We start from the raw sequence: 72,089 nt of genomic DNA, 5'->3' as shown, positions 1-72,089 counted from the left end.
AGCCAATTGGCAGTGAAGCTTGGACGGTGGAGCATGAAGGGAGGGAAGAAACGTGGGGATGAAAGAGGCAGAAAATATGTAATTACAAATCCTCGCGATCCGTGCAGACCAGAAAAATGGGCTGCTGAGGGGCTCTTGCGAATTGGCATTACTATTGAAACCGCACGCTATCTGTTAGGATCGTAAATGCTGGAGGCCTAACAAATGTCATTTTTGTTCTTCTTTACAAACAAGGGAAGGTTTTCTTTTCTTTTCTTTTCTTTTTTTTTTAAGGTCTCTTTAAGAGGCACAAATAGCAGGAGGGACGGAGGAGAAAATCGGCTGCAAATGGACGGGCCTGTTAATGGAGGGCAAGCAGCGGCTCCCCACCAGCCCGTCTCCAAGGCAACGGCGAGGCCGGGGCCCCTGCCTCTGTTCCCTGGGCCGGGTGCCTCTTGTGCAGCGGAGGATGGAGAGAGGGTGGCCGCGGCTCTGTGCCCCTGCATTGTCCCGCTCACCGTGCAGGGAGGGGAGTCGCTGACGCGCGAGGGCCCTCTGCTCAGCACCCTGGACAGCCCCCCCCCCCCCCCCCCATTGCAGGGCACTGACCCCACCCCCTGCACAGCGGGACGCTTTCTAAAGCTCCCATCACAAAGTGCGTTGGCCTTTTGGCTAGAAAGGGGCATTTCCTTTCATTGCGGACGAATCCTGCAATCACAGATGCTTATGTTTGCGAACGACGTTGCAAACCATCGTTTCCAGCCTTCCCCCGGGGAATCCGAGCAGAAGGTGCTAAGGGTCTTCCCTTAGGTCCCTGGGAGCTGCCCTGACAAGGCAGACGTCAAGACTAGGGAGCCCCGGCCCCTTTGAAGCCGGCATTTGGCGAGACGAGAATATGAGGAGAAAACTAACGGAGGAAGAATCCGATGCCACACGGAGGGGTGGGGGGGGGTTGAGTGGCACGTCGCGTGGAACACGAGGAGCATAGGAGCCTGTGGCTGTGGCAGTCACGATTGAGATCCTTCCAGAAAACAGGGGGCCTAGAGACAGGATGGCCAATTTAAAAGGCGGGAGTAATTACCAAGAAAAAAATGCCAAGGACATAAACCAGAGCCGTGTGTTTAGGTCTCAAAAACACTGGGCAGGTGAGCAACACTAGGGAAGTGTAACGGGCCAGGCAACTTTATCATCTCTTGTGCCTTTTGAGAATTGTGTGTGTGTGTGTGTGTGTGTGTGTGTGTGTGTAAGTTTAAGACCGATCATCAGAAGCCTGATTGCAGAAGTAATGTGATGTGACTAATGATTCTGCATAATGAATGACCTTGCTATCAATCAGCAGGAAGCCAGCTTTGGAGGAGAAGTCTTTGAGCCCTCAAATATGCGAGGCCCTGACTTCTGATTGCAACCCATCTATCCCCGCGGCCTCCTGCAAGAGGCAGGTCCCAGAAGCCAGGGACTCAGAAGAGATTCGCAGAAACGGGCATAGCTCCCGTCTCTCTACAAAGCTTAGCTGACGCGTGAGAAAGGTCATCTCACCCGCCACGAGTTTGCGAAACCTCAGCCCGAATATCGTCTGTGTCTTCCTTACGGGACATCTCTCAATGCAGAGAGTTTTACAGGAGTTGCCACCTGTCAACACGCGGGCGTTGGCTTAACCGTTCAAAACAGAAAACTGCCGTAAAGATACAGGAAGATAATCAAGGGCTGGACGCTCAAAGAATGTTCAAGGTTCTTAAGAGAGCAAGACAGGAGTTTGCCGATGCACGGACAACAGGCTCTGTCAGCCGAGTCCGTTACAACGTGGAAAATGTCAGCGGCGGGCGAGTGTGAATTGTGGTGCTCACAGCGGCTGGGCCGGTCGCGGTAAGGACAGAGCCCAACACAGAGATGGAAGGCGGGGCTGGTGAGTCTGCCCTCGGTGGGGGAGTCCAATGTCAGGCGGACATCCCCAGGCGGGGTGAGAAGCTCAAAAATTCTCCAAGGAGCTGCAGGCAAAAACGTAGGGGACATTCGGGACCCAAACATTTTCAAAATCTTCTCTTATCGCTGAGCTACGTTGTCCCGATGTGAGTCTGGCGTCTTCGCGTGCTTTCTTTCCTAAACCACCCGACGTGCCGCGTTTCTTTGCTTTGCTTCCTCGCCCACCTTGGGAAGACACAGCAGCAGGTGTTCAAGCTCTAGGGTAGGCGATGTCTGTGCTCTTGTCTTAACCCTCAGAACGACGCACAGCCCGGGGTCTTTGTTTGTTTTCCAGGAAAAGCAAGTGACCTTTTATTTAAAAAATAAATGAAATAAAATAAATGCCGTCAGCTTATGTGGGGGTCAAGCATGACAAATGGCCGGGCTGCGGGGGGTTTTCCCCTCTCATTTTCTTAACTGTCACTTTTAATTAGCCTTTCCTGATGCTTGGTCCCCGATATGTGGGAGCCATTGCTAATGACGACTTAAACTATTTTAACAACAAGCAGAGGAGGACAGAGGAGAGTTTCCCTTCCAACAGAACACCCGGCAGAAAATGGACTTTCTTTTCAACACGATCAGCGTCAGAGTGACGCCCAGCCAGGTCAAGAACCAGGTTCCACGCAGTGGATATGTTCTTCCTGTCACTTGAGGACAGAGATTGACGTTTAAAATGGCTGCTCTGATGTTCATGTTGTTAAACTCCCTTCCTTTCTAAGTGACCTGTTTGAATGCAGCGGCTGTCAGTCTGTGTCATCGTCTCCTGCCGACGTCTGCCTTGTCAGAGCTCATGGAAGCTGGCAGAATTGAGGCGGGGAGGGACAGGTGATTGAGAAGCAGGAGGTGGAGGTCTCTGGAGGAAGGGCCCGTCTGTGCGGTGACCAGCGTGGCCCCAGAGGTGGCCTGTCAGCGCCGACGGCCGCTTTCCGCCTCCTGCACAGGCCTCTGCAAATTAGTCAAAGCCCGTGCACATTCAGAAATCACGGCACCCAACTGGTTTATTATTTCCATTTAGCCCCTGTATGCACAGTCAACCCATTCTTTGCGTTTTCCAAGGCAGTGATAATTTTATGATCTTCTTTTTCATAAATGTAACATTTAATGTAATTTAATTTTTCACCTCATTTGTGCCTTTATTTCGGAGTGCTTATTATGTTTCCCGTTACAAAATACTCAGTATAATAAATCTGAAAAAAAAAAAATAAAGAAAAGCAGGAAGGGGACATTTTTAAACCACTCAGGCTCCATACTCCAGAAACAAAAAACTATTGACATTTTTGTGTTCCTCCATTCAGAGTTTCCTGCACAGATTTATTGGTATTTAATATGGGTATCATTATACTATGATTTTGCCTGTTGCTCTCTTATTATTCATTATAATATAAATTCTTTCATATTATTATTACAAACTCATTCAAAACATTATTTTCAAGACTGCATAATTACGCCCCATAATTTTCTTAGTTATTCCCCTAATTATGGACGTTTAGACTATTTCGGATTTTTCACTGTTACACACAATGTTGCTATAAACACTTGTTCACGAAACATGTTCAATACTTTGGATTATTTCCTTGGGTGAATTCCCAGCGGTACAATTATTAGGTCAAAGTGTTTAACATTTTCTCTTTTAAACTTTTTTTAATGTATATTGATTTTTTGAGAGACAGAGAGACAGAGCATGAGCAGGGGAGGGGCAGAGAGACAGGGCGACACAGAATCTGAAGCAGGCTCCAGGCTCTGAGCCGTCAGCCCAGATCCCGATGCGGGGCTCGAACCCACGAACTGCGAGATCATGACATGAGCCGAAGTCAGATGTTTAACCGACTGAGCCACCCAGGCAGGTTTTTTTTTTTCTTTTATTCAGGGGCTTTGGAAGGGGAAGGATTTGACAGGGTGCAGGTCGCAACTTTTGCTCCCTTGTGCTAATTGGGGGTGGGGGGGTGGGTATCAGAGATAGTTCCTATCTGAGATCTTGGATATTTTTCTGCATAGTTTGGTACTGCATCACATCCTGAGTTTTCTCCCCAAGTGTATTCTAAGGAATAGTAACAGTATAGTCAAACCCAATGTTATAACCACCTTGGGGGGAGGGGGCACGCGGGGAAGGTTGTGGTGGTCAAGGGCCTCTTACTGTACCCAAGTGAATTGCTGTCTGATTTTATTTTTATGTTTTTTTTTTAAATCTTATTAAGTAACCTTTACACCCAACGTTGGGCTCGAACATACAACCCCAAGATCGAGAGCTACATGCTCTACTGACTGAGCCATCCAGGTGCCCCTGTTTATGTGGGCTTTTATTGCTGGGGCACCTGGGTGGCTCCGTGGATTAAGCATTGGACTCTGGCTCCGGTCAGGATATCGCCGTTCATGATTTCGAGCCCTGCATCAGACTCTGTGCTGACAGCTCAGAGCCTGGAGCCAGCTACAGATTATGGGTCTCCCTCCCCCCATCCCCTCTCATAAATAAATATTAAGAAACTTATAAAAATACAAATAAAATATGGGTTCTTATTTCCAAAGAGGAGTTAATACAGGTGCAGCAGGTGTTTGTGAAAGTATTTAATATTTTCAATAGATTTGGGTACGTATAGCCACTGACCTTCCAAAAGACTGCATGATACATTTTGTCTATATTGGCAGAATTCCTACGTTTCAAAATTTATAATTTGGAATATATACATTGTATAAAATATGTATCCTGATAATAGTTTTGGAAAATATTGTCACTATATCTATTTGGTTGTTTGCACCTACCTATATTATGGCTTTTCCAAAGGGGAAAAAAACAGTTAAGGCAGAAATGCTTTTATTTGTGGGATATGTTCTTCTGTTTTATTGGTTTTGTTGGAACGTAACTGAGCATCTGACCTAATTGCTTCCAGTGGATCGTATGAAAGCAAACATTCCACTTCTTGAAAATGATCTATTTCTTAAATTTTTTTAATGTTTATTTATTTTTGCGAGAGAGAGAGCGAGAACGAGTCAGAGAGAGAGGGAGACACAGAATCCAAAGCTCCAGGTTCTGAGCTGCCAGCACAGAGCCTGACGCGGGGCTCGAACTCATGAACCGCGAGATCGTGACCTGAGCCGAAGTCGGACGCTCCACCGACTGAGCCACCCGGGCGCCCCCAAAAATGATCTATGTCATGATTCGGCGATGCATCTACTCGTTTCGTCAGCAGACACCCGGGGTACCAGGGTGCTGACGCTGGTGCTGTGAAGGGCAAGCTGGCGACCTGCTCTGAGTCCCCCAGGGATCCTCGTGAGCTCCGTGCTGGCCGCTCCGCAGATGTTTGCGGCATGAAGTAATCCCCAAACCCAGATACTCAGTGGGACAGCACTACCCTCCGGGCGTGGGGCCCTGCCACAGGCTGCACGGGCGGGATGCTGAGCTCTGGATGTGGCACCGCGGCCTGAGTGGAAGGGGAAGGAACAGCTGTTTACGGGTCTGTGTCCTGGGTGGTGGTTGTTGCTGTTGTTGTTTTCAGATAAAGGGTAAACCGGCCTGGCGCCTGGGCGGCTCAGTCGGTCGAGCGTCCGACTTCGGCTCAGGGCACGATCTCGCGGTCCGTGGGTTCGAGCCCCGCGTCGGGCTCTGTGCTGACGGCTCGGAGCCTGGAGCCCGCTTCGGATTCTGGGTCTCCCTCTCTCTCTGCCCCTCCCCTGCTCACACTGTGTCCCTGTCTCTCTCAAAAATGAATAAACATAAAAAAATTAAAAAAAAAAGAAGTGTAGGGATCTGTTTCTTGTTTTTGTTTGTTTGTTTTTTAAGATAAAGGGTAAAAGGGCGTCGGTGCCCTTCCTTGCCATGATTTCCACTCTGTGACACTGAGACATGCTACTTCTAGAAATCTGAGAGAGATCTACAGCTCTCGGTATGGCTCCCGTGCCAAGAGCGGTCAAACACCCCTCTGAGAGCCGCTCCTGTGCCTCACAGATAAGGTGAAAAGATGACTCTCATTCTGCCCTAAAACCACGTATGAGTGACAATTCACTGGAAGTGACAGATCATAGCGCTCCTCAGGGCCCTATAAATTTCAGCTCTCTTGGTTCCCTTCTTGAGACCCACGTTGGCCCGCACTGTGGTGACATATGTGGAGCCGGCTACCCGGGGGATGCACCCCTCTTATTCCCAGCTTGGGTTCAAGGACGAGCTCCGTCCAGTGGAGGTGGAATTCTTTACTGGCATCTGTGAGGAGTCTAGTCAGGCGCTCACTGCCGTGGGCTGAAATGTGACCCCCCCCCCAAAAAAAAGACGCATTGAAATCCCGTGAGTGTGACCTTATTTGGAAAGAAGATCTGGGCAGATACGATCGAGTCATTAGGGTGGGCTCTTGTCCTCCACGACTGGTGTCCTTGGAAGAAGAGAAGAGACGCAATCAGGGAGAAAATGGCCATGTGACAGGGGAGGCAGAGTTGGGGGTGATGTGTCACCCGTGAGACGAGGGATACCAAGGGCTGCGGGTCACCCCAAGAAGCTAAATGGAAGAGCACACAACAGGTTCTCTTCTAGGGCCTCTGGGGGGCGCACACCCCACAACACCTCGATTTGAGACATCTGTTTTCCAGAACCCTGAGAGAATAAATTTCCGTTGTGCCTTGTCACCTGGTTTGTGAGACTTTGTCATCACGGCCCTGGGACCCTAATATACTCACCAATCCAATTTCCTCTTCTTGGGCACAAAGAAGGAGACTATTTTCCAGCCCCTTTTTCAGTAGGGCTGGGGTTTGGGCCAAAAGGATGTATACCCCATCGGTGCTGGCACTGCTTTCCGGGTGCTCTCTGTGAAGACAGCAGGGCCACGAGATGGAAGGGGATGCCAGCCGAAGGTAGCTGCTTCAGAACTCGGCCAGGAGAGGCATCAGACGTGCACTGAACCACGACACGAGCACGCAAGAAACTTCTGCCGAGGGGCGCCTGGGGGGGCTCAGTCGGTTGAGCGTTTGACTTTGGCTCAGGTCACGATCACATGGCTCGTGGGTTCCAGCCCTCATCAGGCTCTGTGCTGGCAGCTCAGAGCCTGGAGCCTGTTTCAGATGCTCTGTTCCTCTCTCTCTCTGCCCCTCTCCCTCTCTCAAAAATAAACAAACATTTAAAAAAAAGAAAGAAACAAACAAACTTCTGTTGAGGCTTTGTAACGCCCAGGATTTCTCCTCTTATGTATTTATTTCTCTCCTGCAACGTTGTATAGATGCCGGAACTTTCCATGCTGTAATGCAGTGCTGCTGTAAGTTAGCACCCGTAAGTTAAAGAGTGATGCGTGTGCCCTTGGTGAACTACTCAAGTAGCAGAAAGTTGATACAAGAGACCGGAAGAATGGGGACAAGCTGTGTAACAGCGTGTTACCCGGTAAACACTCACCGGGGAGACCCAGGGACACAGCCCGGGCAGGACTCAGTCTGCAGCTACAGGAGAGGCGGCTGGAAATGCCAGAGCATTCGTGTGTGGGTTGACCACGCATTATGACGGGGCGGTGAGTTCAGGAAAGAATTAGTCAACATGGGTAGATACCCGATGTGCCCGATACAGTGAACTGTTAATGGTGGAATCTAGATGCTGAGTATGTGGGGAGTCGTCGTAAAATTCTTCCACCTTTTCTGCATGTTGGAAAAATTCCCTAGCAAAAAAAAAAAAAAAAGAAAAAAAAAGATTGAAGAGAGGAGAAAATTAGCCAGTTGGCAAATGAAACGAAAGAGGCTAGAGAGAATCCAGAAATTCAAGGGACTGCAGGTTTGAGGGCTAACTCGTGCCAAGCCCTAAAACACGAGAGCTGGAGCCTAACAAGGTTTTGAGTAACAAAAATCTCAGGAAAAGGTCTAAATTGAATACAGTGACTTGAGTGAAAGGTCAGATTCAAGACTGATCTTAATCTATGATTGTAATTAGCCTCCGAGGAGAGACACAGAGTCCGAAGAGAAAAAAACAAAGGATGAAGGCAACAAAAGGAAGCACCTTTGGGGTGCACACAGGCTTGGTCGTTGACAAGCTAACGGACTAGTAGTCAACCAGAAAAGTCAACTGAACGATTGGCATCATTTCTTGCCAAAGAAACCATGAGCCATTTTTTTTTCATAAATCTTTTACTGTGCAGGACTTAAGGAAAAAATCCTTGCATCTCTGACCTTTCCCCTGTCACAGGCTGGATTTGGCAATTCTAGAGACCTCAAGCCTGCAGATCCTCTGCAGTCACTCCAGGCGTGGCCTGCAGAGTCACAGGGAGGAAGGAGTCCCCAGGGGGACGAACCCTAGAGGGCAGGAGAAGAGAGGGCCTCCCGGGAGGGCACAGAGACCCCGCCCAAGACACCTCTGTCCCAAGGTGGGCAGTGTCCCCAGCGTCCTCTCTGTGCGACGTCATCCGGGTCCCGATGCGCCGGACGCTGTGTGTCTCTCGCCCGGTCCCCTCCGGTGATCCCATGGCTACCCCGTCCTTGAGTTCGAGGCGGACAACTTGTAGTTTTAGTTCACCATTTGCCCAGACAAGAGGACCGCATCTGGGCCAGATGGAAAGTGGCGGTCTCTCCTCTGGGGAGGGGCTTAGTGTGTTCCACGCAAGGGGCCGGATTGTGACAAGAGGCTGGATGGGTGCCGTCCCGTCCCACGTCCTCTCTAGGAACCAAGGACGCCGGGGTTTCCAGGCTTCCTTCGCGACGGGGTCAGAGCCACGAGAAGGCTCCGGCCAATGCACCGGCGGCAAAAACAACGGGCGCCCTTTCTAGGCCTGGACAGAAGGCACACAGCCTCCCATGCTCTTTGTGTCCCTGTCCTGGTGAACAGAGAGGGCAGGTGCGTCACAGGAGGGCGACGCTGCCTGGAGGAGAGAGGCCCCGAATGTCTGGGCCTGGGTCCGACCGCTCTGTGGGCAAACCGAAAACCTCCTCGGTGTTGACGCGCTTCTATTTCCGCCGGTGTAGACGCTGCACCGTCGCCTCTCCCGCGGAGCCTGTGCTGAGTAGCCTTCCCTCGAAACGTGCCTGTGGTGGCCGCTCTCCGTGGCCCCCGAACTCCCCCTCGGCCCCAGACCCACAGGTTGTCACGCACTCAGCTCAGGAGGCAGGTATCAGCACCGCCTGTCCCTGGACGTGAATCGTGGGGCTCAGGGAATCACGATGCTTCCATTTCCTACTCTGCCCTTAGGGACCTGAGTGGTGGGCCCAAGACTGGAGCCCAGATGCACCTCACTGTGGTCACACCACCCTCTGTCTCCAAGGACCATCCTGACCGTGCCCTTGTGACCCCTGTGTAAGCCGGGTTCCCTCGCCCTCAGCGTGTGGGGCGGTGACTTACGGCTCCTTCGGGCCGCTCACACGATTGAACAGAACAAATACTTCACATAAACGCCTCTTGTTATGTGCATTTGTGCCATTTTTGACATGGCTCTCTGGCAATGAGCCAATTTCCCAGTGAGTAAAATATGCGACATTGTAAAAGATGAGTTATAGAATCCCTAGAAAACAGTCTTGCAAATCTTGGGAAGGCCGGGAAGCGTGGGAGCAGGAGCCTGGAAGGCACCCAGCCGGAGCGGGGCCGTAGTTGATGAATTAAATCCATGATGGTCTCAAATGAGCCTTGATCTTTTACACTGAAAGCCTCTTGCAAACGCCAGGCCCATGTTGCCTGAGGGAATAGGTCCCTGCAGCTGGGAATTCAATAAACTGGTTTTGCAGTCTGTGTAGACACTTCAGACACCAACGGTGTGGGATTCACCGCCTATTCCTGTCACCAGGCACCTTTTAGGTATGTGTACCTAATTTTGAGAAAGCAAAATTCAACCTCTTGCTCCCCCCAAATAAATCAATTTGTTAGTTACCAATAAATAAAGCAAGAGGGAAAGAGGAAGGAAAAGAACCCAGTGGAGTATCTGCGGGTTTTAGTTCTGATCCTACACCTGTAAAGAAGGAGGAGGGAGAGGGGAAGGGGACGTGAGCAGACAGAGAGATGAGAATATGCGTTTTCGTGTCGCCCTGGAATGAGCTCTGGAGTGTCGGGGCTCCTTACTGTCATCTGATCCGACTACTCCCTAATCTACCCTCAGACAGAGCTCCTGGCGGCCCCGTGGACGTACCGGAAGCCGACTCTTGAACATGAAGTTGAGCAGGAGTTCCTGTAGGCTAGAAAAAGGAATCACTCAAAGGAGCGTTTGTTGGAATTTTGTTGAAAGAAGCAAAATGCTAGGCAATCAAGTGATGGAAATAGCCCGCCAGGCATGGTGAGAGCCCTCCTTGTAAAAGGCTATTTATAGAATCGTGATTCTGAACGGGGTCCCTCCTCCTATGAGTAAGAAAACAAGCCGGCAGGCTGGGGTCACTCACCAAGGACACAGCACCGTGAGCGCCTGGGCCAGTGGAGGAAGAAGCCTGATTTTCCGAGTCCCGGTCTGGCTGCTATAAAGAGTTCTAGGCTTCTCTTGAGCAGAAACTGCTAAATATATAGGTGAAAAGGCTAAAAAGTAAAATTTAGGTGTCTCTAAGGCAATGGAAAATGAGAAAAAATGGTCAGATGAGAGGCAGAGGAACATGGGGAGAAATGGCAGGCATATCTAAAGGCGTTCTAGCTAAACAAAGACCTACTATCTCTGATGACCATGTTCTGGAAACTTCACGGCTACACCTGTCTCTGGGACCATATGATTACCCCCCTGGCTTCCCGTCTCTATGTGAGAGGAAGCACATCTAATACACCTGTTGGAAATATTCCGTCTTAAATGAATGATACATGAAAACGCCTGGATATTTATAGGGAATATTGTCTTGGAAGTTAGGCTCTATTCTTGTAATGAACACAGTGATATTTCTTTCAATTTAGGATGGAAAAGTTTTCAATATCTTTGATAAATGCCATTCAAACGTATGTAAGAACAAAACTTCTGGCAGGACGCTTTGTCAGATTTTCTCCCTCCCCATAAGACCAAGCGTTCCGGGGCTCTCTAAGCAGGGCAGCTAGGTGCCTACCTCTCCAACCTACCTGTGCCTTCCAGACGGGTTTGCCAAGGAAAGGATTCTAGCACCTTAGAAATGTATCTGGAAGTCAGCTCTGACAACTTGTCTCTTTCGGTAGCCGTAGTGCTCTGTGTCCTTGCTGAGTTAGACCAGAAGCCTACTCTGGACTGGTTTCAGCTCCTGCCTGGAGTCCTTCGTCCGTGCCGGCCTTCCAGACCTGGCTCTCCTGGCTTTCTAGACCTTTCTATGAGCCATGGAGTACGTATCCACTACCGTTTCTGTCTGACTCCATCTCAAATGACCAGTTTCCTTCCGATGCCATGAAATGTTGTGCCAGATACAGAAATTGGTATCGAGACAGTTTATAAACAACAGACTAGAGAAATAATGGAAATTAAGAACGGAGAGGCAGCCAGGGGGCTCAGTAGGTTGAGCATCCGACTCTTGATTTCTTCCCAGGTCAAGATTTCACAGGTTCGTGGGTTCAAGCCCTGAGTCAGGCTCTGCGCTGACAGCATGGAGCCTGCTTGGGATTCTCTCTCTCTCTCTGCCCCTCTCCCTGCTAACGTGCTCACTCTGTCTCTCAGAATAAATAAGTAAACTTCAAAATTTAGCAAAAAAAAAAAAAAAAAGAAATTAGGCATTGGAATTTGGGTCTGTCATGGTCAGGTAATGAATAGGCCGCTGGTTTTACAAGTGGCACGTCAGCACATCATAGAGCACCTACAATTGTAGTTATCTAGAATGAAATGCGCATTGCGGCTAAGACTTGGGGAGACACAGTGGTCATGGCCACAGGGCATTTGAGAGCATGAAGGGCTCAGGCCCTCACAGGCTGCCTGACCGCTTATAATGGTGCCAGTTCGTCTCACTTACGAAAAGGGAAAGAGCAGTCCAAATGCATAAATATTTTGGTCAAGACATGGGCTGAGCACCAAGGATTTTAAATGACTATTCTGGAAGAATCATTGACCCAGTGCAGCTGCAGGGATGTGTCAGCTAAAAACCAACACACTGTAATCTTTCAGGTGCCTAGTTCACCATGCACTGAATTTATGCTGATGTCAGACCCCTTAGGCAGAAGTTTCCCAGTTAACTAGGAAAATATGAGGCCCTGAGAACTGGGACGAGGGCACACGCAAGGATACGGGCTACTCAGAGCATCTCCCACCTTTTCCCTTCCCCAGGCCCCCATGCCAGCCAAAGTGTGTCCTCCTACTCACATAGGGGGCTATTCCTGCCTAAATTGAAAATACCAGGAACACCTCACCGGAGAGAGGTTCGACACCTCAGGGCAAGGGGAAGACACGGTGTCTTATGGGCCGACATTGCGGGTACTGTTTGTCTACAGGACCTATAGCAAGAGTCGGATCCCAATAAGCTCCAGGGCAGGATTCCCCTGAACAAAAATTCTAGAAGGGAATTAACCCAGAGTTAACATAATCGCAATAAATTGCCGGCTTATCCTCTGAGAGGCTTAGGCTATCAGCCAGCAAATACTGTCCACTGGCCAAGACTACCTGCTGCCTGGTTATGTAAATAAAGTTTTATTGGAACACAGCCATGAGTATGTGTTTACGTATAGCCTGACCACTTTCAGACGGAAATGGCAGAGTGGAGTGGTTGTGACAGAGCTCACATGGCCTGCAGAACCTAAAATGCTTCCTCTCCAGCTCTTTCTTCACGGAAAGAACTGTGTTTGGTTTAGACCAAGAACAGAAGAGCATAATTGTATATCAGGCTGTGTTTATCCCATGGGTGTAATAACTAGACCTCTAGTTTTGAGGCGCTATCTGGAGCCAGTGGGGTGGCTCTGATTGGTTAACCAGTTGTTTTCGAAGCCTGGGACCTAATTGCACCCCATCTAAAATAAAGCTGAGATGCTGGAATTTTCTTAGGGAAACGTAGAAGAAATCAAAGACTTGGGGTACAGGATTGTTGACAAAGATATACCATATGCAACCTGCCCATCCACTACTGAACTACGGCCCTTTTGGAGGGCCTCAAACCACGTTCTCCACCAAGGCTTTGAGGAAGTCACAAGTCAGACAAGTACCAGAATCCCTAAAAATTACCTTAGTGGTTATTCGCCACAGTGTGCGGGACCCTCGGAGGAAGAGACCCGATTGTGTCTTATCGAAAAGGTCACCAAAATCTTTCATTGTAGGTGAGGCTTTTCATGATCTCGGGGACAATATGATCTCCTCTATAAATTTCACGCAATTCACTCTTCTAGCCAATGAGTGCTGGCCCAACAAGCAGAAGGAAAACGTGATTACTGGGCACCGAGAGAGGCCACATGGACCCAGCAACGAGAGCATCCTTCACTAAAGCTGGCGTGAACGTTGCTACTTTTGAGTGTGTAATCAATCTGCCAGCAGTGAAGATAAGCCATGAGCTTGTGACCTAGCACATTCTAGGGGATCAGTCAGTGAATTCTTTCTCATGGAAAAGGTAGAGTCTTGTCTTCAGTTGACTAAATACTTCATCTGGATACGCACGTGCTTGCCCCTTTATCACTATCTGTAAATGACCGGACCTTCCGTACATCATCAGGGGCCACTGAAATTTCTTTCTTGAGGATCTCCAACTATTGGTAAGGATAATTATTTCATGGCTTTATTATTCTTTCTTTCTTTCTTTCTTTCTTTCTTTCTTTCTTTCTTAAGATCTTCCAAAGAACAAAGAGAAGTTTTACTTATTTTAAAAATATAGACTTGGCGTGCCTGGGTGGCCCGGTTGGTCAAGCATCCAACTCTTTATCTTGGCTCAAGTCATGATCTCACGGTTCTTGAGTTCGAGCCCCTCCTTGGGCTCCATGCTGACAGTGAGGACCGTGCTTGGGACTATCTCTCTCTACCTCTCTCTCTGTCCCTCCCCTGTTCAAAATAAATATAGAAACTTTAAAAAGAATATGTATAAAAATATATAGACTCAAACGCATCCTAATTACCATATGGGTCCACTGGATCCTTTTACAAATCTAAAACGCAATTTGGGAACTTAGTCATTTTATTTTTCTTACTTTCCGAAACATGTTACTGTTTTATCATCCTAGGAATTATTTTATCACTTCTTATTGAATATTCCAAAACAAGGCCAACCCCCCCCCAAAACAAAGACAATTATCAAAAAACAAAGATAATAAGAAATCAATAAAAAGACAGAATCATCTAGAAGGGTGATGCAAAGGTAAAACAAATTGTCACCCTTCCATTTTTTTAATTTTTCAAAGAATTGCACCATCGTTCAAGAAGTAATAAGATACAACAGAGACACCACCTTTATCGTCGGCTTATAGCTTTCGTTGAAAGTAATCAGTAATTCAGAAGTGTCCATTTTCGCCACTAATGAATGTCAAAGATATAAAGGGCCCGAGATTTTACCACATTTACGAGCTACCAAGTTGGCTTACTGCGGTTCCACGGCTGCCGGCAGAGGGTGCGAGACACCGAGGCCAAGCTCGCACTGGTCCCTCCAGCTCCTCACATCCCGTGGGGGCCTCAGGGAAGACCCTACCCAGCTGCACAGAGCTTCGGGTGGGAGACCCCACCAGCCACACATGGCTCAGTCAGGGCATTTGCATCAGGGTTTAAGAAACCCAAGCTTTGGGAAACTGAGTCTTTTATAATAGGTTATGAGCAAACCCACCTCTGGTCCCAAAGTGAAACATCCCCTCGATCGGCCTTTCCTTTGAGAGAAAGAGGCATTTCTGTCTTTCAAGGCCATTCACGATAAAAAACACCCTTGAAAAGATAGACGGAAAGAAAGACGGGCAGTGTCTTCACTCACAAGCCTCGAAGAAGCCCGACCGACGCGTGGAAACTATCTTCCATCGATGGCAAAGAGGAATTGGCTGAAGCAGACATTTCACAGTCTTTAAGCAAAGCAGCAAATTGAGTGCCAGACCCGAGGGTGGGGCCCTCGCCACTGCCGTCCGGGTGCGTCTGCTGCGAGGGACACGTTCTGTACCGGCCGGCACCGTCCCCTAGAGCAGCCAGTAGCCACACAGAGCCGTGGGCACTCCAGGTTTGGCTAGTGCAACCAAGGAATTGCACTTGTACTGTATTTCGTCTCACGTGCTTTGACCGTCAAGAGCCATACGTAACGAGCAGCTCCGCTCTGGACTCTGATGTGGATTATGCCGTGGACTGTACAAGTGAAATCTCATATTAGCAGGTTTCAGAGGGAAATGTGGAATTGTTACCAACAGGAAGACTTCCTCCCTCTAGGCCGTATGCCAACAGCCTGGGCCACCTCGCTTTGTCAAAAAGACATGTGACAGTATTCTTTATTTAAAAAAAATTTTTTTTTAACGTTGTATTTATTTTTGAGAGACAGAGACAGAGAACGAGCAAGGGAGGGACAGAGAGAGAGAGGGAGACACAGAATCGGAATCAGACTCCAGGCTGTAAGCTATCAGCACAGAACCGGATGCGAGGCTCGAACTCACGAACTGTGAGATCATGACCCGAGCCATAGTCAGTCACCTAAGCGACTGAGCCACCCAGGCGCCCGTGACAGTATTCTTTCCTACTTTTTGATATGTGCGTGCCAAAATGTACTTGGGGAGAAAAGGCAGGCTACGTTTAAATTCTTATTAAAATGTTTAGTAAAATTGGTTTCCCCATCCCTTTGCTCTTAACTTCTGTAGTCTTTTTTCTGACGTAAAGATAACAAAAAGTTCCATTGGGGTCAAACACGCAAATGACAGCGGCCGCTTTTCCTGGCACATAGGGGGTTGAACACCGTCCTGGTGGGCTCCATAACCTGTCTTCAACCAAAAAATTGTACTCCGGAGAGAGAGACAACGAAATGCGTTGATGTCAACGGGATTCCCCAGCAATACCACAGCCCCCATTCCCAGTCCGTGTGGTTCTAGAACCCCAGGGGGGGATGGGAGCGGCCCCTTATTGGCACATTTGGTGATAAACTCAGAAGCATCTGATTCCTCACTCTGTGACTCTAGGTTCTGCTGAGTTCAAGGTTTTAGTACCCACGGGAGGCGTGTTTCCACAAGGAAAACCGGTAACATTTGGGAGGAATTTTTAGCCAGGCCATGTAGGGCTCCTTGTAACGCTGGATGACCCAGCCCCGATCTGCGGTGCTGTGTTGGCTGAATGTTTGATTCAGGGTATCGATCCGGTATCCTCACAGAGAATTCCTTTTCTGCTTATATCAGGTAGAGTTGTTCTCTGCTGCTTTTAACTAGGGACTGTGACTGATGTAATCTTCTAAATAAAGCTCCCAGCCGTTTCCCCTGCTTAGTGCTGCCCGGTAAGAGAAGCAACTAGAAACGACAACGAGAATATTTATGCGTTTACAATATATCATATCCTGCCTGTCTGTCGAAAGCACCTCTTTTTAAAAACCTGGGCTCTACTCTGGATTTTGCTTTTTCCATATTTATTTTACGCCGAGCATCCCTGTCCACATTTATCTGTCTTCACTGAAAGGCATGGAATGCTTTTCTCCTGCTTTCCTTCTAAGCCCCTTCCTTGTGCTTGTACCTTTCAAATCAATCCCCCTAATCAATTGATTATATAAACAGAGTTTTAAATTCTCCCTGGGTATATTGATTTCTTTTTTTCAATCTTCTACCTATCGATCAAACCATTCGATCAATTGAATAAAGTAACAGCATCATCTGGCATATTCCACACTTGGGCACTTCTGTTTGAAGGAGAAGAATGCAGCTGTTTGTTTTTATTCTCTAAATGATCACAACCCTAAATGCCGCGTCGGATACGCACATCGGTAAACCTTAACGAAAGCAGTCCTGTCTCTTTTCTTGGCTCTCTCCAGGGCTCTGAGACCCAACCGGCCTGAAAACCAAATGAAAATAGTTCGCTATTTACACAGGGCCTCTCGTTTTCTAAGTAGCAGGCTTCATCTTTAACCTTTTATCTGCCCGTAACGGCTCTGCCCGCGCCGTGTTTCACACTTGAATTTTTGTCCCATTATACCGTGAGCTCTTTGAGATGCTCAGTGTATGATATGGAGTGAGTGGTGTACAGGAAGGAGAGGGAGAATAATGGAGGGAGGTAGTGCAAGTGCAGGAAGGGGAAGGCATTTGTCACGAGAAATCTATGGCATCTATACGGATAAGCCCCATCTAAGAGCGTGCGAGGGCTCTAATGCTATTGAACTGTGAGCTCTTACTGTCGGATCCTACTGTTTTCATTAACGCTGCTGTGCCCCTCCCTCACACGGCACTCCCCTAAAAAGTACCGGACAAATATTAAGAGAATGCTGGTCGGAGGGGATTCCTATTATTAGCCCCCGTCTTATTCCAGTCCTGGCTCCAGTTTCTCCAAAGAATGTGGGTCAAGAATTTGCTGGAATCTGAAATGGCCACGACGAATGCCTACCGAATAGCATGGCCACTCGGTGGACAGAGTCGGTCGGGACCCACGGAGGCCTCTTCACGTTAACACTCAGGTGTGGGTTAGTCCAGCAAGAGGAGTCGTCGATCCCAAGCCGCCTCTGGAGATTCCTGGGTTGCATTTCAAATGCTCAGTGAACAGGGACTGCCTAAGAAAGAGTCAATTGCCAGTGTTCCAGGAAATAAAAAGAAAAGACTTTAAAATCCCTGACTTCTCTGAACTTATATTCTGTGGAAGAAGAAGAGGGCCAATAAACAAAATAGTAAACAAAATCTACGTAATATTTGACGCTGAACATTTCTACAGAGTGAAGGAAAGCAGGGAAGGGTGTCAGGAAGGGTGTGCACGCCTGTGTTCAGGGAGTGGCTTCAATGGAGTACGAGACAGCTACGGATTTCATGTTGCCTTCTGTTGTATTCTACGTGAAAGACCCCACCCTTGTCACACGCAACATGGCAGCTTAGAGGGAGGACCCATGTTCATTCATTCGGCAAAGACGTGTTGGGCTCCTGCTATGTTCCACAATGGGCCAGGTGTGGCATATAGTAAAAAGAATAAGGTCCAGGCTCTGTTATCAAGGAAGTCCGTCTCACGAGGGGAGAGGCATGCAGACAGATAAGGTGGTGTCCCATGCTCCCTGTGGACATCTGCGGGGGGAAAGGGGTGAAGACGACCCGCCCCTGACAAAATCGCCAAGCTCTGCTCACCTGCAGGGTGGTCGGAGATTGTTCTAGGCTACCTCAGGGACTCAGGAGGTTTCGTAGTTACTCTAGAGCAATCTTTTCCAAACTTCAAGCCTTGATCCAGTGGGCCATGAAATCGGTTCGCTGAGCACCCGAAGTCTTGCAAAACGAAATACAATAGAGCATAAGATAAAGAAATAGAGAAGACGTTAGTGTGGGTCAGAGGAGTGTGTGTGCATGTGAGAAACTTTGATTTGCATCCATGTGCAATGGGTAACACTGTCACGTTTTTCTTTTTCTTGTGTTTAAATGTTGATTTATTTTGAGAGAGAGAGAGCGTGAGAAGGGGAGGGGCAGAGAGAGAGGGAGAGAGAATCCCAAGCAGGCTCTGCACTTAGGGCAGAGCTCGATGGGGGCCTTCAACCCAACACCCTGGGATCAGGACCTGCGCCTCAATCAAGAGTCGGAGGCTCAACCAACTGAGCCACGCAGGTGCCCCCAAAATGTCACACGTTTCTTACTCTGGGTCCCCGTCAAAATGAGTTTATATTGCAGACTACGAACTTAGAAATTCGCAAGGAGGCAGTCGGGGCATCAGAGACCCGCTCAGTCTTCCGTGAGGCCTGTTGCCAGAAAACAGCAGGAACAGCTGGGGCCGCGTGGGAAGCCCCCCACCCCTCTTGGCTTCCCAGGCCCCGTTCCACCCGGGATGTGGCGCAGTGAACGGCTTCACCCCAGGACCCCCTCAAGGCTGGCCCCGGGGGTCTCTCACCCCCAAAAGGTGCTTTTTGCCACTGGCTCAGTGCAGTCGGGACAAAGCTTGTCTCTCTGAGTAACCTTAGGTCCTTTTCCTGCTAGACCCGGGTTACTGAGCAAAGGGTGATATATTCTGACACCGAGGAAGGTGGCATCCTTTACCTTGTTAACTCGCAGTGCTCCCTTCCGTTTGGTGGCCTTGTGGACCCCGGAGAAAACCCTGAGTGCCGGTTACTTAACCTGGCTTGAACCTCTGCTCCCCTGTTTGGACATCGTATGGCTTTGAGCAAAGCAGTCAAGCTCTCTGGCCCCGCAATTGTTTTATCTTGTAATGCAGTTAATGGTAACGCCCTCGTGAGATCTTTATGAAGATGTTAAAAGATAACGTCTACAAATCGCGTGGTACAGCGCCTGGCAAACAGCAGACACACTAATTTAAGTCTCCATGGAGCTATTTAGGGTGCATTTTCTTACCGAAATAGTAATAGTGAGAGCCTTGCAAAAAACTCAGATTTGAGATTAAAGGGAGCCAGGAACACCAACTGTTCTGGACAGCGCCCATCGGTACCCTTCAGCACGAAGGTGATACTTGCAGAGAGGACGCTCAGCTGGAGTTAAAACTGATTTGAACAAGTCAAGTCCAGCAGGCGAACCAGCACGGACGCCCCCACGTGCTGGCAGAGTCGGCTTTCACCACCGTGTCCGAGTGGCTGTGATGTGAGGAGGAGAGGGGAGCGGTCCCTCCACCAGCTCCCCGAGGGTTCCGGGAGGAGGTTAAGCGCCTTTCCCCTTCCTGGGGCTTCAGCGGCAGGAAGTATTTAGGCCACATTCCCGCTGGCCGTCGTCCCTGGACGTAGACTGGCCCTGGCCTCCCACCGGCCTACGCGAATCCCCACGGTGCACCCGCCGAAGGGCTCGGGTCAGTTACCCCACGGCCCCTCTTCCTGGGGCCAGGTGCCCGGGGTGGCTGGGGAGGGGGGAGGGGCACAACGAAAAGACAGCCGGTGACTCTCAAGGGACTTACCCAAGGACACACAGCATGTGGGTGGCAGCACGGGACGTGAATCACTTCCCGATTCCTCGCCAGGGACTCCCAGGTGGGACTCTTCGAGACCCGGACAAATATCAAGGTCAGAAATCCTTCCGGGGTCCTCTCCTCTGTTACCATCATTGGCCCAATGAAAGGTTCTCCGGCAAAATCAGGGAAGTCGGTATTTCCTTGACATGCCCTGCTCGGCTCTTGCCACGTTTCCTTTCTGCAACCAGTCCCTTTCTTGAAAGACCCCTTTCTCGCACCTTCTCCTGGAGGGCTGTTCCCCCTCTTTCCTCCTCAGGCCCCTGGTCACTACTTCTCCTCTCCAGGAAGTCTGCCTTCACCCTCCCCGGTTGGAAGGGGGACTCGTCCTTCGCGCTGGCAGAGCCCCTTGCCTCCACTATATCCTTGACCCAACGGCGTCCGGTATTCCTGTCGTGTGGCCTGCCTCCTCCACCGCGCCATGGTCTCCCTGAGAACTGGGTCGCATCCCATTTCCCTCGAGTCCCCACCGCCTGACTCCCGTGCCAAGCACGTAGGAGGCAGTGAGGAAATGATTGCCGAGGAAACGAATTAAGGTAGCCCGTGCTCCTCCGTCGGTGAGTGTACTTAATACATAACTTAAGTCAGACCCGATCATCAGAGGGGTGTTAAAATTTTTTTTTTTTCAACGTTTATTTATTTTGGGGACAGAAGGAGACAGAGCATGAACGGGGGAGGGGCAGAGAGAGAGGGAGACACAGAATCGGAAACAGGCTCCAGGCTCCGAGCCATCAGCCCAGAGCCTGACGCGGGGCTCGAACTCACGGACTGCGAGATCGTGACCTGGCTGAAGTCGGACGCTTAACCGACTGCGCCACCCAGGCGCCCCATCAGAGGGGTGTTAAAAGCGCAGGGCAGCAGAGCTGTTTTCCCAATATCGCATATCATCTTGACCCCGATAAACTCTGAGATTTGTTCTGAGTCTGTGGCTCCCTGATTTCCAGCGGAGCGGGAGCTGAGCCTTCCCACTTATTTAATGTGATGGAATCGGGTTTCTCAACATTCCTAATAGAACCCAAGACTCTCTAGACTTCATTAGCTTACCGAGTCGGTCAGAATGTTATAAATTATGGAAACACAAGGCCAGGCGATTTCTTCCCCGGTGGCATAAATTATGTAATATGACGTCTGTAATGCGCACTGCGGAAAGTTCAAAACATTTTTTGCAGTTTTGTACTTTTAATATCGAATATCACATGTACAAAGGGGACGCATACTACATATTATCTAAGTATACCAGGAAAAAAAAGAAACAAACAAAAAAACACCTGTGCTTGAGAAATAGCCAGCGCGATGTTTGGGAATAGAACTCTGACTGACCCAGGATCTTGCGGTTCGTGAGTTCAAGCCCTGTGTTGGGCTCTGCGCTGACAGTGTGGAGCCTCCTTGGGATTCTCTCTCTCTCCCTCCCTCGGCCCCTCCCCTACTCGTGCTCCCTCTCTCTCCCTGTTATGAGAAAAAGAAAAAGTCTGAAAATCTTTAAGAAATCTGACCCATAATTTTGAAGTCAAAATTGGCACTGCCTGTGACAAACTCCATCTTCCTGATCAATTGTATTTTTGATTCCCTTCTTTCCTTCATAAGCTTGTTATCTACTGTCTGTCTCCTGGTTGGTATATATCATTTAGATGACACTGCCTAAGTTGATTATACTGTTTGTGTCATTCTGCAGCTTAGCTTTTGTCACTCGACACTGTGTATTTCTTAAATTACTTTTCATATTTATTTTTGAGAGAGAGAGAAAAACAGAGCATGAGTGGGGGAGGGACAGAGAGAGAGGGAGACACAGAATCCGAAGCAGGCTCCAGGCTCCGAGCTGTCAGCACAGAGCCCGACGCGGGGCTCGAACCCACAGACCAAGAGATCATGACCTGAGCCAAAGTCGGACCCTTAACCTACTGAGCCACCCAGGCACCCATAGACAGTGTTTTTCAACTTCCTTTGTGTTGATGTGTGTAGCTGAGGTTCATTCAGATGCCATGATGTACCCGTATTCCTATTTTGTGACTATCTCATGGTGCAATTATGCACTATTCTGTTAGTGCTTGTGTCAACATCTTTGTTCATGCTTTCTTGCCTCATGAGTAAGTGTCTCTAGGATGCGTCCCTAGACTAGAAGTTGCCTTGTTTAGCTTTCTAGAAAGTTCAGAAAGCCTTCTAGTGTGATTGGGCCAGCCCAGCCCCCCTCAGCTGATCGAGAGATGTCCCTGCTCCACAGCCCCCCAGATACTCGGTTTTGTTACAACTGTTTTATTTTCACCACGGTTTTACTCTGCACTCCCTCTGTCACCCGTGGATGAGGCCAGCCCATTGCTGTGTCGTGGAAGGAGAATGCGACCCGGTCATGACAGCGGCTGTGGGCCTGAGGCCTCTGTGCCCTTCTCCCACTGACTTTTATGGGTGGGAAGGCAGGCATGAGTTTGCCAGCTGTCTCTCACTAGAAACGTGACCTTGGCACATCCCATACTCTTCCTAAAAATGAGAAGCTATAAAATGAGAACAATAACTCCTACCCTGTGCGATTATTGTGAGGAGGAAATGAGATGCCGTAGGCTGGGCACATGGTAGTTGCTATTTCTGGGTGTCACAATACTTCATATGTCCCTCACCTTTACCCCGTTCTCCTAACTCAGGACCAGTTGCTCTGATGATAGTGGTTGGATGTCCAGACCACACTTTAAAATGGTTTAACATCTACCAAAATGTCCCCCATTTGGAGATTTGACAACTCCACCTCAAGCTGGGAACTCTTCCTAAAGTTGACCTTTCTTGTCCAACTGAATCTTAAGTAGCTGTCAGTGTCTCACCAAGCTGTCAGGACACAGACCAGAGGTTCATGGAAAGAAGGGAAGGGCCGGTGACCCAGGAGGTAAAGTGGTGTCCTGGGCCTTGTCTAGTGGAAACATGGGTGAGGTCCCCCTTCCAGGAGGCCCTGATGTGAGCAAAGCCAGGACTGGTCAAGGCCAAGCATCATGGGGGTGGTGGACAAATGGCAAAACCTAGTAGGTCACACTAAGGTGAAGGCAGAAGCAGACAGGGGTCAGATGTGGAGTCAATACAATGGAGACAGCAAATCCGTCGTGGGGCTAGCTTGAGAATCTGAGGCCAAGAAAACTGTCCCTCACAGTCAGCAGAGGCTGACAAGGGATAAGACAGAAAGTCAACCAGGAAATATTCTTTCGAATTCCAGCTGTGTGTCAAGTGCCTTCCAAGCCCTGAGGGTATAAGAACAGTCTTGAATCCGCCTGCCCCCCACCTCCCGGTTCTAGGTCCTAGGAGGTAGAGTGAAGATCAAATGCCAAGCAAACATTGGCGGAGCATAAAGCGTAGATGCCCAACCACATAAAGCAGACAAAAGATAGTGCAGGATCCTGTGAATGTGTCGAAGAGAGGCGGCCCATCTAGCGTAGCCCTGTGTAAGGATGAGCAGGAGGAAGTCACGTGTTGTAGAACATTCCAGGAAGCAGCTGGTAGGCAGTAGGCACGGGAAAGGAATCAAAAACAGTCAAGTGTGAGTAGAGATAAGGCGGCAAAAGGGAGCATAACGTTCGACGAGGCTGAGAGGGGGCCAAAGCCACATCGCACCGCGCCCTGGCAGGTACAAATGTCTGGGCTTTGTTCAAAGAGACGGAAAAGCACAGGTGATTTGGAAGCAGAGAAGTCTCACGCGGGGCCTGTATGCCTGCTAACATCCAGGGAGCCCCTTTGAAAGGCTACTGTAGCTGTACAAGTGATTCTGGATGGTAACCAGGATGTGGTGGAAACACGGGGAGAAATTATGCTACAATTTCAGACAGTTCAGGAAAGTTCTTATGAATGCAGATCATACGACGTTGCTACCGAACCATTGGTTTATTCTTGCTGTATCTTTAAATGGGGAGATTTAAATTACTAATGCTTATGTGTTTCCATCAAATCTTCTCTATTTTTAAGCATATCTGGCCAAAAATGGAGAAGAAACAGAGTGGTAAAGAAAGTGTCATGGGCCTGGTTGGGAGAACACAATTTTTCAGTCCTGACTGTGTCATTCATTTTCTGTATAACTTCACTTACTTAACATCCTGTGGGCTGGCTTTTCTTTCTAAAATGATGGGATTTGAATACAGTTTTGCTTTGTTTTTCAAATGCCTTGCAAATATAAAATTAAATAGTGGCTTAGAAATATCGTTTGCTGGGGCTCCTGGATGGCTCAGTAGGTTAAGCATCCGACTTTGGCTCAGGTCATGATCTCACAGCTCCTGAGTTCAAGCCCCACATCGGGCTCTCTACTGTGGGTGCAGAGCTCTCTTCAAATCCTCTGTTCTCCTGCCCCAACACTCTGCCTCTCTGCCTCTCATGTTCTCTCTCTGTCTCAAAAAAAAAAAAAAAAAAAAAAGAGTGGAAGGAAGAAAGAAAGAAAGGAAATGAAAGAAAGAGAAAAAGGAAGGAAGGAAGGAATAGAAAGAAAGAAAGAAAGAAAGAAAAAAAAGAAAGAGGAAGGAAGGAAGAAAGAAAGGAAGAAAGAAAGAAAAAGGAAGAAAAAATTAAAAAAGAAGGAAAGAAAGAAAGAAAGAAAAAGAAAGGAATAAAGAAAATGAAAGAAAGAAAGAAAGAGAAAAAAGAAGGAAGGAAGAAAATGAAAGAAAGAAAGAAAGAGAAAATGGAAGGAAGGAGGAAATAAAATGAAAGAAAGAAAGAAAGAAAGAAAGAAAGAAAGAAAAAGGAAGAAAGGAAGGAAGAAAGGAAGGAAGGAAGAAAGAGAAAAAGGAAGAAAGAAAATGAAAGAAAGAAGGAAAGAAAGAAAGAAAGAAAAAGGAAGGAAGAAAGGAAGAAAGAAAATGAAAGAAAGAAAGATAAAAAAGAAGGAAGGAAGAAAATGAAAGAAAGGAAGAAAGAGAAAATGGAAGGAAGGAAGAAAGAAAATGAAAGAAAGAAAGAAAGAGGAAGGAAGGAAGAAAGAAAGAGAAAAAGAAAGAAAGAAAGAAAGAAAGAAAGAAGCGAGCTTATTTGACTTTCCCAAGTTTGAGGAGATGGTAAGAGGTAGAGAAATGCATCTGTGTCCAGGTTTTGTGCATTTGTCGCATGCCTTGATGACTGAGCTGGTAGAGAAGGGACTCACCTCCCTCCTCAAGAAAACACACCTCACACACACATACACACACTTGTACAAACCGGTGTTTGTGCTCCGCCCAGATTCATGTGTCCACCTCCACCCCGTCTCCAGTGTCAGGTGGGGCCTCTGGGAAGGGAGGGGTCATGCGGTGGAGCCCGATGACAGAGGCTCTCTGCCCCCCACCCCCATGGAGGATAAAGCAGGCAGATGGCAGTCTCACCCAGACCCCACCAGGCTGGCGACCCATCTCGGAATTCCAGACTTGTGAGACAATAGGTTTGTTATTTAGGCCACCTAAAGTCCATGGTATTCGTTACAGCAGCCCAGGCTAACAGAGGCAGGCACACACACACACACACACACACACCGTAAAATGTGACAATAAATCTAGGCAATTTTCCGTCCACAATTAGCTCTAAGAGTCAAGGTGTGTGAGCAGTTCCAGGGGATGCGTCTCTATGGAGACAAACCTTCTGCATCTCAACTTGAACTGACTGTATCCTCCAATTGTCTCTGTCACTGGCGTGGGCTCCTCAGACACCTGTCCTAGGCTCCACCTAAGACTTCAGGCATTCCAGATCCTTGACCTTGCACGTGGCCGCAAGCACTGGCAGAGAGAGCCTAAGCTCTCGGTACTCGCTGGCCAAGGGCAAGGCAGAGTGAGAAAGAGGGAGCAAGGTTCTTTGGGACCAGCTGGAGGAGAGGCGCCCTTGGGGCCAGGACGTGGACACACCTAAGAATGTAGGGGGAGTGGGGGGGGCAGGCTATGTGGCGGGAAAACGGGATTAAATATGGAGGCATTGATCAGAAAGAGTAACAGGTGGGCAGTGACAGAAAATGGGAAGGACACGAGTCGCTGGTGAGCAAAGATGACACTAGGAAAGCCCGAGTCCACATAAATAACGAAAAGACAAACTCGCGGAATTGGAAAGAATGGCCCTAAGCAGATCTGACCATCCCTACGGAGAACCCGTGTTTTTCTCTTCTGCTTTGCTCTGAGAATAAAATCATACATAAAGTAGGCTGTACGTGCTATGAAACATGATCTAGCTGTGAAGCTTTACCCCTGAACTCTTCTCCGACAAATCACCCTGTTTCTTACCGAAGTGGGGGTGGGCACATCTAGATTTGCTGTTGAAATCATGTGCGCCTTTGAATTCGGTCACGCCCAGCTCGCATGGAGTCGCTGTTAAACCGAAAGAATCGTTGGTGTAAAATCTCTCTGATTTAAGATCAAGGCGTTAAGAACACAAGGCAGACACGCTTGGGAGGGTGAGTGACAGGGCAAGGTGGGGTCCTGTGTGTGGGGTCACGGGGTGGGGAGGAGGGCCCGGAGCAGCACAGAAAGACCATGGCTGCTTGAGTGTCGGGCCAGAAGAATCTGGAAGGCGGAGAGCGGGAAGGAACGCCGGAGGTGACGGTGGGCAACACGGGCGGCTGCGGCAGTGATTTGGGGGTGCCTCTGGCCGCGTGGGTGGAGGCCCCACACCCCAGGAGGAGGGAGTGGGGAGAAGCAAAGGCATGGACGCCCCGTAAAGGCCCGGCTGCCTGGGTCCGTGTGCGCGGGGGGTCCGCCTGGGCCTCTCGGGACCTGGGGAGCACGGTGGTCACTGGAGTGCCAACAATGCTCAGGGTGCAACAGGAATATGTTGCCCAGCTCTTGTTCTGACGGTCCAGGCCGAAACGGGTAGTAAGTCCCTACACTACTCTGGCACCAGGTTTTTCTGTCTTGAGTTTGTAAGCCTGAGGCCTGTTCTTCCGACAGCCCGTTCCGTTTTCTCCTCTGAGCCGAATCGCGTTCGCTCCGTTGGGGGTCCCCCGTCATTTCAGGGCAGATCGGGGCTCTGTCTCAGCCCGGCTGAAGCTCTGTGTTGATCAAACCCCCAGAAGCTGGCGGAGCTCGAAGGTGTGTGGGCCACGGATCGCACAAACAAGAGGTTCCTCTGGCCTTTTTCTTCCTGACCCATCCTTGCTGTTGTCAGATCTTTGCATGGGGGACTATTTTGCACTTCTTTTGGGTCTTGCTTGGGGCAGGCTAGTAAATACCTTCCTTTCTCAGATCCAACGGCCTAACCAGGCTGCAATATTTGGAATTTTCCCTGCAGACCAGGCCCCCTCTGTGTTCAGGCTGCCTCATCCCCAGGCTAGTAATAGTGACCCATTTTGGCTCTGCTCTCCTTGCCTCTGGGAAGGCATCCTGACGGTGTCGCCTTCTCTCAGCTGAACCGAATGCTTCCCTCCGTGCCCTCAACTTATCTTTAGCAAAACATCTTGTTCTTTTATTTAATCTTTCGCTCACTCGTCCATTTAGGCACGTATTCACTGAGCGCCTAACTGTGCTAGATTGCCAATACAATAAAGGTAGTGAGCTTGGCCCTCCCTCTCCTGGATTTCAGTCCATATTTATTAAGCACATATTGACTCTCAGTTATATTCCTACAGAATATAACAAGGAATGAAAATTCTGATTTCATTGACTGATGAGAGAGGTTAACCAAACAATCATAACAAGAGATATGTGATTATCTCTCATATAAATAAATTCTCTGAAGAAAAATACATTTTCTTTCTTTTTTTTTTTTTTAAATTTATTTTTGGGACAGAGAGAGACAGAGCATGAATGGGGGAGGGGCAGAGAGAGAGGGAGACACAGAATCGGAAACAGGCTCCAGGCTCTGAGCCATCAGCCCAGAGCCTGACGCGGGGCTCGAACTCACGGACCGCAAGATCATGACCTGGCTGAAGTCGGACGCTTAACCGACTGCGCCACCCAGGCGCCCCGAAAAATACATTTTCTATGAGGTCTTATTACAGGCAAACTAAGGAGTCAAGGAAGCTGTCTGAGAAAAAAAAATTTTTTTGAGCTGTTGTCTGAAGGAAAAGTAGAGTTAATTGGACAAAGCAGTTGGACAAGAGCTTCTCAAAATGTGGCAAGAGCATGTTCAAAGGCCCTGTGGTGAGAGGAACCAGCACATTCACATGCCTAAAAGAAGCCCAGGGTGGCCGGGCAAAAAGCAAAGAAAGTGGAAAACGTTAGATCCTGAAAGGTAAGCAGCTGACAGAGTTAGCAGGGCCATCTTGGTTCTTAAGGAATCTGATTTTTATCTGAAAAGTGGTGGAAAAACATCAAAGAGTTTTCTTGCTATCGGGGAAAAAAACGAACTAGAGGGAGCCACCATAAGACACTGGTAAACTAGTTAACATAGAATGTAGGTGAGAAAGGAGAGCTTATGTTAGGGTGCTGGCAGTAAAGAAGAATACTTAAATAGTCAAATTTGGAACATTTGTTTATGGGATCCGATGTGGGAGAATAACAAATGGGAGTATTTCAAGATCATTCCTGGTTTTCCTAGTTTACGCAGCCTGTGCCGTGAAGACGTGGGAAGTATGGGAGAGCAGGTTAGGAGAGATGATGAGGACAGCAGCGGATGTGTGGAGTTTGAGATGTCCTTGAGACATCCAGGTGTTGACCTTTGTTAACACTCAGCAAAGGAAGCCAGGGCGTAATTCCATTCATCACGGAGTCAGGCTGCATGGTGGTCATGATGGCCACAGTCTATGAAATATGAAGTTCATGTGTTCTCGTTGAAGGAATCGGCAAGTGTTGGTTTCATCCTCAAGCATTCAGGGAAAATCAAGCAGTTCTGTGGATGCTTAAAGACAACCAGTTTTAGGGGGTTTTCCTCTAAAGTTCATCCATCACCGAAAAACTGAAACTCAGCATTGGCTGGAGGACTGGTTCAGTATAACAGAAATAGGGAGAAAAAAAAGAAAAAAAGAAGGCACTGATGGAAGAAACCATCACCCTGTTTCGTCATTCTGATCATGCCTCTGCTCCACACGGATCGTCAAGAAATTGCTGATTTGACTCCCTCTCTGGCTCCCATCACTTCTACTAATGCGTTCTTTTATTTAGTTGTCTACAAGGCATATTAATTAACAAATAGAAGAGTCGGACGGAATACGAGGAAAAGTCTCTGAACCGGGTTCTGGATTCCAACCCAATTCACTCTGAGCGACTGAGCATCCTGGATGAATTCTTTATCTGTGATCTTCCATATACAATAAAACAAACAAGCGAAACTAGATAAAATATAGGTAGGTCAGCCACGGCAGCGTTTGACCTCTGACGGTAATTCAACAACTGATCGCTGCTTTTGTTATACTTTTCAAGGATCGGGCTTCTTGGCGATTGCTGCCGTGGAGCGCACCATTTTTCTCCTGCTGAGCCTCCACAGCTGACGTTGTCTCAAGTAGATGTCATTACTGTTGCCCTTGTGACAAGAATCTGGATGAAAGATGAATCTAAAAGATGATTCTTACTTGTAAGTAAAAACAGTGGCATGTCTATTTTGCTTCTCCCTATTCTTCCTCTAAAACTATGTTGAAAGGTTTTGTTTTTTTTAAAGACAGAGACCCTGAAAAATGGGGAGAGTGGGAGAGGAGACAAGTCCATGTTTTGGCAGCTGGAACACAAGTGGGTGAGGAATAACTGTCACAGTAGATCCAAGAAGTGGATCCTGGAACTTTGGGGGGTCCAACTTCATCTAGACCTTCAGGGGGCCCAACTTCATCTAGACCTTCAGGGGGCCCAACTTCATCTAGACCTTCAGGGGGTCCAACTTCGTCTAGACCTTCGGGGGGTCCAACTTCATCTAGACCTTCGGGGGGCCCAACTTCATCTAGACCTTCGTGGGGCCCAACTTCATCTAGACCTTCAGGGGGTCCAACTTCATCTAGACCTTCGGGGGGTCCAACTTCATCTAGACCTTCGGGGGGCCCAACTTCATCTAGACCTTCGGGGGGTCCAACTTCATCTAGACCTTCGGGGGGTCCAACTTCATCTAGACCTTTGGTGGGTCCAACTTCATCTATAGCAAGAATCCTTGGAAGGCTCCGTAACTCCTTAAAACACCAGGCACTCCTCTCCCTGTGCCCTGAGCAGCTGTCCTACTTTTCCCCTGGGAGACTGGGGGATTTTACTCTTTGAAGATGGTACCGGAAGATTAGGTGGTGGGGCACCCTTATCAAACAGGAGTAATGAGTGGATGTAAGCCTCCTGAGTGCTGCAGTCTGAGGCTCCCAGCTCTCTCACCTCTGTGCTCCTATGACATTCGAACTTCCCTCTTCAGGCAGGAGACTCTAAGTGTTCTTTACAAAACCCTAGTCAGCCTAAGAAGAAAACTCCAGAAATACAGCCATCAGGAGGTCTCCAAAACATGGCCCACCCAGGCCAGTTGGCAAACCCTGCCCAGGCACCTACTGTCTGTGCCCGGCTTCTTAATACTCTGTCTTAAAATATGTGCAGATGACCAAGGACTCTTGAGGGAATCTTCTAGCATGAAAGACACCAAAACACATAGAAAGCACCACTTAGAAGAAACAGATGATGCAGAGAGAAAAATCAAAACAAGGAGCGCCTGGGTGGCTCAGTCGGTTAAGCATCTGTCTGACTTTGGCTCGGGTCACGGTCTCACGGTTTGTGGGTTCAAGCTTTGCATCAGGCTCTGTGCTGACAGAGGGCTCAGAGCCTGGAGGCTGCTTGGGATTCTGTGTCTCCCTCGCTCTCTGCCTCTCCTCTGCTTGCACTCTATCTGCCTCTCAAAAACAAACAAAAAAATTAAAAATTAAAACAATAAGCAAAACTCTATTATATCTCTCAAAAAAGTAAGCCTCTAATGAAGAAAACTAAAGCTCCTGAAAAATAATACACATATAATGTATATGTGTATACATACGTACATACATATAGTTATATATACGTATGTATATGATTGAAGAAATGAAAAACTTGAAAGAAGAGTCAGAAGAGAAAGGGGATTTGAAAAGTAGAAAAAGGACTTAAGAGCTGTAACAATAGCAAAGAAGAAAAATATCAGAGCACATTTGGAGGTACGGCACTGGGAAAATAGGAGTTCTAGAAATGAAGAGTCAAGAATACAGATGGGACGAAATCATGAACAAAATTATTCAAAAGAACTGCTCAGAAGTGAAAGACGTGACTTTCTAGATTGAGAGGGCCCAGCACGACCCATTCAGTGGATGAAGCTCTATCCCCACGGTGGGAGATTGTAGTATAGTATTCATTCTTCTTCCCTTCCTCACCTGGCCTTGCTTTGCTATGGACAGGAAAACTTCTTTGCTTTTCTGACTTAGGGTTTGACCATGTGACTTGCATTGGACAGTGAAATGTAACTGAATTTAACACATTCCACATCTGACCAGCGGCTTTCAGTGTGCATGGGTCATTTGACTTGACTCCGCGAACGCCTGCCTCATGCTCTGAGAAGATCGTGCTTCAGCAAGCTGATATCCCTTCAGCCTGGGTCCCAAATGATAAACAGAGAAGCTGGATTTGACCCATAAACATATGCAGAGCCATAGGTAGTTGACCTACAGACCCGTGAGTGAGAAAAGCCACTGATACTGGGAGCCATTTGTTATGCAACATTATTATAACAATAATGGTCCAAAATAGCCACCAAGAGGCATTATCATGAACAGTAGGAACAAAGAGAAAAGCCTAAAAGAGTTCACAGAGAAAAAGCAGTTTGTTTAAAAAGAATCAAAAAAATCAGAATTGAGTTCAGATTTCCCAAAAAGAACCTGAGATCTAAAAAAAAAAAAAAAATGAGGGGCGCCTGGGTGGCTCAGTCAGTTAAGCGGCCGACTTCGGCTCGGGTCATGATCTTGCGGTCCATGAGTTTGAGCCCCGCGTCGGGCTCTGTGCTGACAGAGCCTGGAGCCTGTTTCAGATTCTGTGTCTCCCTCTCTCTGACCCTCCCCCGTTCATGCTCTGTCTCTCTCTGTCTCAAAAATAAATAAACGTTAAAAAAAAATTTAAAAAAAAATGAATAATGGCTTCAAATTTCTGAAGGAGAATTATTTTCAACCTAGATTTTATACAATGAAAGACATTTTCAGACATGCTAGGTCTCAAAAACTGTACCTTTCGTACTTACTTTCCTCAGAAAATTGGTAGGGAAAGCAAAATAAGGAAAAGGAAGACATGGGATACAGAAGAGGAAGCCCAACATAAAAGAAGAAAAATGTTTCCAGGATGGTGCTAAAAGGAGAGCCCAGATAACAACTGTTCATAAGCATGGAGGCAACCTCGCTGGGTGGAAACTGTAAGACTCAAGAGAGACCAATTGAGGTGTTGTCACTATGTCTTTTGCATTAAATCATACACTAACCTGAAGAAGCAACTAGAAAACATGCTCCAACAAAAGATAGGCATTGGCAAAGAATAGAAGACATAAAATGCAGAATGCTGGACTCCTACTCAAGATACGGGGAATTCCCAGGATGCTGGGGATGGGAAACCCAGGGTAGAGCAGGTGACCTAGGGAGCATCCGATCCTGAAAGAAGAGAATGGGGTCTCCCAGAGTGTCTCCAAGAAAGAAAATATGAACTGATAAATTACTTGGTGTGACTCACCTTGCAGAAATGGCATAAAAGGAAGATGTTGAAAGATGTTGAAGAGTATAAAAATCCCTCCCAAAATACAAAACAATTATCAACTTCAGGAAAAACATAAAGGAAATATAACTATAATATACTACAACGTTCACCTCTGCATAATATTTGCATACCTAATATTAAGAACACTAAATACTGATTTAACCAAAATTTTCAAAATTACGATTTGGGAGGACTGGGGAGAGAAAAGAAGGGAATGATGGTATAACAGAACCAAATGTGTATCTGTCATAATTCAAACTAGATAGATAATATCGAAAATGGATTAATTAAAGATGGCAGGCGTATACATATTTTTAAAGATTCAGAAAAAGCTTAAAAAAAATGAAAACAGTTGCCTCTGAGGAAGAAATGAGGAACAGTGGAACAAGGAACAGATGTATTTTATCATAAAACCTTTTATCATAAAACCTTTATTCATATTCAATAAAATTTTATGTAATCATAAAACTTTTTAAAAAGTCTCACAGATCCCAGCTCTGTGGTTCAAAGGCATATATGATGTAGTGTAATGAAGCAATATTCAGTCTAGAAATTGTAGTTAGGTAGTGGATATTGAGTTGGTCGTCAAGTTTGTTTTGTTTTTTTAGTTTGCTGATCATCTCACAGCTAAGCAAACAGTGGAATTGGTACTAGAATCTACTCGTTCTCCACGGCACAGGTGGGGTCTACTGCCGCCATGTTGTTACGGCTCAGACTTGATTGGAACGAACGGCTAGCAGAGGCCCAGGCCTGAGAGAAGGCACATCCAGTGTGGGTTTGGGAATGGCGAGTGAGGACACAAGGTCAGGTTTTTCACCTGTGGATTGAGCCCCGCAACTTCATGGGGCCTCAGAAGTTCCCACTAATCCCAAACAGCTGCCGTGCAAATGTATCATGAGTTCTTTATTAATTCTCTCATGCCACAGCCAGTTATTGAGCACCTGCTCCTTCTCAGGCACTTTACTATGGGTTGGGAATTTCAAAAGGAGAAATAATTCAGCTGCGGAGAAAAGGGTTTTGTTTTGTTTTGTTCTTTTTGGATTTGTTTTGGGGGGAGCGGGGAACGGCTCGCTGCAAGAGTGGGAGAAATATCTTGAAATTTAGAATGTACGTTCAATTAACAAAATGCTTTTACATTTATTACTTCATCTGATTCTCACACACACACACACAAAAACCAACAAGACCTCTGTATTGTGTATATTTGCTACTTTCCTTTGACAGATAAGAGATCTAAGTCTCAGCAAGATAAAGTAACTGCTAAGTTCACAGAACTTGCCTTAGGAAACATCTCGGGCTTTGAATTCATCTTTTCTAAGGCCAAGTCTGGGAATCTTTCAATGACACCACGCCGTCTGTGGAAATGGCTCACCCACCCACCTCGCTCAACGGAAGACAGAACAGCTATCACTTGTCCCATAGTTGGCATGGGAAACTGAGTCTGCTTGTTGATCGCAACCCTGCCCCCTTTGATTGCTTGATAGCCATGCCCATTGGTACCTTCAATGGCCCCCCAAGATTAACCAATGGTGGTGGTACAGGCCGTCCAATGCCATCCCAGTCCTCTCTGGACAGCTCCCCAGCAATCTTTCCTGCAGTCGGGGTTATGATGGCAGTTCCGGTTTTCACTGGGAGCGACCCAATCTTTCCTCCCGGAAAGCATGGCTGAATGGGCAGATCGGTGACTCAAACTGGTAAACTGATGTTGTAACCAGAGCCAGGCCTGTTGTATGGAGGGTTGGAAGTACTCATTTCAACTCTCCTTCAATTTTTAAGTGTAGATCCATCGACCCATCGAGGGTAGCTTTCCACATCAGGCCTATAACACTTGCTGAACTCAAAAATGAGTACAACTCAGTCCTTATCGTGACCCTCGGAGATCATGATCTGGAACGAAGGACAAACAGGTGACTTCAGTACACTGAGGGGCACTGTGCTAGGGACGAGGGACAGGCTTCGTGCACACATTAAAGGTTGACAGCATGGAGATTGAGGGAGCAAAAAAGAAGGGGGTGCTCATTTCATGCAGTGATTTCCTGTTTGTTTGAAATCCACAACTGGAGACTTCTACATTCAGTTACACTGGCTGCCCTCTAAGTACATATAGTTTCCCTTCACAACACTTACCATAAACTTCATTTATGTATTCATTTGTGTTTATTTATTTAATATTTTTCTTTTATCCTAAATGAGAAGCTATACAGAAGCAAGAACCAGGCCTGTTTTTATTATCTCCTGTACATAACTCAAAGCCTCGCTCGGTGCCGGGCACGAAAGTTTGATGCTGGATAAACATTTGTTGAACTAGTGGAGGAATACTTAACAGTGATTGTGTGTGTTTATTCTTCCTTGTGACAATGTACCTTTTCAAGCCTCAGGATTTTGAACCTAATTATTAGGGTTATGAGTTAAAGATTTCATTCACATCGAATTACTTCGTCAGAAGACAATCCCAATGGGTGATTCATGAGGCAACAAACTTTACAAGCCTCAAAACTTTATTTTCAATCAATTAAAAGCCTAATTCCTTCTCCGAATGCAGGAGATCACCGTATACATCATTAGCTGTGCGAGATTGCCACAGTTTGTCTATACTGCTGACACCCTTCTGGACCTCGGGTGAGTTAAAACGTTCAGTGAAAAAGATAAATTGGCATCTGCAAGGTTATCTTCTTTACCTTTGCCATATATAAGCTGGTTTTATCATTTACTTAATCCTCATGACTGTTTCAAAGGCACAGGTTGCTTGCCTTTGGGTTGCTTGCCTTTGGGTGGGGATGAGCTGCCCCCACCACCACCACCCTGTGCCCCATAGTTCCTGTCCCAGGGGAATTCCCATCCTTCCCAGCATGGACTGCTACCCTGCTCAGGGCCTCGGTCTGGTTCCAGCCGGGGGGAGGGGGTGGGGTGGGGGGTGGGGGTGTGGGGGTGGGGAGGATTGCCGTAGGAACGTGGCTGAGGCTGACTCCTTTCTAGGACATGGAAAACCCTGAAGCAAAAGAGCCTGAAGATAAATTTTTTTTCAAGGGGATGAGGAGTCTAATTCTGACTCTGAAAGATCATCTATTTAACCTGGGTCTCTAGACTTTTGGTCTACCTAAATTCGACTGAAGTTGACATGCCAACTATGAAGAAGGACACTTCTGGAAGGAGGGGACACAGACTCTGGCAAGAGCAGCTCTGGCTCCCCGGGAGCACCAGCCCGGCGGAGGCTATGGGACAAGGGAAAACCACAACAGCCAGTGATCCCTGCTAACTAGAAGGATGAACTAGGTTGAGGACACAGGGGGACACACAGTGGACAGGAGCCTGGATCGGGGAGGCGGGTCAGAGAAAGAGGCACCGAGAAGACTCCATCCATACCAAAACAGTTGCTGAGCATCTTCTGTGCCCCTACAGAGACGGTGCGGAGAATGAGAAGAGACAGCAGGGTCAGCAGTGGGTGCTCATCATGGGTGTTGAAAGAAAAGGAAGGAAGCTTTCGAAGCATGGAAGGAGAAGGAACAGGCAAAGAGGCACAGGCGCTGGCTCCTGGGAGTCATCGGAATAGAGAAGTCCCTGTCTTGCTCTCCCAAGGGAGCGTTTTCCATTTCTACGTGACTGAAGGAAAAGTAGCCAGCTTGTCAAAAGCCTGAGTCAATGGCATTCCCCATGTTGAAGATAAGCTCCCAGAGAGAGGCTGTCCAGGCAGCGCTCTGTCCATTCTCTCTACCCCTGGCCCTGCACACCCTCCGGGGCCCGCTGCTGCTGCCCCAGAACGCACATGCTTCCCCACATCGAACCTTCCCTCTGCCCTCTTGGGACGTGTTCCCACCCCACCCTTCCTTCCAGTGTGAAAATGGAGACTCGGGGTCATTAAGTAAAACCTCCAATGTCACACGCACGTGTAGCAGCAGAATCAGAACTTCGATCCAAGAATGGCATGATTCCAAATCTTATGTTTTTTCATTGATTATTTTTCCCACTAAGACCATGCAGCTTACACCAGCTAGTTCATCAGTCTTTGAAATGTTACTGGCCTGAAGAATTATTAAAAAAACATTCTGTCTCCTTTGCTGTCATTGGGTTTGTATGTTCTTGTCTGTTATTAATTTTTTTTTAACTCTGGAATAAAAAAAGTGATAAAAATGGTGATTAAAAATACTTCTCAGTTGTTCTGCTGGACAGCACTATAATCATTTATAAATGCACATCTAGAAACCTCTCTGAAGTCAATGGAAGTCAAGTGTTTGAAGTCAATGAAATAGACCATGGGATTAAAAAAAGAGAGAGAATTTTAATAGGAAAATCAGGTATCACCACACTGGAGCAGCTGACTCCGAAGATGAGGTGACCTCCCTGTGGCAGTGAGAATGTTTGGCTAGCATGTCTGTCTTGTGCACGTCATCTTTACTTTCTTTATAATTTGCTCTTATGCAGGAAAAAGAGACACCCGCTGAACGCCTCTCCCAACTCGAGACGTAAAAGTGAACATTCTGCTTCTGCCAGTTCACTGCAGAAGTCACCGGCATCATTAACTTTGATTAAAATAAGTTTTTTTGCACAAGGCTTGAAAATCTACAATTCGCTTTTGACATGATGGCTCGTGAGGTACCCCACGGGATTAAGCATTCCAGTTCAGGGCAGTGAAATAACGTGTGGCAAGTTACCACTCTCTGTGGACAAACCTACCTTCCCAGAGTCAAAAGGCGAACGCATCTCAGCCTCGAAAAGACAACCTCCTATCACACTCTGCCATCTCAACAGACAATGTTTCCAGGGGAGCAGCTTGGAAAGGCTGGGGAGGTGACGTTACAAACTCACCTGCAAACACTTCACACTGAGCTCATGTAGTTATTGACGTTATTGCTTTGCCTCCGAATTCGTCACCAGCCCTGGAAGTCGGGCTCCTCTTGAAGCATAAAGAGGTCTGGCAGCACTGTTCCCCCCTCTGCAGCAACGGGCTGTCCCTCTACAAGGAACTTGTGATCTCTGGTTGTTCTCAATCTCTGCTCATCTCCGTTGCCTTGTGCTTGGACTACCTCTGGATCTGACCTGGATGGCCCTGGGAAACACCCATGTTTGTCACTCCTGGCATAGGGTCCACGCACAGACCTAGGAAGAGCTGCACCTTCGGTGTGGTCCGAGCCAGCAGTCACCCGCAGGTAGTGCAAATTCACGGGCGAAGACCGGTCCCCAAGCATGAGCGGCATGTCCCCCAACATTTCATGTAGGAATGAGTGGTCACGGGATAAACTGTGTGGTGACGGTGCTGATGAACTTGGAGGCAAAAGCTCATCAAGTTTACATCACACAAGTACTCCCTGAGAGCCTACCTAACGTGTGATCGGCACTGTACTGGGTATGTCCTGAGAAGGCATGACCTACCGTGTGCTCGAATACCTCCAGCAACGAGAAACTCACAACCGGTCAAAGCCCCCCTTTTCCCTTTATGGACTTTAGCACATGGCAAAAAAGAAAAATGCACCCCATTCCTGAGTACGTACTAAGCTAAGACTTTAAACATATGACCTAACTTAAATATTCACAGTTACCATTTCTGGGAAATGCTTTTTTCTTCATTTTTATGGGAGGAAAACTGGGGAGACATAGAGAGGGTCAGTGATGTGGCCAGGACCACAGCAGGGAAGAGGGAGAATGAATACCTCCAAGGCTGCCTGACTCCAAAGCCTGCATGTTATTGGTCTGAAATCCAAGAACTTGTAATTATGTCAGAGATTCACTAGGTTAAGAGTGTGTTATTCCTAACAGACTAATTCACATTAGAGTGATAACAATTGGATGGTTTATTGGGCTACTTGCATTGCAATGTTACTGACATTACAGGAGGCTTCCCACGTTCACTGGGCTTTCCACACAAAGGAATGCATCTCTAACAGCAGGGTTTTAGGCACTGGAAGAGGTGCCCGACACCCTAAGATACGCAGCAATAGCAGTAGATAAAATCACACACCATAGAATTTCTTTCACTCCAACTGCTAAGTGCACACGTGCCCTTGCACAAAAGACCTGCCCTCCCCGGGTCCAGGTTTCCTTTTGTGTTAAATGAGAAAATTGTACTTGATTATTTCAGGAAGACTTTCAGCTCAGAGCCTATGAAACTACAAGACCCTACCTTCGTGAGGTCTTGCCTTCTTGACCCCCCTCTTGAAAATGACAGCTGAGGTATCCAGATGGTTGAATGCATCAATGAATCAAAGCATGAGGTGGTGACTATTGGGTCTAGTTCATGGATCTCAGATTTGGAAAAAAGAAGTTTGTCATGATGCATATAGGTTCCAAGTTGTCTGAGAGCAATAGTGTGTCCATAAAACCAACTTCCCACCTTGGCTCCATTGCATTTAAGAGCCTCACTTGGAGGAAGAGATCATGTCAGTCTTCAATAAGGTGCTGCCTTAATTTAGAGTCCACCTTGTGGGCTGGAAACAGGTGGGCTCTGGAATAAGACAAGTGGTCGAGAGACCAAGCTTGTGCTTAGAAACTTCATGACCGGGGACAACCCCACTAAGCCTTGGGTTTTGTCATGAAATCATTATATATTTTCAGGAATGTTGTGATAGAGATGGTGTAGTAAGGCATCTGATTTGCTTTGTAAATAATGGAAACTGAATAAATGCAGAGTGTGTTATGTGATAGAAAGTACATCTGGAGAAACATTTGATGAAATTCAGAGAAATAGTCCCTCGTGACTGAAAAGACTGAGGGGCGAATACAGAAGTCAAATAACACTATTTTATGAGATTACATATGGGATGTGGTTATATTTTGGGCACCCACGAAATGTTAAGTGGGACTTGTGTGTGCTTGTCTTATGTCTCCATTCTTCTAGTGGTCCCCGTTACATGTATAAAATGCAAATTCCGTCTTTATTTTTCTCCGAAGGTATCCACTTAATCAGAACCCCCTTCCTTCTGCAAAACCAGAAGAAGATCGTAGAAAGCTTGATCTACCTTCTGTCTTCCAGGTGGCTCTAATATAACCTTCTTAATTTAATCTTTCTCTTTGCACCTCCAAATACTTTTGTTATGCTAAAACTCATTTACCCCGTCAGCGTGAACACCTGTGCTGCTGTGATCCCCATTCTTGCTTTCCGTTCACACCCGTGTTCATCGTCCTTCTTGTTGAAGCACATCCTTCCGTCGCTACTTTGCCACACTTCTGTGAATGGACACTAAACCATCCTAGACTCGGGCTGTTTTCAGCTGCTCTCACCCACTCTAAACTGATAGTTGGGCTAACTATAAAATTTTGACTTGGCTTTTTTTTCTTCTTCTTTTCCTGTTACTGCCTTGAAACTATAATGAATTTCCTTCTCTCTTCTATTGTTCCTGATGAAAACCCTGTTGTTGATTTGAGGATAATCTATCTTGTAAATATTCTTAAAGATCTCTCTTTTTTAAAGTTTATTTATTTTTGAGAGAGACAGAGACAGCATGAGCAGCACAGGGTCAGAGAGAGAGGGAGAGAGAGAAAATCCCAAGCAGATTCCATGCTGTGGGCACAGAGCCCAACAGGAGGCTCAGACTCACAAAACTGTGAGATCATGACCTGAGCCAAAACCAAGAGTCAGACGCTTAACAGACCGAGTCACCCCGGCACCCCAAGATATCTCTCTTAATTGTAATGATTTTATGTTTACCATGGTGGACTAGGCATGGGACTTATATTTTATTTATCCCATTCGGGACTGATGGTACTCTTTGCAGTCTGAAGGATCTTCCTCCAATTCAGGAAAATTCTTAGCCATTAGGTTTACTGATATTATCTCTCTAGCAAAGACTCTGTTCTTTCCTTCTGTTAATTGTATGTCACACCTCCTCATTCTGTTCAACACTTCTCTGAATTGACTTTCCGTATTTGCCATCGGTTTTGGGTTACTTTCATTAGATTTCTCTTTGAATTCAGTAAGTTTTGGGGAGTTTTATTTTTTATTTGGGTGTTTTTTAGTAAAGTTGACACAGAGTGTTACTTTATTTTCATGTGTACAGCATAGCGATTCAACAATTCTATACACTACTCAATGCTCACCTCGGTAACTATCATATCAGATAGCTATCATCTGTCACCATACAAAGTTACTACAGTATTATCAACTGGCTCCCCTATGTTGTACTTTTCACCTCCATGACTTATTTATTTTATAACTGGAGCTTTGTGCTTCTTAACCTCTTTTATCTATTTCCCCTGTCCCTGCCATTCATCTCCCCCCTGGCAACCACTACTTTGCTCTCGGTATTGAAGAATCCATTTCTTGTTTGTTGGTTCGTTGGTTGGTTGGTTTGCTTTTTATAGATTCTACATATAAGTGAAATCATGGGTATCTGTCTTTCTCTGTCTGACTTATTTCACTTAGCACAGCAGCCTCTAGGTCCATCCGTGTTGTTGCAAATGGCGAGACTTCATGCTTTCATTCATTCAATCCGCTAAGTCTTTCTTCAACTGTATTTCATCTACTGTTTACCTCACCCTTTGAATATTTTCATTTTAAATTAATTGCCATAATTCCCTTTTTCATTTATGAAATTTCTGCTTAGTTGATTTTCAAGGGTGCATTTTTTTGTTTATTTATTTATTTTGAGGGTGGGCAGAGAGAGGGAGAGACAGAGAATTCCAAGCAGGTTCTGAGCTGTCAGCATGGAGCCTGATGCAGGGCTCTATCCATGAACCATGAGATCATGACCTGAGCCAAAATCAAGAGTTGGATGCTTAACCGACTGAGCCACCCAGGCACCCTTCAAATGTGCATTTTTATAACACCTCTTCTCCTTTTTATGAATGTTTTGCTTTCTTTACCTGCTAACTTTTTAAAACATACCTTAAAAAACATTTTAGATCATGCTATTTATTTATAGTTTGTTAAATTTATTTACCCTCTGTCAGGAACTCTATTGCAGTGAATTAATTAAAGGTGGTCGTGAATTCATTTTGAATCCTACCATTAAGAGATGGGGTCTAATCCTGCTTCCCTTGAATCCAAACTGCCCTGTGACTTGATTTGACTAATTCAATGGGTCAGAAATGATACTGGGCCAGCTTCAGACCCACCCTTAAAGTCCTGGCAGTTTTAACTTTGCTTTCTGGAAGCTAGCTGCCTTGCTTTAAATATGCTCTCGCTGGACTGCGTGGCCTCACGGCAGAAGGCATGCAGAGAGTGGTTCTTGAAGATTAGAGGCCATCTGGGGGTCAAGTCCCTACTGATCTCCAGAGGAATGCAGTCTTATACATGACTTCAGCCATACCAGTTGATGGGGGGGGGGGGTTGCACAGAACCACCCAGCTGAGCCCAGCCAACTCACAGATTTGTGATAAATAGTAATTTTTCCCCACCAACCTAGCTTTAGGGCAGTTTCTTATACAGTAATAGATCACTGAGATGCCAGGACTCGACCGCCTCTCATTGCTGTGGCTACAAGTTCTCCCTGTTTTCCCCATTTTTGTCTCAGTATTATTAAACTGTTATACAGCATGTTGTTTGTCTTGTACTTCTAAGCGACTGCAGTGTTTTTGTAGAGCAGGCCAGTTGGTGTGTAGTTCACACTTGCTCAGTTCTCAGTGTTGAACATTCTGTTACCCGTCAGACTTAGAAAGCGGTCCACACACAGTGCCTTGGCTTATAAGTCCTGTTTAGGGGGTGATGCCCGCCCAACTGTTGAACCTCATTCCTTACCACTCCTGCACATTATCGTCTCTTCAACTTTTAGCTACTGCAACACGCCATGGTCCTTTTTGCTCTAAAGCCACTGGGTGTCCTGTTCCTCACCAAAACGGTCCCCACCCAGCCAATAACACACCAATTCTTTTAATCCCTCAGCTGAAATCCCTCCTTGCCATTTTTTTTTTTTTTACAAACTTGCCCAATCATTCCGAAACATCGCTCCCCTCTCTTATTGGCATTCTCAGGGACCTACTAGATTCCTTCAGAGCGCTTGGTGTTTCTGATTATTTTTATTTGTGGCCACTGCCTTTATTTGTGGTCACCACCACTGTCAAGGTCACCACCCTCACTAGACAGCAACCTCCTTGGTGGCAGGCATGTTGGTCAACCCCGCATTCCCGGGGCCCAGCGAATGGAGGGTGGGCTCTTGATAAAGAGTTGCTGAATTAATTGGGGGTGCAAAACATTAACTGTAATTCAAGACAGAAGGACACGAGCATTAGAAATGTCATAAAAAAGTAATTCTTGGGGGTTCACAGAAAACTGCTCGGTGGATGGTCCACCTGTCCGAGAAAGCAGACTCTGGTTTGGATTTAGAAGAAAAAGAAAAATATAAACGGTGGTGCCTGGGGGAGAGGGATGCAAAAGCATAAAGACTCTGGTGGGGTGAGGACACAGTTGGTGAGGATGCAGGGACGTGCATTTAAAAATGTTAATACTGGGGCGCCTGGGTGGCTCAGTCGGTTAAACATCTGACTCTTGACTTTGGCTCAGGTCATGATGTCACAGTTCGTGAGTTCCAGCCCCGTGTCAGGCTCCTTTCTGACAGCGCTTGGGATTCTCTCGCTCCCCCTCTCTCTGTCCCTCCCCTGCTCTCTCTCTCTGTCTGTCAAAATTAAATAAATTAAATTAATAAAATTAATAAAATTAATTAAAATAAATTAAAAATAAATTAATTACAAAACAAACAAAAAAACGTTAGCATGGCGTGAGAAAGGGAGCCAAACATGTAGATTTGGGCTAGAGCCAAAGGCCTAGTCCGAGTGGAGCATTATACCTCAACACCTGTTTTGCATGGCTCCCAATTGAGACACTTTCCCCATTCCCACCCCCCAGTATAAAGCAAATTTGCACGTACACTCTTCCCTGTTATTTCTGTCATTTTAGAAATCAGCTGGTGGCATCTGAGCAGAGAGCAGGTGCACTGTGCTCGGTGGAGGTAAATACACACAGAGAAATGCACGCGTCCACCCCACAGACCCAGCCCATAGCTTATCAACCCGCCAGGTCGTTTATGGAATTTTTACGGAGCAACAGTAGACGAGATGATAGACGGCAGGGTCTATCCAAAGGATGTCTCAGAAATAATTAGGAGAAGAGTTGGCAGTCGAAACACCAAGCGTGTTATTTAACTAGGCTCTGCTGCTCGGGAACTGCCTGATGAATGTCATCTGCACCCCGTGCCCAGGCTGCACTTAGAATATGGACAGAGACCAGCTGTCCTCAGACACAGGGGCTTGGGAACAGCTAGAGCCTAGTGGTCCCTGGTGACCTGACACACATTTTATGGGTTGAACGGTGCCCTTCCCAAAATTCAGTGATGATCACATCAGAATATGGAATATGACTGGAGACGGGGCCTTTAAAGAGGCGATTAGGATGGGCTCTCCTCCAATATGACTTACAAGAAGAGAGAGAAACCCCAGGAGCCTGTGCACAGAGGGAAGGCCACATGGGACGCAGGAGAGAAATGGCCATTTGCAAGCCAAGGAGAGAGGCCTTGGGAAAAACCACCATTGTCCACGCCTCGATCTCAGACTCCTATCTCCCAAAACTGTAAGAAAATACATTTCTGCTGTGTAAGCCCCCAGCCTGCAGTATCTTGGTATGGCGGCCCTTACAAACTGATACGACCCATCACGTAGATATTGTTTTCTTTTCACATTTTAGCAGGTGGGAGTTCAAATAAAAGCATACATATGATCTATGCATGTTTGCATAGGTACCCTCAAGTTAAATATGTATTGATTAAAAGGGAACGCTTTGACTTCACAGTGGGGAACTGGGGGACACCACCTTAATCAAGCGACCAAGGTCAGTAACACGAGTCGCAGGTCACACTGACATGGGGTACGGCTGACACGATGCACTGAGAAGGCCCGTCCCCTCTGTGGCATGCTCCCCCGTGAAACACAGGCTCCGTCTAATTATGACAGAACAGCAGGCAGAGCCCCACTGAGAGACATCCCATGATAGATCTGCCCCCGATTCCTCAAAAGTGGCGGTGGAGGTCATGCAAGACAAGGACAGAGGGGGGACTGTCACAGAGCGGCCGAGGCTTAAAGACACATTGCAGCTCGGTCTGACGTGGAATCCCAGGATGGTTGTTGCCACACAGAGGTGACTTTAGTGGGAGACTCGCACTACCCAGATAAAGCCCGTGGTCTGGCAAATGCTACCGCCCCAACGTTGGGTCTCAGTGTGATCGCCCTGCTCCGGTGACGGAGACGCTATCTATGGTTAGGAGGAGCTGGGCCAGGGGCGTAGGGGGACCCTGCACAGTGTCTGTAATACTTCTCTATGTGCGTGATCATCTCGATATAAGGAGTCCAAGAAAACAAAAACAAACAAAGCCCGATTCACGGGCACTGGCCACCTCGTGTTTGAGTTTTCGGAGAACAGTAGACAGAGCAGCCCGACAAGGGTGGCAGCCTGACAGCAGTGGGTTCTCGTCCTAGCTCCCCTCCCGCCTCACCAACGCGTGTGCGTCCTGGGGGGCATCTCCAGCTGCGACGCGGGGGCTCCCATTCTGGCCTCACGGGCATAGTATGTGAGTCAACTCCGTGAGCATGTTGGCCAGGAAAGGGATATGGAAAGCTTCTAAAAATGTCCATTTTGTTCCCCACCCTTGTCCTCTTGTATTTATATCCCAGTGAGTAAATGAGCACACTTCACCGTTAATACAGGAGAGGATGATTACGTAAGACTGATTTTATTAGAACCCCCGTAGGTGATGTCGATCAAACAAAAGCGATAGAAACACCAGGAGACCTACTGGCAGTGCTCAGGGACTGTCCCCTGCCTGCTCGGGACCCTGGAGTCTGTGGCCTGACCCACCGGGGCCCCCTGCCCTCGGGTTGCAGGGGGGCTCAGCCAACGGGAGGCAGTGGCAGAAAATCTAAGGGTCCAGGAGTGAGACGTCACGGTACTTTCTCTGCCCTCTCTCTTCTGGGTCTTGCCTTGCGGGCAGTCCTTCCAACAGCTGTCACCTGCGTTCTGAGAACCTCCCTCCCATGGCCCTGGACAAGGTTGCCCTGCCATACCTTGCTACCCTCTTCAAACTTAACAGACACGGTCAACCCGTTGACTGACCCATTGGATTGACACGCGGATCAACCCAAGAGAAGTCTTGCCAAACAGGCCAAGGTGTGGCGCTCATCCCAGAGTAGTGCTCTGTTTTCAGCATTTTCCCCCCCACCTCTGACTACGTTTTCACTCCTGGCGAAGTTCCCAGTGGACTTCAATTCAGGTTAAAAATAAGTATTTATCGATTAGCATCGATTTGGCATCCACCCCCAACCTCTGTAATTTTGTGACTCCTCTCTTGGCGGTGAAGAGGAAGAGGGCCGTGGGGGGGGGGGTGGGGGTGGCTGTGGGAAGCCTGTGCTTGGAGAGGGTGAAGGGTTCCAGGTATCAGCACTATGTCCGCTTACTGTGGCGGTCACAGAGAATGAGCCAGCAATTCCATCCACTGGGAGGGTCCGTGTCCCCTGTGGTTCCTGTCCTCAGGAAGCTTCTTGAAAGTGTTGTTCCTCCCGTGTGAGGCTGGCTCTGCTCGTGGATGAAGAGGCATTGAAATCTCTCTCGGGTGTCCAACAATGGCTTCCCACTGTATGCGTGGGCCGAGCAGAGATCTGGGGCCAGGAATACCAGTGGCTTTATGTACATTATACATTATACATTATTCCTCGTGTCACCCAGGAAAGTGGGGATTAAAGGATTCCCTGATTCAAAGACACACTTAGCCCTCCTTGCCTTCACATATGAGTTTTGCCAACTTTAAGAGTAAATTGTTCAACCAATGATTATTTCAGTTCTGATATTTCCACTGATAGGAATAGACCAATTTTCCCTGAAATTTGAAACTTGAAATGTCACCTGAAATGTCATCAAAATATCATACCTTGTTCTGGTGTTGGGTATAGAAAGCATGGTACGTGTGGACTATTTCGTGTCATATGCAGTTAAAGGCAGAGTGGCCCCATGGTTCAGATTAAGTCCTAGGAATTTCAAAGCTTGAACTTGACCTGGCACTCAACTACCAGATAACCGGTTTTAAAAGGTCCCCATAACTATTCACTTTCGGCATTGGCAGTGTGGACATATTTGTCTTGAAAATTTCTAATGTTTCTCATTGAAGTCCTTGATCGATATTTTTCTAGAATTTCCAGTGGACTAACAATCGGTAAACTTTTGCACACGTCACATTAGTGTTCAGAAACGATAAATATACCCTGTTTAGAGAGGATGCATTTCCCCACGTTTTATGTCTTTATCCACATTCATCTCAGATTTGCAACCATATAAACTAACTTTCAATGTGTATTCAAATGTATATCAAATATGAACATGGATTTAAAAAAATCAAGCTCAGTAATTGCGTTAATCAAGTCTCCTGCAGCTCTAATGAATTATTTTCTGCTTTGTTGGTTTCTGAGCTGCATTGTATCTCCAATAATTTGTTTTCTGTATTTTGAAGCTGCATTGCCCGTAATAGAAAGCTCGTATCTATTTTAACTTTCCAAATAAGCATTCTTCTTTGTCCCATTAAAGGATTTTTGCATTGAATTCTTTTTTGATGATCCTGCCTGCATAGGTTGTATTTTTCTTAGCATATGAATAGTATATATTTTTCTATATTCTCTAATTTTTAGCCTTTTGGAAATTTTGTTACAAACACTTCTTCTTGACATTTAGATGACTTGACTCCTTTCATATTTATCACGGTTCTGATTTATCAGGACTCATTTCTGACGGCTGCACGTTTTTATTTACCATGATTATTATTTCTTTTTCTATATTCTTTGGTCTGCTTAAGCTTTTTTTTTCTTTTTTCCATGTTCTCTTCCTCTATGGATTTGAATGAAATGCCCCCTGTTTCTTTTTCTTCTTGTAGTTGTTATTCATAAATATTTGCCATGAACATTGTACCTGGTATTTTAAAAACCAGTTTAGGGGCGCCTGGGTGGCGCAGTCGGTTAAGCATCCGACTTCAGCCAGGTCACGATCTCGCGCTCCGTGAGTTCGAGCCCCGCGTCGGGCTCCAGGCTGACGGCTCGGAGCCTGGAGCCTGTTTCCGATTCTGTGTCTCCCTCTCTCTCTGCCCCTCCCCCGTTCATGCTCTGTCTCTCTCTGTCCCAAAAATAAATAAACGTTGAAAAAAAAAAAAAAACCAGTTTAGTGGCACTAACTTCTAAAAGTCTAGAATGACTTGTTCCCCTCTAATAGTTCCCTGATAGGATTTGTTTCCTCATAAGTGCCTATTTTTTGTTTTATTTCTTCCAATTCTTCTCTCATGGCTAACTCTTTGGCATGTATTTTTCCCTCTATTTCTCTATTTATACTTGCTTTCAAGTACTTTTTAGTTTTCTCTTTGGTCGGAGTTCTTTCCTTTTTTGAGTGTGTTTTGTCCCTTTAATGGTGTTGGCTTTCTTCATACTGTTTCTTTCTTTTTTTTTTTTTAATTGTAAACCAAATTCTATTTTTTCAATATAATTTATTGTCAAATTGGCTATCATACAACGTGTAAAGTGTGCTCTTGGTTTTGGGGGTAGATTCCCGTGGCCCATCACTTCCATACAGCACCCAGTGCTCACCCCAACAAGTGCCCCCCTCAATGTCCGTCACCCATTTCCCCCTCTCCCCCTGCCATGAACCCTCAGTTTGTTCTCTGTGTTTAAGATCTCTTATGGTTTGCCTCCCTCCCTCTCTGTTTGTAGGGGAACTATTTTCTTCCCCTTCCCTTGCCCCCTGGTCTTCTGATAAGTTTCTCAAGATCCACATGTGAGTGAAAACGTCTATCTGTCTTTCTCTGACTGACTTACTCCACTCAGCACAATACCCTCCAGTTCCACCCACGTTGCTGCAAATGGCAGGGTTTCTTTCTTTCTTGTTGCCAAGTAGTATCCCATTGGGATCTTCATACTGTTTCTGTGGATCGGGGCGTAAGAGGGAATTTGTTGATCCTGCTCATTTTACCAGGGCGAGTCTGGAAGTCTTCTCTAGCTGACTTTTACGAGCAGCTGTTTGTTTGTAATACATAATCTCATTAAGAGGAAAGTTTAACGTGTACGTGTAAAAAAAAAAAACTGTAGGCAAAATCCCGGGATTCTTTATTCCACCTCAAAAATAAACTATCAATACAAATGTACTAAAGAAAAGAACATCATGATGATCATAAGAGTTTATCACATCATCACGAATAACTTCCTATAGTAAAAATAATTCTGAAACGTCCCAACGCTGGATATGAAGAAAGGTAAGATTCAGATTTTGATTACAGTGCTGTTGGAGGAGGTGTGGCCTGGCATGTTATCGATACAATCCCTGTTGGTTGAAAGCCTGTGTGTCATGCCACGTTCCTTTATTGCGACAAGCTACCATTAAATTTACAACATCTCCCACCATTAGTGGCTTTTTCTAATCAACGACATGTAGTATCATCCCAACTTTACAGATACGGACACTGAAGCACAAAGAGAGCCATTCATCTGGTCAAGGTCACAAAGAAGGTAGCAGAATCTGAAATCCAGATACCTGACTGCAAAGTCTTTTTCTCTTTTCTCCATGTGAGAGGTCATTTGACCTTTGCATGCAAGGTTAACATGCTTTATTTCTTTACAGAGGAGAAGGAGGAAATACTTTGGGGTGTGAATGTGGATCTTCACTTGACTTGCCTGATCACCCTCGCCATCTCTCCGAAAGTTTCCAAAATACCCAATTTCGGCTTCTGTAGCTCTCCCTAAAAACAAACAAACAAACAAACAACAAAAACAGATTCTTGCCTGTTTGTCTTTGCTGTTGTTCTATGTGGAGGCTGACTGAATCGCTGTGTCTCCAGTACCCAGCACAGCACCTGATGTAATGCAGAAGCTCAACAGATAGCCATGGAATGAATGGACACCACGACTAATGTGATGCAAATGCACATACGAACCAAAAGTTTGGAAATGAAATAACAAGATTGTGAGTGCCCTTTTTCCCCCCTCTAGACCACCCAAAATTTTGCAATGACATTTCAACACCCTGTGGGGTAGGATTGGGGGAGGCAAAGCATAAAGGTGGCTGGAGCCATAGACTTGGGTCTTTGGACTTGGTCTACCAACCCAGAAAACTTCACTTCCTGGAGCTTAAGTAAAAAGTAAATTTAGGAGCTTGGGTTAGATGGTCTCTCAAGTCCCTTCTAGCTAGCACAAGCAATATTAAAAATCAAATCCCCTGCCCCCCTCCCTTTTTGGATAAAACTAGAAATCTTTCTTCTCCCCAAGGGATTCTTCTGGTATCTGAGAGGGAGAAAATGGCTGCCAGAAAGACAGCAAGAACAAACCTCATGATTATTTACTCTGTTCCCTTCATGAACTTGAATAAAATGTACAGATGAAATGGAAACCACTATTGGACCTGAGTACGTCAATAGAATGTCACAAAAAGTATCCATCCAAATGCCTAGTTGTACAGTTAGCACAAACTACGTGAGTAATGTGAGCCTCAAGGACCCATTCAGAAGTAGATCTGACTGTGTTTACAGCATCGTGGTTCTCACACTGAAGGGACAAGCTCTAAAAAGATTACCCTCCTGATCATTTTCAGACACACCCAGGGAAGGGTCCTTCTGAGGTCATTCAGCCCATTTTCTGGCTTCCAGGTGCTATTTCAGAAGATTATTAATTTTCTGTTGAAGTATTTACAGGACTCTCTTTCTCACTCTGCCTAACACACTTAATTGTTACCTTACAGAACATAATAACCCTCTTAGGGGCAAATGTACTGCAGGAAAGATGCTTAAATACTTGGATTTCAGATTTTTTTTTGTAATGACTAGAAAGAGTAAATAGGAAGAATGAAGTCACGTGTGAGGAAAAAGGACATTCAAAGAAAGCTGAGGTTGCTGCCACAAAGAAAAATTATCCAAACATTGGAATGGGTCCACTGTAGCAGTTTTATGATGCTCAGGTTGGAACCTCATGGGTGTGAATGTCCTTTTGCCTGGAAGGTACATGATAAAACAGGAAAATCTTGCTTCACCAGAAAAGTAGCTGATTGGAAACCCCAAACAAGCTATTAGGAGGCAGTTCTCTATTTTCGAAGAAGGAAGTGAGTCATAAGAAAAAGGTGATGTATATAGACGTGATGGGTTGGCTTGGTAAAGGAGAAGGTCATTTCCTGCCTCTTCCATATGCATAGGACTCTGTCCTGATCTGCTCTTTATAAAGATGTTCTGAGATGTTTTAAGATCCTCTGTCTCTGTCCTCAGATTTAGCGTTCGTTTTTAGATGCAGCGTATCCAGGGGTGAACATAAACTGTGTAGAGACCCTTTCTTCCGGGGTCAAAGCACATAATTCGCCTTCTGGCGAATCCTTAATTAATCAGAAAATTATGTGTCCCAGGATCCTCCTCTTTCCCCAAGAAGCTTCGTTTTAACCCCAGATATACTGAAAGTAGAAAGAAATGAGGAAGAAAGTGATGACATTAGTGGTAAAGCAAATGCTATGTTCATTAGGAAGATACATGTGACCCAGGCCTTATATTCAAAATTGATGTTGGGGGGGAACCCAGGTGGCTCAGTCGGTTAATTGTCCAACTTCCGCTCAGGTCATGATCTCACGGTTTGTGACGTAGAGCCTCACATTGGGCTTTCTGCTGTCAGCAGGGAGCCCAACTCAGATCGTCTGTCGGCCCTTTGTCTCTGCCCCTCCCCAGCTCGTTCTCTCTTTCTTTCTCCCTCAAAATAAATAAACAAACATGAACAAAATTATGTTGGGAATTCCTACAACTCGATAGTAAAGACAAAAACAAACAAGTGAAAAGCAATAACCCGATTTAAAAATGGGCTAAGGGCTTCATAAGACATTTCTCTAAAGAAGACATCAAATAGCCAACAGGTATATGAGAAAATGTTCAGAGTCTCTAATCGGGGAAATGCAAATCGTAACCACGATGAGCCGTCCCCTCCCACCTGTCAGGATGGCTGTGACCGAAGAAGGAAAAGCGACAGGTATTGGAAGGCATGGAGAAATTGGAGCTCTTGTGCACGATTGGTAGAGATTTACATAAAATGCTGCAGCCACTAGGGGAAACACGATGGAAGTTCCTCCAAACACTGAAAAGAGAACTATCTTGAGATCCGGCAAACCTGCTTTCTATCTTTATCCAAAAGAACTGAAATCAGCATCTCCAAGAACCGTTAGCCTTCCCACGTCCACTGCGGCGCTATTCACAAGAGCCTGCCTGTCCAACAGACGGACGGATGAAGAAAAGACGTGTATACACGCAGTGGAATATTATTCAGCCGCCGAAAAGGAGAAAATCCTGCCATGTCCCACATCACAATGACCATCGAGGACATCGTGCTAAGTGAACCAAGCCAGTCACAGGCAGAAATCCATTCTGTCTTGATTCCACTTCTCTGAAGTCTCTAAAAGAGTCAAATGCATAAAAACCAAGAGTGAAATGGCGATTGCCAGGGGCAGGGAGGAGCAAGAAGTGGGGAGTTGGTGACCAGTCACGGGCACAAAGTATCCAGCAAGCAAGACGACTCAGCTCTGGAAAGCCGCCGTGCAACACTACCTACCATCCGAGATACCCTGCTGCGCTCTTAAAATCTATGAAGGGAGTAGATGTCGTGTTAAGTGTTCCTCCCGAGATGAAATAAGATACAGTAAAGTAAAATAAAATAAATAAAATAAAATGGTTGATATTTGGTGCCCGGATTAAGTGAGAACATGCGTGTGAACTGGGGATTCCTATTGAAATTCCAAACGGGGGTATGCTGTAGACCGAGTATTTGTGTCCCCCAGAATTCATACACTGGAGCCTAGCCGCCTGGTGCGGTGGTGGTATTTGGAGGTGGGGCCTCTGGGAGGTGATGAGGTCATGAGGGTGGGGTCCTCACGAATGGGATTAGGGCCCTTATAAAAGTGACCCCGGAAAGCTCCCTTGTCCCTTCTACCATATGAACCAGGTAGAAGCTCTTGCCAGAACCCAACTTTGCTGGCGTGGTGATCTTGAACTTGCAGTCTCCAGGTCTATGAGAAATAAATGTCTGTTGTCTATAAGCCACTCAGTCTAGGGTCCTCTCATAGCATCCTAAGCGACTAACCCAGGATGCAAAGGAGACTCTATCGACTTTGGTTTGCTGCGTTATAATATTAGGGTGATGACACCTGTCCTGTCTACTCCAAGAGAAATGTTGGAATCGAAATTGTTCTACATAAGCTTTTGTTTCATATAAGTTGAGACGTGCCTTACAGACATTGAAAATCAACATTATTAGAAGCATATTAGGCTCTTTTAAATGTTAGGGTCTTTGTAATAAAATGGGGGCTGATAATCTATAGTGATGTGACAAGGGGATGTGGCTAGGCCCCCTGCGTCGAGCATCATTCACACCCAGAAGGAGGTTTTTGCGCTGCCGGGCTCAGACAGAGACGCCCAGAATGCCCAAGTGCAAGCACACAACTTTGAAGACTGTGACCCAAAATGCAGTGATGGACTGTGGACGTAGGAAGGGACTAAGAAGACACTGTCGTCCTGTCAAGTGGCCCTCAGCTGTGCTTCATGGCACCGGACCAGTGGCGGGCAGTGGCCAAGAGCTCCTTCAGAATGCAGGATGGCCAGTCCTCCCACAGATCCGAGGACTCCGTACGTTTGCAGTGGGGCCCGGCAAGCCGTGGGCCCTAGGGCAGGCTCCTACACTCAAGATTGAGAAACACTGATCCGTGAGAGCTCAGGGTTTCTGAGTGGTGGTAGGCTAGGTTGCCGGGTCTGGAGATGTGCGGGGCCTGTCGTGGGCTCTGGGAGTAGCCCTCTTCATGCTTCCTTCTGGAATAACAGCTCCAGTTTCTCTGGAGCAAAGGGAGGGAGCCCTCTCCCACAAGTCCCAAGCACACAGATAAGAAGGCAGGGTGTCTGAAAACATTAGAGACCTGTCCTAAGTCCCACCCCGACTCAACAGCGTCGTCAAGGAGTGGGCCCAGACTTCCCAATTCCCACTGCTAGATACGTCTGCTAGACTGATCCTCCCCCCAAATAAGCTCAAAAAGAACTAAAACCACCTGTCACAGAGGACCAGGGAAAGGAGCTGATGTTGCAAGACCTGACTCTGGGTTCAAGCTCTCGCACCAACAGCTGAGGCCCCAGCCTCTTAACCCCCTGAGCCACATCTCCCCAACAGGAGCCAGTGCAGTGGGCGGGGTGGCGGCGTGAGGGGGATGACTTTGGAAGCACCCAGATCGCAGAAATCAGTGTAGGGGAACATTCTAGGGCATGGCACGTAAGTGCGTTTTTTACCCAGGTAGAATTTTCTCTTGGAAAGGGTGAGTGCTGCATTAGCAAAGCCAGACTGGAGTCCCCGCGCCATGAGCCCGCCATTGCTGCCAGTCACACCAGCTTTCCGAGCCTCAGTTTCCCCCTTTCACACAAGAGCATTCTTCCTGCTCTGCTTCTCTCAGAGATGACCAACAAAAGCAAATGTATGAGATTACGTGACAGTACCTAAAACCACATACAAGAAGGAGCTTAGCAAACTGAATTCGCGTTCGGAGTCCAGCTGTAGCCAGTTTATTAACAGTCTTATAAAATACGTAGGGAAGTGAACAGGAATGGAAACAGGATGGGTTTCACGCTACAGAAGACCTTGCCTGACAGGAAAAGTAAACAACGAAATGGGATCAGAATCAGAAGACAGAGAGGCTGATCGTTAAACCCATCAAATTTAGCTGGGGACTTACGTGCTAATGGAGGCCAAGGCTAGTTTGAGTCTAATTAACCTAAGGGTCAGTGAGGCAGCTGGTGGGACGCATTTCGCATCCCAAACCAAGGAAGGGGCTGGAGGAGGTGGAGGCAGCCGGCCCTGCTCCCCCGTGGGTGGGTCACGCTTTGGCGGTCCACCCTGGGTAGCGCCCACCTGACGCTCCGAGGGGGCCTGAGAGCATCCCGGTACAACTTCTCTCTCTTGACCCCTTTCCATGTGCTCCCGGGGGGTCCCCCGGTGCACAAGAAAGCAGTCTGGGGACGTGGATGAGACTCTGTGTGGTGATTCTTTTCTTCTGTGAGAATCACGGGAACTCTACCGTCCTCTCCCCAGAAAAACTAAACAGGGACATGGGCATCGTTGCCCACGATTTCAGAGGATGCACAGACCATCAAAGCACACCCCGCGATCAGCTGAATTCTTCATCTCGTCTATCACTTCCAAGGGGCCGAGGCAATCCCTCCCATCTCTTTGAACCTCCCTTGCTGGTTACGAAAGATGTTGACCCTCAGACCTTATTGTCTGAATACGTATGACATTTCAAGAGTCCTCATTACCTTCAAAACTGTGACAATTCGGAAAGTCAGTTGTATACTTATTGTGGTCAAACAGGAAACATAAAATATAAATCATTTCAATATCGTAACGATGATGTATTCCAGACTACAAGCAAAAAGATCTCACAAATTTCTGAATATGCACACATCACTTTGGAATGTAATTTCTCCCGTGAAACACAATAAACACTAAGGGAAGAAAATTTTTACTTCTTGACATCTTTAATTATTCTACTAGCTGGCTGAAAATTCGTAAAGCTGTGACACCAAGTTATGTCCTATGCGTGAATATGTCACAGTGTATAAACCATACACGGTGCGGCCTCAGAACAGTTGGCCACAGCTTAGCTGAAATAGAAAAAAGAGAAAATGGGTATGTGGACCCAAGGGTTTCTGGGAGGCTCTAAGTATTCAGATGCCGACTCCCGCTGCTTCGTGCACCCGGGCACCACACAGGACCGTGAAGTGGAAATAGGATTTACTTTGTCTGCCCACATCTCTGACGACCATTATCTCCTCCCTTTCTTAAACATTCTTTTTAAGTTGTTTTTTTTTTTTTATTTTGAGAGAGAGAGAGAGAGAGAGAGAGAGAACAAGCAGGGGAAGGGCAGAGAGAGAGAGGGAGAGAGAGAATTTCAAGCAGACTCTGCACTGTTGACACAGAGCCCGACTCGGAGCTCGATCTCACAACTGTGAGATCATGACCTAGATTCGGACGCTTCACCGGCTGAGCCACCCAGGTGGCATTTCTTCCCTTGATGTGGGTTTTGAGTAGAAGTTTCTTCTTCCCATAAGGGGCTGAAAATATGATTCTCTCCAGCCAGCAGCTCAGCCTGGGGGAGGGTCCTTTAGGGCAGTGACTTGCAGCGTGTTCACATTTTCAAAGACAGAACCTCACAAGTGTCCGAGCGGCAGGCTGCCCGGGGTTGAACGGTGGACAGGGCGTGTGGCCCCGGGTCTCCCCTGAATCTTCTTTCTGTCCACAGTGGCACAAGTAACACAACTTTCTCTCCCCAGGAGCTAGTCACTCGACTTCCCCTGAGGGTTTACCTCCCACAGAGAAGCAGGTTTTATACTGATGGGAGCAGGTTCTAAAAGATGTGAAAATGGCTTTTGATTTCCTGTAGGAGCATATGGTGAACCTGGTTGGGTCGTGGGCCTGGCAGAGTCATCAGGCCTGACGCTCCGCACTGACTATACCTACCACCTTCCTGCTTCTGAACTAAAGAGCTCTCATATCTCAGGTCCCCTCTCCGCGCTCCCTTCATTCATTCTGTCCAGACGAGCACGTACGTTTCTTCTGGGCCGCATTTGTCGTAAAGAAACAGTGTTTTGTTCACTTCCCCAGCATTCTTCTGGACGCGTTCAAGCCCAGATGCTCAGCAGATGGCCAGGCCCCCTCACGAGCTAAGTGACGTTTTCCTGGAGCTAGATTTCTAGAGCCAGATTCACATGTATGGAGAGGGAAAAGTTCAACGTTCGTTCTTTGAGGAAATAGGTACGAGGCACCTACTGTGTGCTGGGAAAAGTAAAATGACGAATTTCTACACTGTAGGAACTGCAGGCATCCCCGGGAAGTAACTGATCCTGAGGATCTTAACAGTAAACCTCTTACCTTTGCAAAGCATTTTGCCATTTTGATTTGCTTTTCAAAGACCATTTCATTTTATTTTTTTAACGTTTTTTTTAATTTATTTTGAGACAGAGAGAGACAGAGCATGAACGGGGGAGGGGCAGAGAGAGAGAGGGAGACACAGAATCGGAAGCAGGCTCCAGGCTCTGAGCCGTCAGCCCAGAGCCCGACGCGGGGCTCGAACTCACGGACCGCGAGATCGTGACCAGAGCTGAAGTCGGACGCTTAACCGACTGCGCCACCCAGGAGCCCCAAAGACCATTTCATTTTAAAAGGAAGGTTTTATTTGATCCAAGGAGAGACTAAATAACTTGTTCTACTGTTGCATTAGGGCCTAAATATCAATCTTCACATTTGCAGCTGTCTCTAATATTACAGATAAACATTACTAAACACGCATGGTTGACTCTTGTCTTCTAGTCTGGCCATGGATTCATCTTCCCGGAAACTGGGTGTAGCCTCCAGACGAATGGAGCCCTGTCTTTATTATTATTATTATTATTATATATTTTTTAATGTCTATGTATTTTATTTTGAGAGAGAGAGCACAAGTGAGGGAGGAGCAGAGAAAGAGAGGGAGGGAGAGTCTCAAGCAGGCTGTATGCTCAGCCCGATGTAGGGTTCGATCTCGCAACTGCGAGATCATGACCTGAGCCGACATCAAAAGTTGGACGCTTAACTGACTGAGGCATCCTGGGGCGCCTGGAGCTCAGTCTCTTAATTCCAGTTCCATTGTCCCTGTCTCCCACTTCCGTCACCCACGTGCCCCAATGTCCGGCACACTGGCTTTTCCATGAGCAAGGAAACAGGGTGGGAAAGTCGCCGGACTTGGACTCAGAAAAATCTCAGATTGGATCCCAGTTCTCCATGGACCTCACACCTCTGGCTCTTGGCTTTCTGAAAACGTGAAACGTGGACGGGAAAAGCCCTCACAGGCTTATTTCCGGGATCATCCTAGCTTTTACCTGGATTTACAAAGCGTTGGGTGCATGTGAGTCCTAGTGTGTTAGACGCATCCTGAGCTCTCTTTTTCTAGGGGACGCCACAGTGTGGCCGGGTACCGGGGGACCAGTGAGCGCTGCATACAGCTGTGAGGTGCAGAGTCTGAGGTCTTCACTCAGATTACACCATTCACTCCCCGATAATACAAGATGAATTGAAATGAATGCCACTGGTGGAGTACCTGGGTGGCTCATTTGGTTCAGCGTCCGACTTCCGCTCAGGTCATGATCTCACCATTCATGGGTCCAAGCCCCACGTCGGGCTCTGTGCTGACAGCTCGGAGCCTGGAGCCTGCTTCAGATCCTGTGTCTCCCTCTCTCTCAGGTCCTCTTATGCTCTCTCTCTGTCTCTCTCAAAAATAAATTTAAAAATACAATAAAATAAATTTAAAAATAAAAAAAGAAGCATCCTGAAAAGTGGGACCCAAGCCCTGCCTGTCCTCAAACCTGGCTTGAGAAAAAAAAGAAAATGTTACTGTTAGATTTCAGTTGAAATACATCCATAACAGCAAGAGGGAATTATTGTTATAACATAATTATCATAAACTAGTAATTGAAGTGTTGCCCTCATGAGAAAGGGGTTTTAGATATGTTTTGCATTGTCAAAAATTGGATGCAGGGAGGCATATTTTAGCTTGACGTGAAGCCTGTCAGGCAAACGTGTCCCGTAGCGGGTCCCACTGCTGGAGGAAGTAATTGGAACCCTACGTGCGGAGACCGTGCAGACGCAATGGGTGACTTTTGGCCAACGATGCTGGAGAAGGGATTCCTAAAGCCAGGGATATACGATCCGGTTTCTACAAGTATCTTCCAAAATTGCATATGGCTCTTATTACCTCCAAAGGTGAAAACGTAAAAATTCGCACGGATGAAATTTTCACTGTTGTTGTCACTCTTGTTGTTGGAATTTTTAAACAATAATTCTGGAAATGCCAGTTCCAGTTGCCTGGTCCAAGAGGAGAGCTGAGAGTAACTCGGGGGTGCCGTCCGGCCTTCCATCCTGTCCTTGGTTACTGCTGGAGAACGGGCACCTGGATTTCCTTCTCTGGGAAAATGCGAAGGACATTTTGTTGGTCCAAATGAAGCTGAAATGAAATGGGGAAACGGAAACAGAGCTGTCTTGTTTTCTGAGCTCTTTGCTCCGTTACGTTCACTCACGTATTTTCTAAGAAGAAATGTTTCCTGGAAAGCTTTGACACTTTTTTCCCATTTCCCACCTGCATGATTTTTTGAAATGTTGAATTATGTGAGGAAGAGAGAGAGAGAGAGAGAGCGGGAGAGAGAGAGAGGAAGGGGCAGAGAGAGAGAGAGAGAGAGAATCCCAAGTAGCCTCCGTGCTCAGCGCAGAGCCCGACGTGAAGCTCAATCTCATGAACCGTGAGATCATGACTTGAGTCGAAATCAAGAGTCGGAGGCTTAACCAACTGAACCATCCAGGTGCCTCATGAAGTTTTAGTTGACTTTGAAACAAACTGACTTTAGCAGACGCTTTTCTAAGTAGGACGTGCGTTGCGATTCCCAAGATAAATAATGGGATACTCGGAAGCCCTGGCCGGAGAGCGGGGAGAGTGGACTGTTTCTGTCCTCAGTCCTTATCTCCCTTCCTCAATTCCCATGCCCCCAGATCCCCACCTTCCCTCATGCCCCCCCCAGATGTTGGCTACCCCCCAGATGTTGGCTACCCAAGTCCATACACTACTGGTCCAAGGCTACCCGAGAGGCCGTCCCCTCCCCTCTCTCTCCTTGGCCCTCATCGCCCCCCTGCATGCATGCTTTACTCATACAAACTCGCCCAGGTCCCCAATGACCCCGACTTCTCAGTCCTCCCCTTCCTTGGTCTTTCTGCCCTTGACGCTGTGGACCATTCCCTTCTTCCAGAACTCCTTCCAGTGGCTTTTGCTCTGACATTTTATTGGTTCTTCTCTTCTTCTAGAATGTTCACGGGAATATTTGCAGGCTCCCGTCCATCTCCCTCTATTATCACACATTCCTTACATCAACAACATTTATTTATATTTTGCCATCCCGACTACCCTCGCTCAGCCGAGAGCCGTGTGTGTGCTCACCATCTCCAGCAGTATGCCTCTAAGACTCCTCATTCTCCGCCCCACTGGCTGTCACTTAAACTCCCCGCTCTGGTTGGAGGGACCTTCTTCCCAGTTCCCCTTGACCACATAACGAGTTCTGACTTCCTTCCTGTGGCTCAACTCAGTGTCTCCTCCCGCAGGAAGCTTCCTTACTGCACACTCCCAAAGGTACCCCATGCATCTCATGCACACTTCCGTCCCATCGGCTAAGACCCTGGGGTACCTGCTTGTCCGGTGTGAGAGATGAGCTCCTGAAGGCAGGGGACACGTGTCGCTGACCATACGAACTCGGACACTGCTTGGCAATCTGGGTCTGGAAAACTATTTAAAACAGGAGTTAGGGGAAGTCTCAGAGTGTTTGGCTCGCGGCTGTTATTAAAGCTGTGGCCAAATTCTTGCTAAAATCTCCATGTAAAAACAGAAGGGACAAAAGGGGGTAGAAACTACCAACAACAAATAAACTAAATGACAATAACTCTGCAAAGACATCTATCATCGGCGTGACCTTTCTTCCAACTTGAACACCAGTGGAACTTGGGAGACAGAGACAGAGACAGAGACAGAGAGGTTTCTCTCGTGTCTTGTGAAACAGATCAGTAGATACAGTACCAACCGGCAAAGGTGGACTTTCCCTATATGTTTGGTTAGAGAAAAATAGAAGAAGAAGAAAAACAAAAATAACCCAAAAAACAAAACAGGACACCGAGAGGTTAACCCAGGTTCTCTATTGGTACTGAGATCATTTTTCTCCTTCGTCACCGTGTGTTTTTTAACAATTTTCCTTAATGAGCTTTGGAGTACTTTACAACCTGGGAGAATGTGTTTAAAACATTTGATGAATAAACAGAAAGCCACCAAAAAGCCCAGAAAGAGACTGGCCATGTTCAAATCTGAAACTTCAAAGCCAAAATCTCTTCGCTATAAAATAGCTTTCAAAGACGACGTACGGAGACTTCCTCCGGCCCCACGTCAAGGCTCCACCTCCTACGAAGGAGCGGTGATGCCCTCGAATGCCTGTCTTCCGGAGCGGGTAAGAGTTACTGTCAGGGTGCGGGCGGGCAGGAAAAATGTTAGCAGCTATTGATTGCAATTAACTGGGCCCCTGATGGGTGTGTGACTCCAAGTGAGCCCTGCTATTTAGTAAATGGGGCAAGACTCTCAAAGATTAATGGGGGTTGTCGATAGGGCGGTGGGCTTGGGCCCGGAGGGCCACATACCTCCATTTTTCCCACTTCCAAAGTGAAATGATCAGAGAAACACGGGCAGACGTCACGTGAGTGAAGAAAGGGATCAATGCCGCCCATCATATCCCGTCCCTAATCACCACGACCGAGCCCAGAAAAAAACAGAGCTCCTTTCACCAATGTCCTGAAGTACACGGCCTGGACGCCTTCTGCAATTAAATTTACTCGCACGATTCTGTTTGCTTCCTACCCGGTGCTCTTCTGTCTGTCTCCCTTTCACAGAGCCCGGGCACACCCCTTCCTTCACTGCGGTCCCTTCTGGAGAGGTGACCATCCGGTTGCAAAGGCAAGGGCACCTGAGAGGGCCCCCCCACCCCGCATCTTACCTCACGCCGAGCGCGTGGCCAGGAATGTGGATGAGTCCCATGAGGATCAATCGGGTAGACGTCGTTTCTCCCGGGCATCGGGACAGAATCAGGAGACGCCAGACGACTTGCTAGCCTCCTCCACGTTTGCTCCTCGCTTAGGAGCAGGCACCTGTCTCCCCATCCATCTGCCCGTGTGAGCGGCTACCGAGACAAATGGCATAATTCTCGGAGCCGATGAAAGGATGCAGGAAATTCAGAATGGGGGCAGCAGCCATGACGTAGAAAAGCCAAGGTTTCAGAGGCAGGGCTGGTACCCGGTAACGCGGCCGCACAAAACCTCAGGAAACTCAAGTTTTTGGTGGGTTGATGAATTCAGCTTCACTGGGAGTCCCATCACCCGGAGGTCCCTTAACAGGCCGTGGTAGCAGGGAATGCGAGTTCCCCTAAATCAATATGTTTTGTCGGGGACTCTGGTGCCCCCATAAATCATCATTTGCACGGCATATTTGTACTAATAAATCTACCTTGAAGAGAGGGAGAGAGAGGAAAGTGGTTAACAATAAACCACAGTTCTAAGCCGTAGGGAGAGTAACATCAAACCCGGGTTTCTACGGACACACACATTTGTGTGGCTGCAGTCCAATTAAACGAGTTTTCTCCCCTGGGCGGCTGTGGGCGCAGGTCGATGCGGAACCGTCTGGTGCGATGGGCCTTCCCTTGGGGCCAGGGGGCTGCGAGCTACTCACGGACAGGAAGACAACCAGAAAGCAAAGCCGTCGGAGAGCCAGTTATAAGTTCATTTGTCTTGGATTCTGCTCAATTACTTTTCCTAAAAGGACAAAAATGGAGCGAGTTTATTTAGCGGTTTGGGTAGAGAAGGAAGAAATGGATTACCCAACAAAGTAAACATTCCCGCCGGAGCCCCCGGTGAAGGGAACATTCCCTCGGCAACCGGGAACATTCCTAACGAGTTAGGAAGAAGCCAGATGTGCTGATGACTTCGTGATAACATTAGAAACATCTTCATAGGTCCCTAACCCTATTGTTGTTTCTTGGAAGAATAACTCCATCCTTTCCTGCAAAATGTTTCGCGTCAAGGGTGCAGAGGTCTTGAAAACCATAATGAGGAAGTGTGCGCTATGGGGCCGGACAGGTTCGAGTTGGAATTCTTAGGCCATCGTCTATTCTAGGTGAGATCAGTTTCCTGATCTCTGTGAGAGGGGTAGGAATCAGCACCTCCGGGGGCGCGGGGGGTGGGGGGTTGTTGGAAGGACGAATTGAGATAACCTGTGTTATTTCCAAAGAATGCATGAAACCGGGGCGCCCGGGGGGCTCAGTCAGTTGAGCGTCGACTTCAGCTCAGGTCATGCTATCGCGGTTCATGGGTTCGAGCCCCACGTCAGGCTCTGTGCTGACAGCTCAGGGCCTGGAGCCCGCTTCGGGATTCTGTCTCCCTCTCTCTCTGCCCTTTTTCCTCTCTCTCGCTGTGTCTCTCTCAAAAATAAGCGGATGTTAAAAAAATAATTTAAAAATGCATGAAACAGTGACAACCCAGAGCTCAGAACCAGACATGTGCTGTGTGTTCAGTAGCGTTTGGGGGCTTTCTTTGCCCATTTTAATGAAATGATGCTCACTGCTCTTTTCATGTAAAATCAGAAATCATGACGCTGGAAGGAATGTGAGAATTCCCCCGTCCCATCGCTGCTTGTTCCACGTTGTGCTTAGACTTCCCCAAAGACTTTCTAGAACTGCCCAAGACGATACACTAGTTAACAGCACCTGAGAGGAGGATACAGAACTCTGAATTCAGAGTTCAACCTCTGCCCGTGACAAGCCATTCTTCTGCAAAGGGGGGTTGTTGATTCATTTATTTTTTCTGTTTACCCAAAGAAAACTTGTCTATGGCTGGACATTTGAAAAGAAATTCAAATTAGAACATATAAACACAGCCCAAATCACCGTACCATCTACATCCGGCGGGAAATGCTGCCGATGCTTCCGTGTGGGAAATGTAGGGTTGTCCGCGCAGGTTTCTAATCACACACGTGGGAGAGGAGGCGTCGTCTTCACACGCAACCGAGAAGCAAACCCAAGTCCCTTTTCCTCTTCAGGTGATGGGTGTTCTGTCTTATATCCCATCCTTTCTGACAAGCTATCTCTTAAACATCATTACCTTTTCTTTCACACGTGAAAGCAAAACCAGCTGTTTCTACCAGCTTCTCTTCCCTCTAGTCAGACACAGAGCAAAGACCACTGGGGGCCAAATGCTCACTAGCCAGACTCTACTCAATTTGGAATTAATAAAGTTTTCAACCGAACTATTATTTTATTACATGGTGGAAAATATGCACCGATCCCACTGGCCAAATGTTTAAATTGTTTGGCGTCATGAAAAGCCAAGTTTAAAATAAAAATGTTTGGCAAGAAGCAGTCTCCTGATAGAAAGCATGTGTCGAAAGAAAACAAGACCATAGTGAGCGTACATGCTTCTACTCTGGGTTGGTGAACTAATCATTTATCTTGATCTATATTATACATTAAGCCCCTATACTGCAATGTTTACTTGAAAAATAATGTGGCCTGATTTTGGAAAATTGTAGGATTAGATCATACAATTGCATATAATCAGATCTTTGTATGCGAACGCGGGTGTGGATTCAGAGGTATGCGCAAACATTCACTGTGCATCTACGCGTGTGTGTCTGCAGAGGCAGACGGGGATATAGGTGTGTGTGAACGCTGGCCGTGCGTACCGACAGTGACGGGCGGAGAAACGTTGCTAGTGGGTGGGGTGCTGGTGCTGACAGCTGGTCTGAGGCACGTCTGGAGGTAAAAGGGATCAAGGAAGATGGTGAGTCCCTAGACTGTTCATCCTGTGCCTCACACCAAGCTCTGTCCTTTCCGTGTGATAAATCCCTCGTCCGCACCAAATCCTAATAGGCTGGTCTCATCTGCTTTGTTTTACAAGAGGGGAAACACGTTTAAAGAGAGGACCTACCCTAGTATTACGCAACTAGAATCAAGCCCACCTCCACGTAAATTCGAATATTCTCCGTGTTCACTGCTTTTCTTCTTCTCTGGTTTGCTCGTTGAAGAACGGGACAGATTTAAGCAGCAGGGAGGGAGCGTCTTCGATCAGGTAAAAAATAAGCAAAGGTATTTAGTCTAAAGGGACTGGGGAGTAAAGGGAATGCACTGAATCCTTAGGGAGCGCTCTGAGAAGTCTATACCGGCAGGAAGTTCCTGGAATAATGGTGACCGCAAGCCAGAGTTGGAAGGAAAATCACTTTGATCATCCTGCTCTGCCCAGCGGTGGGTGACCCCGCATATTCCACACCCAGGAAGGATGTCATTTTTAACACTCTTCTCTTTGATGTGACAAAATTATTTTTGGTGTTAATCATATAACAACATTCAGTAATGATCATTGTTTTCTTGATGCATTCTTTGCTTTATTTTATTTATTTTAATTTTTTTTTTTAGTGTTGGTTTATTCTTTGAGAGAGAGAGAGACAGAGACAGAGCGTGAGCAGGATAGGGGCAGAGAGGGGGAGACACAGAATCTGAAGCAGGCTTCAGGCTCTGAGCTGTCAGCACAGAGACCAACGTGGGGCTTGAACTCACAGACCTCGAGATCACGACCTGAGCCGAAGTGGGTCACATAACCAACTGAGCCAACCAGGCACCCCACATTCTTTGCTTTTAAATGGAATGATGATTTAAATAGAAGAATACTTTTTAATTTAAAGGTATCAAAACTCGGTAAGTGATTTTGTGTACAGATTACCAACCTGCATTTATCAGCTAAAATATTCTACCTCATGGTTCACACACCCTCTCGCTGTTTTAATTGTTACATACTAATAAGAACCCCAAATACTTGTATTGAAGGAGAAAAATGGAAGGAATTCAAATTCCACTTTCTAATCACTGTGATAAATTAAAGTTAAATCTAAATCTACTGTTATAACAGGAATATATAGCACTCCAGTGTGGGGTCAGCAATGTGCCTGGAGTGATCCTGCCCATTTTCTAACCATTATGAGCTGGCTCAGGTAGAAGCATGGAGCTCCGCCCACATGGGTGGGGACAAAGCCAAGAGCAGACCCTTAAGGCTCCAACCTAGGCTGACAGTTGTCATACTTCCTCACTCCCAACTCAGCTGTATTATTATTATTGCGGTTACTGTTATTGTTCATCATCACCACCACTGCCACCATTATTTTTGGCCTTATTTTCCCCGGCATCCACAGAACACAAAGAGGAGAAAGTGTTTGTGAGCAATTTACAGCACCCAACCGTTCTCCACCTTCCGGGAGATGCCAGATCTCTTGATACACTTTGGCTCTCGCCCCTCTCTCTCACCCTGAGCTGGTGGAGGTAACGGGTCGTGCCCAAAGTATGGGGGTGTGCATGGGGGACAAGTTAGAAGCCTGGGGCTGCCTGACTCCAGAGCCCCTACGTTTTGCCCCATAGAACCCCTGCAAGCACATATGAAGACACAGACTGGAATGCAGAGGGCACAACTGGACCGTGTCGAGGTCCAGTGGCTGCCTCACTGGACTTTCTCACCCAGCAGGTGATGGGGCAGCAAAGGGGTCAGCATGAGATCACTGTAGGCTTCTGAATTTTAAAAAGTTGTGAAACCATCGGACCGACGGATGGCATTGGCCATTGCACAGTACGGATGTGCTTGAATTCACTGAATGGTACACTTGAAAACAGTTACAGTGGTAAATTTTCTATTAGGTATATTTTGCCGCAATGAGAAAAAATAAAAATAACAAAGATTGGACCCAAAGTGGGATAGAGTATGAAATGGAGGGAAAACCACAGTGGGGAGACCAAGTAACCATCTACGAGATTTCCCACAAGACAAAAAAAGTGAGTATTATTGTTCTTTATGTCTTTAAGTTTATTTATTAATTTTGAGAGAGACAGAGACAGTGTGAGTGGGGGAGGGGCAGAGAGAGAGAGGGAGAGAGAGAGAGAATCCCAAGCAGACTCCACGCTGTCAGCGCAGAGCCCGATGTGGGGCTCGAACTCAGGAAACCGAGACATTGTGACCTGAACTGAAACCAAGAGTTGGATGCTTAACCAACGGAGCCACCCAGGCTCTGCTTGCTTTTTTTTTTTTTTAAGTATTATTCTCTTAAAAAAAGAAGCTATAACTTCAATAGTCAGGAATAACTTTGGGCAACCAAAGACATTATTATATGTCTTCTTTTCTTGCTGGGTTTTTACTCGCGGCTAACTTTCTGTGATTTACGGGGCCTTCCGAGGAAAGCAATAAAGTCAATTAGACTCTTGTTTGCTGAAAAATAAATGCCCGTCAGTTGTTCTGTGTGTTTTTACTCCAACACCCGGAAAGCCCCTCTCTCTAGCTGGAGCGCGCATCCTCCCAGATTGACCAGAAAGACAGAGCTGGGAACGTTTTCCCAGTCCTTCTGGGGCAGCCATCTTGCAGTGTGGACTCTAGATTTGGACTGGTGTTTCCTACGCAATTTTATGCTGATTATTTTTCATTTCTATGTGCTCCATATTTGCCAAAAGGCTTCTCTGCTTAATTAGGGAAACAGGTTTGGGGAATAAAATTGCATGAACCAACAGAAAATAATTGCATCTCAGATGTGGGGTTCTAGAAAAACTGTCTGCTCATCCTTCTCTTTGGCTTCTTACCTCCGGCAACCCCCTGCCAATATGTGTCCACTGGGAAGAATATTCTAAAAGACAGCAGGTAATTAAGATGTTTTTGGCCTTGAGTAAAAGTTCCACATGATTCTTCATAGTGCAGTGGGTTTGAAAGCATCCCCATATGCTATGAAGAACATGAAAAATCAAGCTAAAATTGAAAGGTTGACCAGCCACAAAGCGGGACAGAGCCAGGGTAGAGAAAAAAACCCAGATGCCCTGCATCCTGTGTTCAGGTCTTATTTCATTTTACTGAAGAAGAAGAAAATCCGTTTGCATTTTATTTCACAGTCGTGATATATGAGATATGAGCCGTGAGACATTATAGATCATGTATTATGTAACATGCATTATATAGAGAATTATATTATATTATATTATTACATACCTTCAACATGTAGTTACACTTGTTTAAAGAAAAAAAAAACATTTAAACCCTGAGCATTCTTATACTTAAAAAATGACCACGATACAAAATAATAATCCTAATGTAATATTAAGCTGGTTCAACAATACCTAAAAAGCAACCTAAAATTGGGGAACCAAACTGAAGAAGTAATGAAGATACAGAATCACTCATGTATTTATTTAATCAACAAGCACGGTCCTTCAGTCTGTTGACAATAGTCGAGGGTGAATAAGTTCCACACCCATGTTTGAGTCAGAGCCCGCGGACTCCTGCAGTGACAGGGCCGTGCCTCTGGTTTGGAGCTCCGTGTAGTGGTACTTTAGCAGATGGTGCCCATGACCCAGACCTTCACTGGGCACCTACAGGGGGGACGAATAAAATGTAGCCTCTGCCCTCGAGGAGGGAGTCTGTGGTCTGACTGGAAAGGGAGAGATTGGAAGATGACGTTTCCATCAAACGTCTCCCCGGAAGAGGCGGTGTCCGGGACCACCAGAGGGAGAGTTCCAGAAAAGTCTTGTGGTCAAGAGCAGCCCCCTGTGAGTCGGGACCAGGAAGGAGAGAACTGGGGCATGCATGTTTCTTCTAGAGGAAGAAGGAAAAGTGAAGGGAGCTGCAGGCCTCAGAAACTCCAGGACCCGAAGTAAGAGGCGAGGAGTCCTGAGCAACCAGGGAGCCTCCCGAGGACAGGAAACAGAGGATCCGCAGAGGGTTCCGGAGACACGGATACTTTCCACCTCCACACAACCACTCTGACCGCAAGAGGAGGCTGGGACAAATTGACTCTGAAAGAGTTCAAACTGGATATGGCCGGACCATGAGCCAGAGCGGTGGCCCCGAGAGGGAGAGGCAAGAGGAGATTCTAGGGACGAGGACGATGGCGACTTGGATAGGACGTTGTAGGATGTGGGACGCTCCGCTGAGCCTCTCGTGCTGGTGATGGGAGGCCCATCGGTGTCCTCGACTGCGATGACAAGAAAGTAGACTTGGAGATGAGACGAAGGGTTGGGTGATTAGATCCAGCTACGGGTCAATCTGTCCAATCTTCCTCTTGGTCTTTCCGTTTCTAACTTCAAGGCTTCAAAGTGACTCCTGAGAGGCGCCGGGAAACACAGTCAAAGTCGCGGATGGAGACGGAGGAAAGAGCGGGACTTCTGAAGCTGCTCCTGCCCAGTGTTTTCTGAAGGTCCTGGGCTGTGCGCCTGGGAGCGATGGGCTCCCGGGCTCAGGGCTGCAGGGAGGCGTCCGTGTGCCCAGGGACCCGTGCTGCCTGGCTGCCCGCTCTCCCCCGCCCCTCGGCCTGGCTGGGAGCCTCCCCCACGGTGCCCCCAGCAGCTTCTTTCCACACAGTCCCACGGGCCAGTCCGCCCCGAGCTTTAGCCTCGCGTGGGGGAGGCCGTGAGGGACAAGGCCCAGCCCTGTGCCTCTACAGGACGCACAGGACGTCGTGCCCTGGACTAAAGGCTCCATGTTGCCTCACACCTTTTTGATTCAGGGACCTCGTGGTCCTTTGAGGATCTTCAGTATAAAGTGGGAGGGGAAGAAAAGGTTCCATTTCAGACTCTTCTATGACAACCTGGTATCTGAATGAACTCTGGGGCTGCAGAAACATCTAGCTGAGGCCCCTGCTGCCCCCTCCAGTGCTCACCTGCCTCACTTACCTGCCTTTCCGGAACACCAGACACCCGTGCCGCCATACCTGAGACGCTCTGTGACTCCCCTTCTCTGAGCAGTGACCTCCCGTGCATCCTTCAAAACCCTTACCAGATGCCCCTTCTTCTGAAATCTCTTCCCACAGAAAGTTCCTTCCCCTAGACTTACCTGCAAGATAACTGGCTGTCCAAGCCAAAGGAAAGGGCCGTAGGACTCTCTGTCCAAACGAGACCAGCGAGCACCTGAGGGGAGCACCCTCACATCTGCAAGGAGCACAGCTCCCCAGACCAGGCCCTTCCGTTCCCTTCGTGCATCGTTCTTACCGGGAGGAAACCACGTCCCTGGCTTCGTGATGCGCCCAAAACGGCTGATGAAGCTTTTCCTTTTGTTACTGCAGACAGCCAATTCCAAACGTTTAGTTCTCCTAGTGGGGAGATTTGGAGTCGGAGACATGGCCTCCCCTCCTGGTGTCCAGACGCATCATAGGGTCTGAAGTGATGCCCTGATCCTCTGAGCCTCTGTCTTCCCCTGGGACGCTGGGCTCCAGCCCGCTCCGGGGGGGAGGCAGAGAGGAGGTGCTCCTCCTTCCCTCTGGCCAAAGAGCACAGGGACCCCATCACCGTCCCCTGCCCCTGGATTGCTTCAGCGCTGCTGGGGTTCCGGGCAACGGGGGTTTGTCTTCTGACAGCCCTAATGAAGCCCAACTCCAGGCAGGACTGATGGGGGGTGTTTCTGTCCTCCAAGGAGGCCTGATACTCCTCCCCCAAGTGGGCCCATTTGGCCCACGCTGGAGCCGCCTCAACTTGACAGGTACTTGATAACTGGACGACTTTTTCTTGTCCTGGGGCTCTCATGCCGGGAAAACAACCTCAGGGTCGAACAAAAGCATCTTCTTTGAGTGGATATTGGTTCCCAGCGGTCTAGTAAATAAATCTCGCTTCTGCCAAGACGAGGACCGATCACCCCCCACGATGAGGCGCTCACCTCCACTTTCCTCCCCGAATTCCCGCAGTCAGCCTGCCAGTCAGGCAGGGGAGTAGTGTCCCCATTGCAGAGGGGAGAAATCTGAGGCTCCAGGAGCAGGTGGCTTGTGTAGGTGACACATGCTAATGGGACAGCTGGCAAGAAAGGCAAGTCTAATAGTGCCTGGGTTTTTAAATTGCACCATGTTGAAATGAAAATAATTGCCTTTCCTATGGAAACAAACTGATTTTCCGCAAGTGCATGATAATTGTTAGTGTTACTGCAAACCAGATACATTATTTGCATCGTGTCTGTTCCTCAGAACATTTTTGGAACGGATTTTAGATTCTGCCGGCCACTGAATCTCCGAGAAGTGAAATAACCTGCTGGGAGGCACAGGGCGAGCAAACCCAGAGGAGCTGGGTTTCCAGCTGAGGGAGTGCCCCCAGCCCCCGCAGCCCGAGACCAGGGACAGTCAGGGACGCCTGCTGGTAAATCCCCTCACTCTGGGGGCCCAGAGCCAAGAGGCCAAAAGCCCCCACCGTCCATGAGTTTGTGTCCAGCAACATAATCACAGGGGTCCTGGGGGGCTCAGGCGGTTAAGCGTCCGACTCTTGACTTCAGCTCAGGTCATGATCGCACAGTTCCTGGGTTCGAGCCCCGCGTCGAGCTCTGTGCTGACAGCTCGGAGCCTGGAACCTGCTTTGGATTCCGTGCCTCCCTCTCTCTCTGCTCCTCCTCTGCTCCTGCTCCCTTTCTCAAAAATGAATAAACATTTTAAGTGTTTTGAAAAAAGTAGCCTCTTCTTGTGGCCAAAATGTCTGAAGTCTACCGAATGTTTGGTTTTAAGCCTGGCATCCCAATATTTACAGGCAAAGCTAAGATGTCATGGTACTTGTAGAGCAATTTCGACCTCTGTTTAGGGGGGCAGGGGTGCCCCAAGCAAAGAATTTGGATGGGGTTGGCCTATTAAGAGGGCCAAAGAGGTCCCTCTGGACCAGCGATATCTGGGAGGCACTCTGAGGACGTCACAGCCAGCCTGTCTGCTATGCTGGGCACCTGAAGGACCCGGGCCTTATGAGAAAGAAAATTCGACAGGACAGGCTTGCCTTGCTCTGACTCAAGCATCAGACGAAGAGAATTATTCTCCGAAAATGTCCGGGACGTGGGATCTGCTGCTGGACAGGATCGAAGTCTACAATTAAACTCAGAAAAATAAATAAATAAATAAATAAATAAATAAGTGGCTTCACCTCCTTGGCCCAAGGTGGTTACCGTGGTTACTCCTCCGAGAGCAAAGGACAGAGACTGCGAGGATCTTCAGCAGGCAGGGGACAGGTTCTCATCGCTCCCCCTGCTCTGGGATCTCACACCATGGCCCAGTTGCCAGACCTCCGCACACTCGGCGTCTGGGCTCTCGGGCACCGATCTGAGCCACTCGCCACTGGCCCCTTTTAGAGTCCATGGAAATGCTTTCATGAACTCATCTCACACATATTAACTGAGCACCTACTATGCGCCAGGCCCTGTTCTAGGTTCTGGGCTTACGTGGACAAAGCCCACAGAAACCCAGGTAGTTATGGAGTTTGCAAACCGGGGGGAGGGAGAGGAGAAGGGGGCAGGGCAGGGGATCCCTGGAGAATGAGTCCCAGGCAGAAGGGATGGAGAGGAAAAGTCCCCGAGGGGCCCGTGAGGCCGGCACATCCGAGGAACGCACAACAAGAGGCCAGTGAGGCCAGAACCAACAGAGCAAGACCAATGTCGTTGAGTCGAGAGGTCCGAGATGTAACAGGGACGGAGGGCGGGGGACCGAGGGCGTCCCGCGGGCTCTGGCTTTCGAGGAGGCAAAGGGGTTTCAACCAGAAGAGTGACTGATGTGGCTTGAGTTTTGTCAGGGCACTTCGGCTGCCGCGCGAGGCTCGGGGGAGAAGCTCCCAGAACAATCCGGGCAGGAGGTCATGGTCTCTTGGGCCAGATAACGCTTGTTGAGATTTCAGAATATATATTTGAAGGGCAGCGAATGGGAGTTGCCGACAGAGCAAGCGAGAGAATGTGGAACCGGACGTCACGCTTCGCCTGGCCCGGCTCTGCGGTGGAGGCCCCCCAGTCGGGGAGGCCATGGAAGCCGCAGGCCAGAATGGTGGCCGGGGAGGAATTCTTTGGGTTCGGTGACTTTGGAGCCGTGGCCAAGGAATTGCGTGGCGAAGGCAGGGGGGTGGCCTGGCAGGAGGGAAGCGTAGGAGCTGCTCCCACAGACAGCACGTTCTAGAAGCTGTGCTGTGAACGACCCAACAGCCAGGCTGGCAGGGCTGGAGAAAAGGTGTGAAGAGCGGGATGCCCTTGCTCCTGTCCCCACTGTCCCCGAGTCCTGTCACCTCTGCCCCTGACGCCTGTCCTGGTGTCCTTTGCTCCTGTCCCCTCTGCCCCTGACTTCTGTCCTGGTGTCCCTGACTCCTGTCCTGCTGTCCCTTGCTCCTGTCACCACTGTCCCTGACTCTTGTCCCCTCTGCCTCTGACTCCTGTC

The sequence above is a fragment of the Prionailurus viverrinus genome, unplaced genomic scaffold (genome assembly GCF_022837055.1).
Source record: "Prionailurus viverrinus isolate Anna unplaced genomic scaffold, UM_Priviv_1.0 scaffold_33, whole genome shotgun sequence".
NCBI classification, from domain to species: Eukaryota; Metazoa; Chordata; class Mammalia; order Carnivora; family Felidae; genus Prionailurus; species Prionailurus viverrinus.
Note: the sequence above shows the minus strand (reverse complement) of the source record.